The sequence below is a fragment of the Caretta caretta genome, chromosome 19 (assembly GCF_965140235.1).
Source record: "Caretta caretta isolate rCarCar2 chromosome 19, rCarCar1.hap1, whole genome shotgun sequence".
Lineage (NCBI taxonomy): Eukaryota > Metazoa > Chordata > Testudines > Cheloniidae > Caretta > Caretta caretta.
The window spans coordinates 14368428-14440516 of NC_134224.1; the positions used below are offsets into that span (position 1 = coordinate 14368428).

Here is a 72089-nt window from a genome sequence, read left to right on the forward strand (position 1 = left end):
AGCTCAACAGCCTCTGACTCACTTTAACAAATCCTTTAGGACCTGGCTCTCTGTTCCACTACATCAAATTTTGCCAGCGTAACTCCTTTGAAATCAGTGGAGTCACGCTAAAGTAAAACTGTTTTAGCAGAGTGGAGAACAAGGCTCTTAACCTCCCAGTGTTCATCTAATCTAGGATTGAAAGGGCTGTTGTCAGACTGTCTGAGCTAGCATTTTCTAAGTAATGCCTTGTAAGAACAGGAGCTTGTCTATGCTAGAGCCCTTGCCGGTATCGCCCCCTAGTGAGGTACAGTGCAAACGAACAGAAGCAGTTCTGCCAGCATAGCTACATCCTTCTGCCCCACTCCCGAATGACCTTAACTAAGCCATCCATCAGAATAGTTGCATCAACACCAGAGGGATTGCTGACATGTCAGCTGGAGGTATGTGATTTTTTTTTTTTCATAGCTATGCTGGGAAAAGCTTTGCAGTGAGACTAAGCCTACTGTAGATAAGGCATTGTAGACCTTAGGCTGCGACTGACCAGCTTAGCACATGCTGAAGTACAACTTAGTTTGTCCTTATTAGCTTTAGAAGGTGTTAGTTAGATCAGCCTAGCCAATGTGTTAGGATATAGATATTCAGGCCTGTCTGTAAAGGCCTGTACTTTAAGAATTTAGGTGTATTCTTATCACTTGGCTAGTTAGAGGTATAAAAGAAAGAATCAAAATCACTGTCTGCTGGTGCAAGGTCCTTCTCTTACTGTGACAGTCTGAGGCCCTGTTCTTAGGCTAAGGCCTTTGGCTAAGCAGCAGAGGCAGCCATAAGCTGGGACGCGAACGGTCACATCCTCACATTCCAAACTAGTCCCATTGAAATAAGGTGCTATTGGGCTGTCAGGCACTATCAGGACAGGATTGTATTCCTATCACCTCCAGAGAAAGGGAAGTGCCTAGAAAATGTAAAAGGAAACTTAGTTTGATAGCATCCTGTCTGGCAAGAACTCACTTATCAATAGCTGGGATGTGAAATCCTCACTTCTGTATTGTTTTGTCATTATAGTTCCCACTTTGCTATTGTTTGTCTGTATAATCTCTGTCTGGTTCTGTGATTGTTTCTGTCTGCTGTATAATTAATTTTGCTGGGTGTAATCTAATTATTGTGGTGGGATATAATTGGTTAGCTAATCATGTTACAATATGTTAGGATTGGTTAGTTAAATTTCAGTAGAATGATTGGTTAAGGTATAGCTAAGAATATTACTATATAAATTAGGGGCAAATAGGAAGTAAGTTGGGATTCGAAAATAAGGAAAAAGGAACTTGTATTTAAGCTTGCTGGAAGTTCACCCCAATAAACATTGAATTGTTTGCACCTTTGGACCTCGGGTATTGTTGCTTTCTGTTCATACGAGAAGGACCAGGGAAGTGGGAGAGTGAAGGAATAAGCTCTCTAACACAATGCTTTATGATTATAATGATTGTTATTATTTGTATCACTGTAGCATATAGGTATCCCAGCCATGGATCAGTATCCCATTGTGCTTTACAAACACAGAACAAAACATGATCTAACTTCTTGCAATTACATGCTAGTCTGCCCAAGCCCTGAGTGGGTATCAGCCGGCAGTAAAATGGGAATAATTCTTTCCTACCTCCTGGGTTTTTGGTGAGACTTTGCTAATTAATATTTGTTGAGCATTTTGAGATATCTGCATGAAAGGCAGGAGATCAGTGCAATGTAGTATAATCATCAGTAGGAGTGATTACCTTCGTTGCACAAGTACAGTTGTCTGGGGAGAAGGCAGGTGAAGTGAGATATCATAGAATCACAGAATATCAGGGTCAGAAGTGACCTCAGGAGGTCATATAGTCCAACCCCCTGCTCAAAGCAGGACCAATCCCCAACTAAATCATCCCAGCCAGGGCTTTGTCAAGCCTGAACTTAAAAACCTTTAAGGAAAGAGATTCCACCACCTCCCTAGGTAACCCATTCCAGTGCTTCACCACCCTCCGAGTGAAAAGTTCTTCCTAATATCCAACCTAAACCTCCCCCACTGCAACTTGAGACCATTGTTCCTTGTTCTGTCATCTGCTACCACTGAGAACAGTCTAGATCCATCCTCTTTGGAACCCCCCTTCAGGTAGCTGAAAGCAGCTATCAAATCCCCCCCTCATGCTTCTCTTCTGCAGACTAAACAATCCCAGTTCCCTCAGCCTCTCCTCATAAGTCATGTGCTCCAGCTCCCTAATAATTTTTGTTGCCCTCTGCTGGACTCTTTCCAATTTTTCCACATCCTTCTTATAGTGTGGGGCCCAAAACTGAACACAGTACTCCAAATGAGGCCTCACCAATGTCGAATAGAGGGGAATGATCACATCCCTCGATCTGCTGGCAATGCCCCTACTTATACACCCCAAAATGCCATTAGCCTTCTTGGCAACAAGGGCACACTGTTGACCCATATCCAGCTTCTCGTCCAGTGTAACCCCTAGGTCCTTTTCTACAGAACTGCTGCCTAGCCATTTGGTCCCTAGTCTGTAGCAGTGCATGGGATTCTTCCAACCTAAGTGCACGACTCTGCACTTATCCTTGTTGAACCTCATCAAATTTCTTTTGGCCCAATCCTCCAATTTGTCTAGGTCCCTCTGTATCCTATCCCTACCCTCCAGCATTTCTACCACTCCTCCCAGTTTAGTGTCATCTGCAAACTTGCTGAGGGTGCAATCCACGCCATCCTCCAGATCATTAATGAAGATATTTAACAAAACTAGCCCCAGGACCGACTGCTGGGGCACTCCACTTGATACCGGCTGCCAACTAGACATGGAGCCATTAATCACTACCCATTGAGCCCGATGATCTAGCCAGCTTTCTATCCACCTTATAGTCCATTCATCCAGCCCATACTTCTTTAACTTGCTGGCAAGAATACTGTGGGAGACCATATCAAAAGGTTTGCTAAAGTCAAGGAATAACACATCCACTGCTTTCCCCTCCTCCACAGAGCCAGTTATCTCATCATAGAAGGCAATTAGGTTAGTCAGGCAAGACTTTCCTGATCATTTTCCTCTCCTCGAAGTACTTCAAAATTGATTCCTTGAAGACCTGCTTCATGATTTTTCCAGGGACTGAGGTGAGGTTGACTGGCCTGTAGTTCCCCGGAGCCTTCTCCTTCCCTTTTTTAAAGATGGGCTCTACATTAGCCTTTTTCCAGTCATCCGGGACCTTCCCCGATCGCCATGAGTTTTCAAAGATAATGGACAATGGCTCTGCAATCACATCCACCAACTCCTTTAGCACCCTCGGATGCAGCGCATCTGGCCCCATGGACTTGTGCTCGTCCAGCTTTTCTAAATAGTCCCGAACCACTTCTTTCTCCACAGAGGGCTGGTCACCTCCTTCCCATGCTGTGCTGCCCAGTGCAGTAGTCTGGGAGCTGACCTTGTTCCTGAAGACGGAGGCAAAAAAAGCATTGAGTACATTAGCTTTTTCCACATCCTCTGTCACTAGGTTGCCTCCCTCATTCAGTAAGGGGACCACACTTTCCCTGACCTTCTTCTTGTTGCTAACATACCTGTAGAAACCCTTCTTGTTACTCTTAACATCCCTTGCTAGTTGCAACTCCAATTGTGATTTGGCCTTTCTGATTTCACTCCTGCATGCCTGAGCAATATTTTTATACTCCTCCCTAGTCATTTGTCCAAGCTTCCACTTCTTGTGAGCTTCTTTTTTGCGTTTAAGATCAGGAAGGATTTCACTGTTAAGCCAAGTTGGTCGCCTGCCATATTTACTATTCTTTCTACACATCGGGATGGTTTGTTCCTGCAACCTCAATAAGGATTCTTTAAAATACAGCCAGCTCTCCTGGACTCCTTTCCCCCTCATGTTATTCTCCCAGAGGATCCTGCCCATCAGTTCCCTGAGGGAGTCAAAGTCTGCTTTTCTGAAGTCCAGGGTCCATATTCTGCTGCTTTCCTTTCTTCCTTTTGTCAGATCCTGAACTCGACCATCTAATGGGTCACTGCCTCCCCGGTTCCCATCCACTTTTGCTTCCCCTACTAATTCTTCCCTGTTTGTGAGCAACACTGAAGAGCTCTGCCCCTAGCTGGTTCCTCCAGCACTTGCACCAGGAAATTGTCCCCTACACTTTCCAAAAACTTCCTGAATTGGTCTGTGCACCGCTGTATTGCTCTCCCAGCAGATATTGGGGTGATTAAAGTCCCCCGTGAGAACCAGGGCCTGTGATCTAGTAACTTCTGTTAGTTGCCTGAAAAAAGCCTTGTCCATCTCATCCCCCTGGTCTGGTGGTCCATAGCAGACTCCCACCACAACATCACTCTTCTTGCTCATACTTCTAAACTTAATCCAGAGACTCTCAGACTCTTTTCTGCAGTTTCATACTGGAGCTCTGAGCAGTCATATGATATACTCATCTCCTTCTCATGAGAGTTATTGATGGAATTGGAATTAAGTTGTGTCACCCCTAGCGTGTCATATTTCTATGAGCAAGTCTGAACAGATTGATTTGCAGTTCTCCTTGGCTGTAACTTAATCAACTCGGAGTAGATTTAGTTGGGCATATGGGTTATCATGTGTCTGGCACTTGCTTCCTCCTGTGACATAGTTACTAGAATTTAAATGAGCACCACAACCGGTTCCAATGCACAATTGTTTTGGATCATAAAAGGCTTAATGTATTTTGAGACATTGTTCCTCTTGCCTGGCTCCTCAGAGGGTTCAGAATGCTGGCCAAATGACCAATGGGTGTCCAAGAGTTTCCACCTCCATTTTGTACATGAGTGTGAGTTTCCCGCAATCCACTTTGCAATAAAAGCCCTGTACTTACTGATGCAAATACAGCCATTAGATGTGCAACTGTAACCATCGGTGAGTGTGTGTTACAGGTGCTACTCTGGGTATGTCTAGACTACACGCTCCTTAGAGTACATACGCGATATGGCCCCCTAGCATGGGGATAAATACCAGTGTAGATGGTGAGAAACTGCTTACATGAGTAAAGACATGCCTGCACCCTTAGGGTACATGCCCTACAGAGCTCTCTACATGTCCAGGCAATGCCTCCTTCATCTACGCTGCTATTTTTAGCAGTGTAGCGTTCTGCTGTCTCCCTGCTGCCAGAGACTTTCCCTGCTGCAAGGAAAGACTCCAGCAGTGGCGAAAGACTCTGTCAGAGGACAAAGGCTCTGGCAAGAGGAATGCAGCAGGTGAAGGTTCTGGCAGTTTCCTCTTGCCGGAGTCATTCCCTGCTGCCTTCCCCATGCCAAAGCCTTTTGCTGAGATGTGTAGCTACACACCACAGTGTGGATGCAACCTGCTTTTCACTGCGTCATGGAGCAACATCTACCCTACATGCTACCACCGGCGGTGTGCAGCATGGACGTAGCCTCTGGGTCCAACCACAGAAGACAGGAATCTATCAAAGCCGCAACTAGGGGTGATTAGGTCAAGCTGGAGCAGCTCCCACTTTTAGCTCTGGAAGTTCCCCAGTTCACTCCTGGTGTCACAGCCAAGGTGGCGGCAATCACACAACCACCCATCTTGCACACATAAATGTGGGTATAAACTGGCACACTTGCAAATGTTGCGTGTCCACGGAAGAGAGGGCAGCTGCAGATATGATCAGGTATGTTTATAGTTATAATGACCTGATTTAGGCTTGTACATAAGCTTGGGCAGTCTTGTATTTTCAATGAAATGTTAAAAATAGAACACCTAGCTACAAAATATAATTGGCAGTTGATGTACCGTATAAAGAACCCAGAGACGGGCTGGACTCATATCCCTGCATTCATGCACCTTCAGATGCTGGAAGAGTTTAGATCTGAACTTTGCATCTGAGGGTTTGTCTAGCTACAATCCTAAAGTGTGGTTGCAACCCAGGGGGACATACCTGAGCTAGTTTTAATCCAATTAGCTCACGTCCCAGAGTTGTGAAGCCACACAGCCTGTGCTTCAGCATGGCCTGTACATGCTTGTATAGAATGGTGGGTAACTACTCCCGGGACTAGCTTGTTCTAAGTGCATGCTGCTGTGGCTTCACTGCTCCCAGACCCAAGCTAGCTAGACTGAAGCTAGCTCGGCTATATGTCTACTCAAGCTTCAACCACAGCCTATGATTGCAGTCTAGACATCCCCATGCACCCATCTCTAATTAAAAAGCCAGATTGTCACAGAGCAGCTGACCCCTGTGAGCAGACCATGCCCAGCTCCCCTGTGTCAGAGCAGGTGGGCCCAGCTAAGTCAACTGAAAGTGGCAGGGTATACCTAGGGATAGAAAGGCCTGTCAGAGGGCAAGAAGGATTGGGGTAGGCTGTGCATGGGGAGAGGACCACAGAGGAGGGGAGCTAACTGTAGTGGTGGGTCCCTGGAACAAGAAACCAGGTGCTTTGGGAGGTAGATCTGGGGCCAGCATTCCAGAAGGGGAGCAGAGCTGGCTGTTTGAGAACTGGCTGTAAGAAGGGAGCTGGCTGGGACTGGGAAGTTTCAAGAAGCAGGATTAGCAGAGACTCTTAGGAGGGGAGGCCATAAAACCCTAGGATAAAGGATGACCCAAGGAACTGTTATGTGCTCATGTTGGGAGAAATAAACCTGCTTCAAGGAGGCTGGGCATGGCAGCGAGTGCTTGTTAACCTGGGGAGAAGCCCTGTGGTGTGACTCGGATGTCTGAACTATTCAAACTATTGAACTGTTCCTGGGTCTACAAAGCGCAGTATTGCCAATGTCAAACATTCAACAAGCATGAGTCCAGAACATCAAAATCACAAGACTGGCCAAAAAATCATACACTTAAAAAAAATAACTCGAGGCTTTTTAATTTGCTTTATGATGAGGGTCTTAATGTATTCAAGCTTTCTTCTGCAACCTGGAGGGCTAGAACTTTCCTTCACGCATGAAATTCTCATGCGATATCATGATTCTGGCATCTCAGTCTTAAAGAAAAACACTAGAAAGTGGAAGATGAGATAAAATCATGAGCAGTAGCAGCCCTGAAAACTGAGTTGGGGAATCTCATGAGACTAGACTATCTTGTGGGATACATGGTGCTTCCTGAGTTTGTTTAAGGCGGGGATACTCAAGACCAGCATCATTCATGTTATTTTGGAACTTCTACTTCCAATTACAGTCAGAACTCAGAAATGGGGGTGGGGAGGGAAGAGTTATGTGGGTTTTTTTACATAAAAACCTGGGGGTGGGAGGAAGGGGAGATTGGCAAGGTCTGTTCCTAACTGATCGGAAACAGTTTACCAGTCCAGGTAATAAATGTGGCTACATAAAAAAAAGCTTTCATGGCCTTGTACATTACAATGAGAAGTCACAATGTTACTAGAGCTTGTGGAAATTTTTCAAATCAAAAGTTTTTCCTAGTGAAAAATTTCATTTAAAAAAGCTGATTTCTCACTCTTGTTTTTATGGACTTTCTTGTGGCTTTTCATCATTTTTTTTGTGTGAAAATGTTATCTAAATAATTGCTGAAATTTGTCATTTACCAGTAATACAATTTTTGGTACATGGAACGTTTCAGTAGTGAGACAAGGTGGGGGGGGTCATATCTTTTGATGGACCAACTTCTGTTGGTGAGAGAGACAAGCTTCATGTGAAGTTCAGAGAGCCAAGAACCCAGGCCTGAAGAGCTGCCACCCAGCACCAGTAACCCATCTGTGGCCTACTACCCACAACCTCTTGGAGACACAGAGCCTGGGAAGTCCCACCTTAAAGGGTCTGACAGGCAGCAGCCTTATGGTCCCTGATTGGCTCCCTGCCCTTTTTAAACCCAAGGGATGCTTTAGAAAGGGTCCAGGTAACAGCATGGAACTCCTGTAGTTGCAATGATCATTCCTGCTCCTGAAGTCCTGGCTTTGACTTTGGCTTTGGCTTGATTTGGACTTTGCCACTCACCCAGACCCTGAAACCTGATTTGGACTCTGCCTTTTGGTATCGACCCTGGCCTGGAGCCTGACTGTGAACTTCTCCGCTGCTCCCAGTCTCAAGTTTGACCCGGCTCTGACTCTTGGTTCCCCACTGCCCTTGTTAGGGCCCTGACACTTTTGAGCAACACAGATCTCTTCTCCAGACCTGAAGACAGGGCTCCAGACCTGTGGAGCGAAAAGCGTGTCTCTGTCACCAACAGAAGTTGGTCCCATAAAAGATATGACCTCGCCCACCTTGTCTCTCCAATGTCCTGGGACCAGTGTGGCTACAACAACACTGCAAAGAGAAGATGTCAGTCACAGCATTGATGATTTTTATAGAAATGTTGATTGAAAAATCTCCCCCAAACACTTTTGAAAAAATGCAAAATGGGGCCACTTCACACCCTGCAAAATGGAAAGAACTTTGAAATTTCAAGAACATCCATTAATTAAAAAAAAAATTCAATCACGTCTAAATATTACTCTTTAATACAGATGATAATGCCAGAATCAGTCACTGAGCTGGAGCAAAACACTTTCCAAATTCCCTAGTGTATTATTTTGTCAGAATGGTAGCAAAAAATACGTAGATGAATGAGAAATACATTAAGCAAGGCAATAAGTGATACACTCTGCAGAACAGAATGGAAACGTTTACATTGTTCGGCAGCTGGGTATACTTTACTGCCTACAGAATGTGAATGAGTATTAGACTATCTGGGGGCTAGATTCAGCTTAGTGTGTCTGTCAGGACCCAGCAAAGGGAACTCAGCTCTGCGGGAAGTTATGGCACAAGGCAGCTGCCAACTTCCTTCAACCAGAGAGCTGCAGGTAGCACAAAAAATAAAAAAAAAAGAGTTGCATAGGCTACCTGTACTCTTGGTAGAAACTAAAGATTAAACCTGCAAGGAATGCAGGCAATGAAACCACTCCCTAGAGTTCTACCAATGCGGATTTCACAAGGGGCTGGAAGGGGAGACAGGGTAGCTATAGGAAAAATCCCTTTGGCTAGGTCTTGACTGCAGAGTTAGCCTGGGTGACGAGCAGCCAGGCCTGAGCCACTTGGTTAGCCTAGCCTAGTCTAGTCACACTGCAAAGCACTGCCTGAGTCCTGTGCCCTCCCTTGTGCTGCGCTCCCCTGTGTGTGTTGCTTGGGCTTCTGGGAGCATAGTGCATGGTTCCTTGTGCAGCAGTAAGCTGAGTCTAGTTGGCAGCCAGTATCTAGCGGAATGCCCCAAGGGTCGGTCCTGGGGCCGGTTTTGTTCAATATCTTCATTAATGATCTGGAGGATGGTGTGGATTGCACCCTCAGCAAGTTTGCGGATGACACTAAACTGGGAGGAGTGGTAGATACGCTGGAGGGTAGGGATAGAATACAGAGGGACCTAGACAAATTGGAATTGGAGGATTGGGTCAAAAGAAATCTGATGAGGTTCAACAAGGACAAGTGCAGAGTCCTGCACTTAGGATGGAAGAATCCAAGGCACCGCTACAGACTAGGGACCGAATGGCTAGGCAGCAGTTCTGCAGAGAAGGACCTAGGGGTGACAGTGGACGAGAAGCTGGATATGAGTCAACAGTGTGCCCTTGTTGCCAAGAAGGCCAATGGCATTTTGGGGTGTATAAGTAGAGGCATTGCCAGCTGATGGAGGGACGTGACCGTTCCCCTCTATTTGACACTGGGGAGGCCTCATCTGGAGTACTGTGTCCAGTTTTGGGCCCCACACTACAAGAAGGATGTGGAGAAATTGGAGAGGGTCCAGCGAAGGGCAACAAAAATGATTAGGGGTCTGGAATGACTTATGAGGAGAGGCTGAGGGAACTGGGATTGTTTAGTCTACGGAAGAGAAGAATGAGGGGAGATTTGATAGCTGCTTTTAACTATCTGAAAGGTGGATCCAAAGAGGATGGATCTAGACTATTCTCAGTGATAGCAGATGACAGGACAAGGAGTAATGGTCTCAAGTTGCAGTGGGGGAGATTCAGGTTGGATATTAGGAAAAACTTTTTCACTAGGAGGGTGGTGAAACACTGGAATGCGTTACCTAGGGAGGTGGTGGAATCCCCTTCCTTAGAAGTTTGTAAGCTGGCTGGGATGATTTAGTTGGGATTGGTCCTGCTCTGGGCAGGGGGTTGGACTAGATGGCCTCCAACTCTGTTATTCTATGAATCTATGACTTGGTTGTCCTCTCACACCTTGAGAAACCAAAAGGAGCTCCACTAATGCCAGGGAAGTGGTGGCTCCTGGTGTCAAAGATAGTAGAGTCTGGTCCTCTGATATGTAGTTTCATCCACCTTCTGTAGCTGAATCATTGCTGAATTTGGCCCATGGAGTCAGATCCTGCAGTCCTTATTCAGTCCTGCTTACCCAGACAAAACTCCTGTGGAACACATTGGGTCTGGTATGAATCTGTGTCCTGTCAGTATACCAATTTGCACTGAGGATCTGGCCCATCAATGTGAGCTTTGCCCAAATAAGTGACCAGCGAATAGGGTGGGTGCAAAGCTCAGCCTTTGGCAAGAGTACTTACCGAACCCTTTTCAAGACCCATAGAGAGTTTGTTTCATTTGGGTCACTAAGCTATGCCAATTCCACTGTCCCATTTACTGTTTGCAGCTTTGCTGCAGTATGTAAAAAACAAAACAAGGAAAGCTCTAATTTGTATTGTGCATATTTCATTACTTTCATTTATCTGTGAATTTAGTTTGATTGTTCTAGGCATAATAAACACTGTAAGTTATTGTTAAGTGACGATCTACCACCAGCTTGCCATGACGCATGGATGAGCTTCCTGCCTCGGTGTTCTGTCTGCTTTCCGTGTGGCTAGCAGACCCGGTGTAATTGTGCTGCAGGGCGGGTATCCTGAAGTCTGCAGGAGGAGGTCTGTTATACATCACTGTCTGGATCAAAGAGACTTGTATTGGTCTCCAGCTAATAAAAAAAAGCAAACAGAGAGAAAATGAAAAAAAAGGGCATACAAGTGGCACTGCAGATATGAATTTTGTCTTCCAAATAAATGAGGCAGAATTATTCTGGGCTCATAACATAATACAGCAAATCTAGGGATCTCTTGTGGCTTTGAGCTACAGCCACACTGGGAGGTAGAAGGTGGCCCAAGGGCCACAGAACCACCAGTAATTCCCAGTTCCATGAGTAGGATGCACAGGCAGGTTAGGTGCCTCTGGGGGCATGGAGGGGAGTGTGCTTAGAGGTGGCTCCTCATTTTGGGAAGTGGATATTGCAGCACATTCACCTTGTGCTGGCTTCAGTCTGCCAGCCAGTGCAGAAGAGGGTGGATCCATGGCCATGCCCCCACACCAGAGTGCCTGACAGTGCTCACGTTCACCCTGTCCTTTTCCTCAAGAGGGAGCTATTCGGCTGATTCAGTGTGACAGGTAGTCCTCCATAGCTCTGCTGAGAAGTATAAAAGACTAAGTGTACATCCACACTGCAGTTAAACACCTGTGGCTGGCCCAGGTCATCTGGCTTGGATTCACAGGGCTCATGCTGTGGGCCTGTAAAATTGCTGTGTAGACACTGGGGCTCAGGCAAACACTTTGGAGGATAGATCTAAATTCAAAGGAATCTTGATAAATTGGAGAACTGGGCTATAGACAACAAAATTATATTCACCACCAAACGCACAAATATAGAATAGGGGATAATTGGCTTGGTAACAGCCCTGCTGAGGAGGGTCTGGGAGTTGTGGTGGATCACAGCCTCAACATGAGTCAGCAATGTGATGCTGTTGCAGAAAAAGCAAATGCAATTTTAAGTTGCATTAATAGAGGCATAGAATGGAAGTCATGGGAGGTGATATTTCCAATGTACTCAGTGCTGGTTCATCCTCAGCTGAGTACTGCGTCCAATTTTATTCACCAATGTATAGAAATGATGTAGAGAAACTGGAAAGGATCCAGAGGCGAGCGACAAAGATGATCAAAGGGATGGAATATACAAGCCATATGATCAAAGGCTAAAGGAACTGGGTATGTTTAGTTTGGAAAAGAGGAGATTAAAGGGAGACATAACAGCAGTCTTCAAATATTTAAAAGGCTGCGATAAAAAAGATGGAGAAAAAATGTTCCCTCTTGCCACAAAGGGCAGGGCAAAAGGCAACAAGTTCAAACTACAGCACAGCAAATTTAGATTAAATCTCAGGAAAAACTTCCTAACTGTAAGAACAGTAGGACAATGGAACAAACTGCCTAGGGAAGTCATGCGATCTCCTTCACTGGAGGTTTTCCAAAGGAGGCTGGATAGTCCTCTGTCTCGGATGGTTTAGATACAACCAAATGGGGTATCTTGGCCGAGGGTTACATTAGATGATCCTTGAGGTCCCTTCTAGCCTTATGGTTCTATGAGTCTATGATTTTGTGTGTGTGTGTGTGTGTGTCCCCTATTGGAAATTCCAAATAGTGGAGACTCATTTAAACCCAAACTACACAGTAAAATTCAGTGAGAGCAAACAGTCATGGACCGAAACAAGAGGACAAAATTCCATCGGTCCCCCATTAAGTTAGACCTGCTAAATTTCACACAACTTGAATCCCATTCCCAGATGGACAGCTAGATTATTTCCCATACCCTGTAAAAGGAAACGTGTGTTTGTGTGTGTGAGTGTGGGGAAACTGAGAAAATGACTCTAAGTAAAATATTTTTTTTCCCATTTGGATAAAAGTGCTCAGTGCAATACAGCTATTTGTGTCTCACACTGTGTTCTCTCTTTCACCACATCATGCAAAAGCTTTTCATTCTGCTCTTGTTTCATGTTTCAAGTGGATTATTTTCCTCTGGTTGATGTGGTGGAATTCAGTTAGGCCATGGTGATGATTATTTCATTTCTCAAAAGGATATTTTGCTTGGAAGGATAAATTAAAAAAAACAAACACCTCCACCACATCAGGCCTGTGGAAATTAGATATATTATCAAGTGGTAAGTGACTTATCACATGTGGTGAGTTAAACCAAGGTGGAATGAAGGAAATACTTTGCCTAACCGCTGGGAGTCACGTAACTCAGTCTGTACTAAAGTCCCGATCCGCAGCATCATTCTGGCAACTTTATGCAGCTCCATCAGCTGAAGATGGATGATCCCTCAATGTAGGGACACAGTGCATACCACAGCGCATAGTTGCTTTAATGCCATTGCCCTCCTGGCTGCCAGGGTAAGACGGTGTGGCTGGGAGATAAGGTGACATGATCAAGTCTTCCCTCCATCCCCCACCCTATGCCCCAAGCAATCCCCAGTTGCTGGATTGACCCCTTGGGGCTATTGGCAGCTGGAACAATTAGAGCAGTTTTCTGCCAGAGGACCACTCTGGTACACAGAGAACCCAAGAATTCATGCCAAAAAGCATCCATTCACATGTGTGTTCATAAATATTAAAGGACTGTAAACATGGGAGGAGTGAGAAGCCCCTCAGAGTTCCAATGAAGGATGGAGAACTGTGGGTGAGATCCCAACCAGGATTAGCAAAAAGAAAAGGAGTACTTGTGGCACCTTAGAGACTAACCAATTTATTTGAGCATGAGCTTTCGTGAGCTACAGCTCACTTCATCAGATGTTTACCGTGGAAACTGCAGCAGACTTTATATACACACAGAGAATATGAAACAATACCTCCTCCCACCCCACTGTCCTGCTGGTAATAGCTTATCTGAAGTGATCAACAGGTGGGCCATTTCCAGCACAAATCCAGGTTTTCTCACCCTCCACCCCCCACACAAATTCACTCTCCTGCTGGTGCTAGCCCATCCAAAGTGACAACTCTTTACATAATCAAGTAAGTCACTTTGGATGGGCTAGCACCAGCAGGAGAGTGAATTTGTGTGGGGGGTGGAGGGTGAGAAAACCTGGATTTGTGCTGGAAATGGCCCACCTGTTGATCACTTTAGATAAGCTATTACCAGCAGGACAGTGGGGTGGGAGGAGGTATTGTTTCATATTCTCTGTGTGTATATAAAGTCTGCTGCAGTTTCCACGGTAAACATCTGATGAAGTGAGCTGTAGCTCACGAAAGCTCATGCTCAAATAAATTGGTTAGTCTCTAAGGTGCCACAAGTACTCCTTTTCTTTTTGCGAATACAGACTAACACGGCTGTTCCTCTGAAACCTGTCATTATGCAAGGCACTGCATTTAGCCGTATGGAGTGGAAATCTATCAACTGCATGAAGAAACTTGTACAGATACAGACAGACATCATCTTCCTTTCCAAATGCAAACAGATGGACATCGTACCAAAAGGACTGAAGGTCAAAAATCCATTACAATCTACATACCACACAGACTATGCTGACAGCTTGTGCCTCACGCTCTCAAAGAAACTGCGGAATCACCTGATCAAGATCCTCTACAGCAAACAGGGAAAGATTAAGAATGAGCTCTCAAAAATGGATACTCTCATAAAGAACCAACCTTCCACACAAACTTCCTCGTGGCTGGATTTTACTAAAACTAGACAAGCCATTTACAACGCACACTTTGCTTCTCTACAAAAGAAAAAGGACACTAAACTTTCTAAACTACTACATGCTACAAGGGGCCACAGCAATGGTTCCCTCACCCCACCTAGCAATATTGTTAACCTATCCAACTATACTCTCAGCCCAGCAGAAGCAGCTGTTCTATCTCGGGGCCTCTCCTTCTGCCCCTCCACCCCCACGAACATGATACAGTTCTGTGGTGACCTAGAATCCTATTTTCGACGTCTCCGTCTCAAGGAATATTTCCAAAATACCTCTGAACAACATACTAATCCACAGAGGTCTCCCTGCCAACACTACAGAAAGAGGGATTCTAGATGGACTCCTCCTGAAGGTCGAAACAGCAGACTGGACTTCTACATAGAGTGCTTCCGCCGACGTGCACGGGCTGAAATTGTGGAAAAGCAGCATCACTTGCCCCATAACCTCAGCCATGCGGAACGCAATGCCATCCACAGCCTCAGAAACAACTCTGACATCATAATCAAAAAGGCTGACAAAGGAGGTGCTGTTGTCATCATGAATAGGTCGGAATATGAACAAGAGGCTGCTCGGCAGCTCTCCAACACGAGTTTCTACAAGCCATTACCCTATGATCCCACTGAGAGTTACCAAAAGCAACTACAGCATTTGCTCAAGAAACTTCCTGAAAAAGCACAAGATCAAATCCGCACAGACACACCCCTGGAACCTTCTATCTACTACCCAAGATCCATAAACCTGGAAATCCTGGGCGCCCCATCATCTCAGGCATTAGCACCCTGACAGCAGGATTGTCTGGCTATGTAGACTCCCTCCTCAGGCCCTACGCTACCAGCACTCCCAGCTACCTTCGAGACACCACTGACTTCCTGAGGAAACTTCAATCCATCGGTGATCTTCCTGATAACACCATCCTGGCTACTATGGATGTAGAAGCCCTCTACACCAACATTCCACACAAAGATGGACTACAAGCCGTCAAGAACACTATCCCCGATAATGTCACGGCTAACCTGGTGGCTGAACTTTGTGACTTTGTCCTTACCCATAACTATTTCACATTTGGGGACAATGTATACCTTCAGATCAGCGGCACTGCTATGGGTACCCGCATGGCCCCACAGTATGCCAACATTTTTATGGCTGATTTAGAACAACGCTTCCTCAGCTCTCGTCCCCTAAAGCCCCTACTCTACTTGCGCTATATTGATGACATCTTCATCATCTGGACCCATGGAAAAGAAGCCCTTGAGGAATTCCACCACGATTTCAACAATTTCCATCCCACCACCAACCTCAGCCTGGTCCAGTCCACACAAGAGATCCACTTCCTGGACACTACAGTGCTAATAAACAATGGCCACATAAACACCACCCTATACCGGAAACCTACTGACCGCTATTCCTACCTGCATGCCTCCAGCTTTCATCCTGACCACACCACACGATCCATCGTCTACAGCCAAGCTCTGCGATACAACCGCATTTGCTCCAACCCCTCAGACAGAGACAAACACCTACAAGATCTCTGTCAAGCTTTCTTACAACTACAATACCCACCTGCAGAAGTAAAGAAACAGATTGATAGAGCCAGAAGAGTTCCCAGAAGTTACCTACTACAGGACAGGCCTAACAAAGAAAATAACAGAACGCCACTAGCGGTCACCTTCAGCCCCCAACTAAAACCCCTCCAACGCATTATTAAGGATCTACAACCTATCCTAAAGGATGACCCAACACTCTCACAACTCTTGGGAGACAGGCCAGTCCTTGCCTACAGACAGCCCCGCAACCTGAAGCAAATACTCACCAACAACCACATACCACACAACAGAACCACTAACCCAGGAACTTATCCTTGCAACAAAGCCCGTTGCCAATTGTGCCCACATATCTATTCAGGGGACACCATCACAGGGCCTAATAACATCAGCCACACTATCAGAGGCTCGTTCACCTGCACATCCACCAATGTGATATATGCCATCATGTGCCAGCAATGCCCCTCTGCCATGTACATTGGTCAAACTGGACAGTCTCTACGTAAAAGAATAAATGGACACAAATCAGATGTCAAGAATCATAACATTCATAAACCAGTCGGAGAACACTTCAATCTCTCTGGTCACGCAATCACAGACATGAAGGTCGCTATCTTAAAACAAAAAAACTTCAAATCCAGACTCCAGCGAGAAACTGCTGAATTGGAATTCATTTGCAAATTGGATACTATTAATTTAGGCTTAAATAGAGACTGGGAGTGGCTAAGTCATTATGCAAGGTAGCCTGTTTCTTCTTGTTTTTTCCTACCCCCCCCCCCCCCAGATGTTCTGGTTTAACTTGGATTTAAACTTGGAGAGTGGTCAGTTTAGATGAGCTATTACCAGCAGGAGAGTGAGTTTGTGTGTGTATGGGGGTGGGGGGGATGTGAGAAAACCTTGATCTATGCAGGAAATAGCCCGACTTGATTATGTAAAGAGTTGTCACTTTGGATGGGCTAGCACCAGCAGGAGAGTGAATTTGTGTGGGGGGTGGAGGGTGAGAAAACCTGGATTTGTGCTGGAAATGGCCCACCTGTTGATCACTTTAGATAAGCTATTACCAGCAGGACAGTGGGGTGGGAGGAGGTATTGTTTCATATTCTCTGTGTGTATATAAAGTCTGCTGCAGTTTCCACGGTAAACATCTGATGAAGTGAGCTGTAGCTCACGAAAGCTCATGCTCAAATAAATTGGTTAGTCTCTAAGGTGCCACAAGTACTCCTTTTCTTTTTGCGAATACAGACTAACACGGCTGTTCCTCTGAAACCAGGATTAGGACAGCTTTGCATTGGTTCCCTGGCATGGAGGTGTCTCAGCCCTATTCATCCAGCTAGTGGTGGGTACCTCTACTGCAGGAGGATTGTCAGCTAATGCAGAGCTGCTGGAATGGCTGCAATTTCACCCTGATTCCTAGTCCTGGCTTCCAATGCAGGGGGAGTGGCTAGGTTCAAGGGGGCGTGACCCTACAGCCCTCCAACTCTTCGGCTGCCATTATGATCCCTTGGAACCATGGGCCCCTGGTATAACTTTTAGATTACTCTAAGCTGACTAATGTGGGCTGACCCTAGCAGTGATGGGTGCAACTCTGGCTTAAATCCACCTTTCTCCCACATGCTCTAACCAGCCTGAGCTGCACTGGGTACACAAAAGACAGACCCAAAGATCTGGCCTAGTACTTAACTTGCTCTGCTCCTATCATCCTGGGTTGGATCCAGCCAGCAATACAGATGCAATGGGCTCCATATCTCATATTCCCAGTCCCCAAACCAATCAGTTTCCCCAAGACAGCTTCATTTTATATAACAACTAAACGGGTGCCGTACTGTAACTGAAATGGAAGAGTTCTGAAGGAGCCGTGTTCCTTTGATGGGGGAATATATTTAAAGCAACACAAATCAGTAATCTATAGTGCTTTTTACATCCACTATTAATCATTATTGTTGTAGTGAAGAAGTATAGCTGGGTGGATAAGGTAATGCGACTGCAAAGATCTGGGCTCTGTTCCTGGCACTTACACCCTCTGTGCCTCAGTTTCCCAATCTATAAAATGAGAGTAATAATACCTCAAGTGCTTGGAAATCCACTGATTATATGAGTGAAGTGGTGTTAAACCTCATGTATCTAAAATTCCCATTTAGCTAAATGTTCTGTCCTCCATGGTTTCCAGTCACATTGAAAATTTCCTCCTGTATTTTGTAGCCCTATTATCCAGGCTTAATCAGTGTTGCACCCAACATTTGGACTCTAGAAGGCTTCTAGCGTACTGAAAAATAAGTAATGTCTGTCCGTTTTTACACAGGTGTGTGATGGGGAGCCTGCCTCACAATGGGCTCTAAGTCGTTAATAGAGCCCTAAGGGAGGCTGTGCAGAAGGCAGCCAATCAGGTCCAAGAAGGCCCATATAAAAAGGGATCTGCAGGGCAGAGGAGAATAGTTCTTTGCTGGGAGTGCAGGGAGGAAGGACTGCGTCTCTGGAGGGCTGAGAGAACCGCCAGCACTCTGCACAGAGCAGTGCTGCTAGCAGGGACCGGGGGAGTGAGAGACAGCTCCTGGCTGGCTGCTGGGGTTTGCAGGCTGAGGCCCTGAGGCAAGGGTAAAAAGGATGCTGGGGCCACAGGGAAGTGGCCAGATAATTCACTGCAGTAGCCACTAAAGGAAGTGGCTGAACAGAGGATTGCAGGTCCCCTGAAAGCGGGGAGCACGGTGTGTGGCACGGCCGGATCGCTGTGTCACTGAAGATGATGCCACGGTCCTTGAAGAGACGTAGGTCTTAGAGCAGGAGTGATGGCGGCGAGGCACCACCCGTAGACGACACACTAACATGCAGAGCTAATTCCCAAGACAGCCAGCAGGAGGCGCCATAGTGGTGAGTGAACCCCGTTACAAGGTGTCATAATAGTTTATCCCAGGGGTCCCTTCCAACTCTGTTATTCTATGATTCTATGAATCTAATGCTGCTGAATTTGACCTAAACTCGTAGTTTAGACCAGGGCTAAGTGGTCTCAGTGCCAATAGATGGGACAGAACACCACACCCAGGAGGTGTGTGGGTGACATAGGCACAGTACATACACATAACCAGAGACAGTCCCTGTCCTGAACAGTTTACAAAGGAAGCACCATTAACCCCATTTTGCCAAGGGGAACTGAGGCAAAGGGATAGTCTGGGACTTGCCCAAACTCACATCGGGATCCTGTAGCAATGCCAGGAAGGGAACCAAGAACTGCTGCTTCTTATGCCAAAATCTCTCCAGCAAAACCACTGCCCCTGCTCATGAAGGTCTAACAGAGGGAATTCTGAATGCTGATGGTGCAGAGGGGCTTTGCTGTACAACCTGAGTTACAGAGTTGCCCAAGTAAATCTCTGCCTCATCCCCACCCTTAATCTACTTGCAAAATTCAATCCACATATTATTAAAGAAAACTCATATACTGTATAGACGATGCACCCATGAACAGTTGTGTCTGCAAATGAGACAATGACCTTCCCACTCCACCCCAGCAGAAAAATCGGGCAAACAGCACCCCCCCCATGCCCTTGAGGATGCTATTTAATCATGGCACATAAAGTGTTTCTGGCCTTCAATCTAGACTTTCTGAGAGAGGCTGTGTAGCAGCAGATGTGCAATAAGAAACCCATGATTAATCAGGAGCAATTACAAATATATGAAGAAGGCATTCCTATGAATCTCGCTTTCCCCTTCCTAAATCTCTTACAGTATGAGCATGCGAGAGAGTGTTTATGAAGGGTGCATAATGGCCAGCTGTGTTCCTGTATGCCCCATTGTGTGTTCCCCATAATGGCATTCATTAGTCTATCTGACATAAATACTGTTCTCAGGTTAATATGTTTAATTTAATGAGGCATTTATTTTCATCCCGAAAACTATTTAAGACGGCATGTTTTTTTCCAGCGAGTTGAGCTGACGAAGAGATTAATAACAAGCTTGAACAAGCAGGCTAAAAAAATGAATCTAACAAACTCCCCAGCCCAAGTTATGGGGGATGCTTGGGCTGATCCGAGTCAGGGCAATCATTTCTGACTGGGTGGAGAGAAATAAAACACATTCTCTTTGCTTGCATCACATTCTTGTTCCTCTCTGTGGCTTTCTTAATCTCCCCACTCCCTCCCATATCTCCCCCCAGCCTCGTAAAATAACTGGACTAACTTACTCTAAGACATCTTGGAATTCAGAGGGCCTCAGCTGGCATAAATTGTCTGAGCTCCATTGAATTCAAGGTTCTATTCAAAAGTGCTAGGCCCACCTACACCGGGCCCAGACAAAGGAAGAGGGAATTAGAGTTGGGTGAATAATTGATTTTTTTCAGTGCAATGGCAGTTCTGAAAAATATTAATAAACAATGGTTCACCTCAAAGAGCATCTGAAATTTTTTCAGAATTTTTGGTGAACTGAAAGAATCTGTTTGGGGGCTGCTCCCCAGGAGAGATTTAGAACCTGCATCTCCCACAACCCAAGTTAGTACCTAACCACTGGGCTAAAAATTATTGTAATGAGTTGGGGAAGAGGGGGAGAGGCAGGGTGGCAGCACTTCCACATCCTCTTCCTTGGCCCCTGGCCATTTTGCAAATGGCCAAAATTATTTGTGCCAAATTTGCAAATCGTTTCAGGTCGACTGCAACTGCATTTTTCACCAAATAAAAATGTTGCAACCCTGGTGATAATGTCCCATTAGGCCACCCAGTCCATCCCCTGCCAGTGCCCAGAGCCAATAGAATGCAGGTTTGTTGTCTGTGTTTTCTAGTGCAATGTCCTGGTCCCATCTTAAATGCCCCAAGAGCTGGGAATTGCACCATGTCCCTGCTGAGAACATTCCACACCCTAGAGGGGCCAGATCCCCAGCTGGGGCTAGATTTATGAAAGGATTTAGGCACCTAACTTCCACTTTAGGCACCTAAATCCCTGAATCAGGCCCCACTGGGATGCACAAAAGTCCCGCTCAGCTGCTCCTGAACCCCGTCAGCACCTAAAATCGCTCAGGGCCTAAATGTTTGCAGTAAAAATCCCTATGTTTCTGCCTGTGGGCATGCATGCTGCAGCCTGGTGCCTGGACACCTAAACCCCAGAGCGATGCACAAATCGGAGGAAGATAGAAGTCCCTGCACCTGACTTGCTGGTAGGACCCAGTCCAGTAAGCGTGGTCTGACCTCTCCTACAGGATTGGGCCCCTATAGATGGACTGCCACACAAGGCACTAGACACTAGTGTCATATAAGTAATAATCATAATGTATGTGTAGAAGGTAAGACATGACCTTATAGTCAAGTTACATTGATTGGCGCCAGTTCACTCTGATATGTCTTAAAAGAACTTCTTGTTTAAGCAAAGCTTGCTGCACCATCTGGTATATCATTGTCTTCCAGGTGGTCAGGGTTCCGATTGCCAAGAGCTGTCAGAATTGCTGAAGCAGAAGTAGATGCAGGGTGGAGAAGGAGCTGGCTAGCATGGAAAGAGACATGGGCTAGAGCAGCAGCTGGAGCAGTCTGTTGAAAGTTCTGGCAATAGGTAGCCAGGTAGTGACACTGAGCACCCTGCAGAAAGTGCTTCCCTTAGAGAACCCCTATATACCTGCCCTAGGATCACCTGGGAGGTCCTCACCAATGGACAGGCTGAACCCTGGTTGAATGGCATGAGGCCTGTCACATGACCTGCAGATAATTGCCTATGATGACTCATCGCACTCTCTGGCTTAGTGATGACTCATCAAGTTTAAGCAGGCTCAGAGACATCACAATGGTAGAGTCAGCGTGGTCTAGTGGGCGGGGCATATGCCTGGCCATCAGGACCCGTGGGTTCTGATTCCAGTTCTGCTGTTCACTAAGAATCACTTAAGTGCTCTGTACCTCAGTGAAATGGGGTACTGGCCTCCTAAGGCCAGAAGAGGCAGTCTGGGAGGCCAATTACCCTATTCCAGGTATCCAGGGAAGGTGAATGAAGGCTGAAGTGAACATTAGAATATTAACTAGCATTGAAGTCGAACCCACCCTCAATCAGAATTTTTGGCTTGTGAATTGTTTGCTCTGATAACACAGATTTTCGTACAGTTTCACAATAATGTCTCATTGATCTCCATTATTCAAATAAATTTAGCAATGATTTCCACTATTAGCATGGGATTCGCATGTAGGGTGACCAGACGTCCTGATTTTATAGGGACAGTCCTGATATTCGGGGCTTTGTCTTAGGTAGGCACCTATTGCTCCCCACCCCTTCCCGGTTTTTCACACTTGCTATCTGGTCACCCTACTCATCCAATGTAGTGTTCCAAAGAATTCTGTGTCAATGTTCATGATCTTTCATGCCCCTTGCCATTGAAAAAGAGCTCTGTGGAGCTTGAAAGCTTGCCTCTTTCACCAACAGAAGTTGGTCCAATAAAAGAGATTACCTCACCCACCTTGTCTCTCTCATTGATCCAGTGAAATTAATTTTGATTTTGCAAATCTTTTGCAAATTTTATAGAGTACGACTAAAGTACCTCATTTCACAATTTCTTTGGAGACATTAGTTCTCCAGTGAAAACAATTTTTCTTGCTGGCAAATTAGTCGTGAGGCATCTGCAAAGGTGTGGACCTATAAAAGGGCACCTGCTGAGTTGAGGATGGCTGTGAGGGGAATGTGTGTAATGTAGGTGTAACCCACCCTAGGAGAATGGGCAGGCTTTGCCCCATGCTAGTGATTGGTGCATATCAGAGGATAAGTGTTTACTACATCTGATGGCTAAGGAAGCTGTTCCCATAGCAAAGGCTCTGACTTTTAGTATTGAAGATCCCTGGTTCAAACACAAGTGACATCAGTTACATTGGCAGCTGGCAATGCGGATCTATATTTCATGACTGCTTAGGTGAGTGAGAGTTAAGGGAGGGATTTTCAAAAGGACCTAAGGGAGTCAGGTGCTCAACGTCCAATGGTGTTCAATGAGAGTTGGGTCCCTGCCTCCCTTAAGCATTTTTGACAATTCCACTTTTAAGGAAGTCGAACTCAGTCTCAGTTGGTGTAACTTCCCGATGCAAATTGAGGGGCTAGAGGAGAATGGTGGCCTATTTTGACTTTGCTAGAGGTTTTGGTGTGTAATATGAGGCTAAGTTGGCAAGAGTGTAAGCCCCTGTCTACACAGGAAAGTTTAACCAGTTATACCAATAGAGTTATGATATATATTCTTATTCCAGGGGGTTATACTGGTATCATTGAATTGGTTTAAATTCACACTTTAGATTTTACCAGAAACATTTTTTCATGCAGACAAAACCTATGGGAACCTAACTGAGGTTAAGAGACTGAGGCCCAAATCCTCAAAGGTATTTAAGTGCCCAGCTCCCAATGAATGAGTTAGGTGCCTTTGAGGATCTGGGCTAGAGTCTAAACTGGTTCATTTACATGCTGAGGGGATTGGAAGAAGGTATACATTACATTGGATTAGACTTTGGGACTTGGCCTCAGGTCTTCACCTGACCCCAGTACCTCTAACAGGGTTCCATGACAGTCTTTCCTTTTATGATTTGCATTGATGTGCAGTTTCCAATCAACAAAAGGCCTCCAAGTGCTCGAGACTCTTTTATTAGCATTACCTGCCTGTTGCTAATTAGATTGATGCAGGTTTGTTTTTGCTCAGCAATCATTAAATGTCAAGTTCCACATCTCTCAGTCCCAAGGCATCTTAGTGGAAACCTGTTAGTCAACAAGATGCAATCTGGTTTATCTGAATACATTTCAAATACTGCAGTGTAGCCAGGAACCCATCTGTCAAGTGAGCATCGTAGCTCACTATTCAAACTGCATTTTCCAGAGAGCATGAAAAATTTAAAATATGCTGTTGCTTTTTCAGAGCAAGGACAGAATAAAGCCTTCTCAGATTGCTTGATATATTGCAGGAGTTGTTACAATATTAAGGGTGAATTAAGCAGAAGAAAATGAATACTGATTTGGAGAGTTCATAGATTGATAGTATTTGCACTAGGATTAAGTAAAATTGTTCAGAATAAAAAGAACCCTCTCAACAAACAATAATAACTTTCCACCCTTTCCATATGAGAATCTCTAAGCACTTCAAAATCATTTGTGAACTTAGACTCACAACACCCATGTGAGTTGGGTGTGTATCTTTAATTTAACAGAGGAGTAGAGTGAGGTAGAGAAAGGTCACATGACTTGACCAAGACAACATGGTAAGTCATGGAAGAGCCATGAATTGAACACAAGGGCCTGATCCTGATTTCTCACAAGGGCAAATCAGGAGTAACTCTGTTAAAGCAGGTGTAATCTGAGATCAGAACGGGTCCCAGTTCTCAATCCTTTTCCTCAGTCACGAAGCTATTTTCCATCTTCCCTCAGGATAACCCAATATCAACTGTAATATTTTGTAATGTTCTGAAATGTTCAGATAAACTTTTCTGCTTGCTTTTGGGTTCATGACTTGATGTTTCTAGACAGGTTGCTTCCAAAGAAATTCCAGCTATAACTGGAAGCCCTTGGAATCTCAAATTTCCAGCTGGATTGTGAAGATTCAAGACGTCTGGAGAGTTCAGATCGGCATTCAAGCTTTTGGCTTCTTATCCAAACCAGACCCATATTCAAAAACTTCTGAGGATGGCTCAGTCCTAATTTGTACATCCCATTTGCACTGGAGTACAGGACAAATTCTGCTTCCATGTGTGACTCCCACTGAAGTCAGTGGACTGAGAAAAATGCATTACTGTGTACCAAACATTACATTAATGCAACATTATGGTTATTTTAATCACAAAAATGTCAGGGAATTCAGACTTGAGCAAAATTCCTACAACTATTTCATTCTTCCAGGACATACATGCAGTGTTAAAAAATGCTGCGTACGCACCTCTCTTGCAGAAAATAAACATACATTGGCAGCACCCAATTCAGCTCATTTACACAGGATTACTGGAGAAGCAACATTAAAATTTAGCTGAGGATAGTAATACAGAAATAGAAAATGCTACTATTTGCATCCTCAGTTACAGACAGCTCCTTTCCTTGATACTGTGTTCCATGTTCAACCATATTCCCTAATGTTTTTGAGATCATATAATGAAAACTCTTAAAGCATCCATGCAAGAGATATCATGGTGAAAGAATCCTTTAGAAACACTTAAAGTATTAAGAACACGACTGAAAATCCTCCACTGGTGTAATTCGGCATAGAGTCAATGAATGACAGTGGCTGCAGGGCCATGTTTGAGTAGGTTGAAATCAGGACTATGACTCTGCCCACCAGGATGCTGGCAAATGAGTCCTAGGAAAGGTTGGATACAGGGTGGTGTTCCCTGCATGTGCCTTCCAGAACCCAATAGGTAATGTGTTGAGCTGGGGGAATAACTGATTTTCACCAACAATCAAGGGGAAAAATTGTTTCAGATCAAACTGAAGGTGAAAATTTTTGACATGTCCGATGAATCAAAAAGTGAAAAACGACAACAAACAATAACAAAATAATTTTGGGTCCAACGTGACATTTTGTTTGCCCCCAAATTACAGGTTTTGTTTCAATTTTGGAATGTTTCACTTTTTACAATTATTTTGGAATAAAAATAATCAAAATTTCTAAACAAAGTCATTTCACATTGAGAAAAAAATATTTCATTTTGAAAATGTCAAAACAAACCATTTTGATTTTTTTCTGAATTTTGGATTTTTTTCCTCCAACAGAAGCAATTTGACAAAGTTGACATGACTTTGCCATGGCCCACCTGTTGATCACTTTAGATAAGCTATTACCAGCAGGACAGTGGGGTGGGAGGAGGTATTGTTTCATATTCTCTGTGTGTATATAAAGTCTGCTGCAGTTTCCACGGTAAACATCTGATGAAGTGAGCTGTAGCTCACGAAAGCTCATGCTCAAATAAATTGGTTAGTCTCTAAGGTGCCACAAGTACTCCTTTTCTTTTTGCAAAATTTTTCAGAGTCTCCAAATCTGCACTTTTCTCTGGAAGCAGTTTCACCTCGCTGTACAAATATGCTTCTCAGGATCTAGATTGTTCTCAGTGGTAGCAGATGACAGAAAAAGGAGTAAATGTCTCAAGTTGTGTTGGGTCACCCTCAAAGTTATATAAGTATGATAGAATTATAATTATGTAGTAGTAGAAATAAAGATAGACAAAAGAGTATATAGGTATTGTAAAAGGGTATGAACATCAGTTCCATGCTGTTGAATTTTACTCTGTAACAAATGCAAGGCCAAAGTGCTAATTATTTCAGGCCGGTACAGGACAAAGAGTCTGTGCTGGAAAGTGATAAGAACTTTGAGGAAACAATGCTGTTCTTTAAAACAACACCCTGATGCTCTTCCCCCGCGGGGGCCCCTTGTCATGCCTGTGTAAATCTTGGTATCCAAAGAGGGAAAAATAGACAGTGGGATAAAACTTGTTAAATTAATCAAGAGTCATAGATTGTGTTGTTAAGTAAAAGAATGAATGATGAGTGCATGGAATTGAGAATGACGGGGGATTTGATAGCTGCTTTCAACTACCTGAACACTTTTGCTAGGCTACACAAGAGAAGTAACTCACATGTGGCTCACTTGAATTACGGCTGCAGTGATGACACACCTTCCAAGACACAGTACTTCTTGTCCCACTGGTCATCTCTTCTGGGCATCTCCCCGGTTCAGCCTCAGAGGAGGCACAACCGAGCCCTGACCATATAGTTTTTTCTTGCATTCAGGTATCAATCTCTGCTTAATTTAAAAAAAAAAATTCACCTGCACTTACAGTGCAAAAGTTCTGAAACAGGAGCATCTAACAAGTCTGATCACTCCACCCATTGGGTTCAAATATGGCATGCTGGCCTGTTGCAAGGTATTTTAAACATGTCCGGGATGAAAACGGGACAACAGCTGCATCAGGCCTGATCCAAAGACCCTCTGAAACAAGTTGGGAGATGCCCACTGACTTAAATGAATTTATTAGCAAGGCAAGAAGGTCTAAATGGCATAGAACTTAACACAGTTTAAATCATAGCAGCACTTTCTGTTTTCCCTTGTAAATTTGTGATGCATTTAATTTAGATTTAATAAGAATGCTATTAGAGGTTGAACAAATACCAGCTGATCACTGAGGACAAGAATACACTGTATTGTACTAACAGTTCTGTAGTAGATAATTACCTATTGCATAGAAAGCCTCCAACATGTTTTTAATACACACTATTTAAATAACATGCATTAACTGCCTTATTATAAATTAGCCTCTGAGAATGGTAATTTACAGCAATGCCAGCTGCTCTTTTGCAAGGTCAGAGGAGAGGAGTAGCGTCTAGTGGTAAAAGCTACAACTGAGGATTCCTTGGTTCTGTTTTTGGCTGCGCCACCAACTTGCTGTGTAAACTTGGGCAACTTGCGCTACACCTCTGTGTCTTCATTTACCTAGCCATAAAATGGAGGGCTTTTTCTGGAGGGCTCAGTTAAAACATGTAGTTGCAAGGTGTGACCCATCCATTCTATAGCAATGGAGAAGCGTAAAAATGTAATGATTCATCACAGCCCCCATCAGTGTTGAGTGGAAGGAGTGACAGTAGCAACCTAGTCACGGAACCCTCAGTAGGATTTCATTTCTCCCCTCCTCTTTTCAGTGTTTCTGTTAATCTGGAAGAGGAACTTTGGATGTTGCACGATATCCACATAACTTCCCCCAACCTGGTTTTGGCCTAAACTCTACCTGGAATTGCCAAAAGGAACAAGAGAGGCTGCTGTGAGAGTCCCAGCCCAATTTTGCAAACAGCTGGGGTAAATCAGCAAAGCTCCATTGAAGTCAATGCTCAGAGGGTGAATTGCTGATTTACATCGATCCATTTAACCAGTTGGACAGGTATCCAAACTGCACCAAACTCCAAACAGCTTGGAATTCCACCCTCATGCCTGAGAAATGATAGACATGGGGCAGAAACAGCTAAACGTTAAGATGCTGATTCTACTTTTAGTTTCTCTGGTGTAAGCGGTGAGCAACACTAGTGGAATCCTAAATTGGTGCCAGTGAGATCAGAATTAAGCCCTAAAGTAGAAATGTGTTTGGTTTATCACTGTGGTTCAGTTACTGGACAGGATCTCAGGACACCTGGATTCAATTCCTGACTCTGCCACAGATTGATCATAGGATTTTGGGCAAGTCTCTTAACCTCTCTCTGCCTCAGTTTCTCACCTTCTGCTTGTGTGCTCTACCCCTTTCTCATACCCATTATCTACTTGTTGCCTCAGGGACTGCCTCTCACCATGCATTTGCCCTCAACTACAACAATGCACAAGTGATCTTGGCAGGATGGAATGAAAATCAGGCCTTACTTCACCATCATATTTTCTACCCCTCCCTGTAGTTAGCAAATCTTAGAAGGCTACTGTTGTAGACTACTGGAGTAGGAGCTACTAGGTTCCCACAGGGTCTGTGTAAGCTCTTTGTCTGAACTGGAACTGGTTGAAATTTTAAAAACATTTTTTGACCTTTTTTCAAAAAGGAATATTTTGTGAAAAACTGTTGGTTTTTTTTAAATGTTTATTGCTTGGTGAAAAGCTTTGTGACATTTTTTCATGGACATTTTGAGCAAAAATGTCACTGGAAAGTTGCAGTTGCCCAAAAGCAGGTTTGGGTAGTGAATGAAACCTTTCAATATCATTTTGGATAAAAATGTCAATGGAAAACTTCCTCAAAATAACACAAAAAAAGGGACTGAAGCAGGATAGACACCCACTCAGGCCCACAGAGGTTTAAAATAGCCCTGGGAGAGGGCTGGGGCAGGGGAAGAGCTGGGCTGATTGGCAGAGCAGCCGCAGCTGGGGGCCATGCCCCAAACAGACCCAGTGGGCCTTATAAAAGCCAGGGAAGCCAGGAGCAGAACAAAGATTCTCTCTAGCTTCTGAGAGAGAAGGACCTGGCTGTAGGGACCCAAGCAGAGTACCTAGATTGGAGCAGGGCTGGGGAGCTCTAGCTAGGAAAGCCCCAGGCTGCGGCCTAGCATTAGGCCCAACAGGTACTGAGGTTGCAGGGGACAGCCCAAGGTTAGATTGAGGCAGCAGGTCCAAACCCAACCTTGCCTGTGATGAGTGGCTCATACTGCAGTCTGCCCCAGGGCGTGGGGGTTAGCTGGTGACTGGCAGGAGCCTATGACTGAATCAAGGTAGGGATAGTGGGTGGGGGTTCCCCTGGGAGGGGGAGAGCCAGAACTGTGGGGTCCTGGGAGGGACACAGGGGCAAGCAGCAAGGTGAGATACTGGCCTGAAGAGGGTGCTCTGGAGGCTGGTGAGCTAATTCCCTGAGACGACCAGCAGGAGGTGCCACTGGTGAGTCTGTGCCCAGTTACAGGGACCATGTTTAATCCCACAAAATGAAAACAACTGAACATTTTTGACAGGTTTCAGAGTAACAGCCGTGTTAGTCTGTCTTTGCAAAAAGAAAAGGAGTACTTGTGGCACCTTAGAGACTAACCAATTTATTTGAGCATGAGCTTTCGTGAGCTACAGCTCACTTTTTTTTTTTCAATTTTTCAATCATGTTGAGTCTTGGCTTTTTGTCATTGTGGCTCTTCTGTTTATCTATAGAACATCAGCAGTCTAGGCAATGGCAGGGCAAGCTTCTCCTATGCTGTCCGACCAATGCTCTTCACCCTGGACCTTCTCTGAAAGTGAAAGGATTGTTCAGTCCTTGGCTTGTCTGCTGGGACCACCAGTTAGTGCCAGTTCTGATGAAGGCTTTTGTGATAAGAAAACCTGCCCACAGGAAGTGACTTGAAACCGACCAGCTAATTTTGGGTACTGTCCAGGCATGAGCCAGTCTTGCTGCTGACCCTGGTTTGCTGGCAGACAGCATGGTGCATTGAACCGTGCAATCCTGGCACTCACTCACTCAACGAGCCCCACTGACATCATTGAAACTCCTTGGATGAGACCGTCCTCACTGTTAACTGCAGTGAAGCTAGTGGTGTAAGTGCACATAGGTGTAAGGGCTGCACAGTCTAGTCCACTCCGTTAGGCTGGCCCATGGCAACTACAGGCAGCAATGGCAAAGAAACAAACGAGGCACTGTGCTGCCACATCAGAAAGTATGGAGATTATCACTACCTTGCCAGAACATACCCCAGGGAAGACATTTTCTCTGCCTCTTTGTCAGCCTCTGGGACACATTTTCCCTTGTCTGATTAGGGCTGTAAATGCAATTGTTAAAACATAAGATCCATGCAGCTTGGAGTTGTTAATTATCTTACCATTACCCAGAAGTATGGTTGTCAATTTTGGTTGGAAGTATTCCTGGACGTGTTATCACGTGATGAAGATTAATCTTTAATTCCTGGAGATTCCAGGACAATCCCAGAAGGTTGGCAACCCTGCCCAGAGGGCACAATTGCTTTGCATAAGGCAAAGGTCCCCTTTATCTTCCCTGGTTAAATTCTCAAGATGCACCTATAAATTTTGGCATTCATTTATGGCTCAAATGGCCTCAGCACAATGGACAAACTTTGTCCAAGGCTCGAAAATAAACCTGCCACTTGGTACTGATTTTAGTTGTTGTCCAGCCATCCCCACACTTCCAAAACAGGAGTATATCTATTTTAGCACAACCATCAATAAACAGAACAGTTAAGGAGATAGTGGGAGGAGGTGAAAGAGAGTTGACAGTGTTAGAGACCAAAGCCATTATCTATGTGCCTGGGAGGGCAAGAAAGGCCTGCAGTCCAGCCTCTCCTTGATTTATCAAGCAGCCTGAACTGTTACCTCTCTCATGGGGTTTCTCGTTCCATCTTTATCTTCTCAGTCAAAAGACAGTATTGTGCTGATGCCCTGAAACTGAGCATGGGGGTAAGGCTGGAGCCAGAAGACACAGGTAAACGTGTCTTTGCCATATAGAGTAACTGATAGCATAGAACTGCATACAGGGCAGCCGCTTGTTACTGGTCTCAGAGACAATGCTGAGGCTAACAGGGAAGAAATCAAACCCAGGTATGTCAAGCTTTGGAGCCAGTCACTCAGAAGATCTAGAGGCATAAAAATGATGCGTGATCTGATTATTCTGATCTCGGTGTTGTCAAATCTCATGACTTTATTATGAGTTTCACAGTAGTTGATATTTTACTTTAAATCCCCAATTCCCGGAACGTCAGTTTTCTGTCTTTCTGTCTTTCTTTTTCTGTTACTAGCTCTCACAGTTTGGACAAAAGCTTGAAAATGTGACCTGAGTGTAATCCAAAGGCTCAGAAACCAGGAGACAATTAAAAAGAAAGCAAAATGAATTATTAGGTTGTTTTTTTTAAACTCGTGATTTTTTTTTTAGCCTTTCTCATGATTTTGGGGGCCTGACTCATGATGATTGTGTATTTGGAACTGGCAATACTGTCATCTCCATGGCTATTCAAGACTGGCCAAACCAGATCCAAAGAACCCACACTTTGAGGACATAGGCGTTGGAACCTGGACTTGGGCACATCTGCCATGCTAAGGCCAGATTGTATCTATCTTCTCTGGGGTAAGTCTTCATTTTCGCACCTCATGTAAACTGTCTTCTGGTATTTACTCACATCCCACCCCATTCCCTTTTTGAGCCTCATATGCAACAGCGAGACAAAACCAGTGTTCCTCCACTATCACCTGTCAAGTGACAGTGGCACAGAATCACAGAGAGACTTGCTTTCTTTTCACGCTGAGTAAGGAACTTTATTAGACTGAGGACAACAGAGTAATTCCTAATGCTACTGTTTCTCTCTGCTTCACGGTAGAACTTCTGTCCAGAACCCTACAAGCCCTCCTCATCTCAGGCTTCTTGCTACAGAGTTAAAGAAACAGTTCCCCAATCCTCACACCACAAGTATCCTAGTACCTGGGACACCCACTTACTACAGTGATAAGGGCCATATAAGAGCCTGATCTAAAGCCCATTGAAGTGAATGAGAATCGAATAGATTAGATAAATAGATCTCCCCAATGATTGGGATGTCTTTACATCACCCATTATGGAAGACTGTGCCTATCAAAACCAAATATTCCTAAATAATTGACAAGTAACCCCACTCACAGTGTGGCTCTGTCCCTTTCTAGTGTCTGGACCAAATGTATAGGGGTTTGAGTCTGCTACTGCCTCCAGATTAGTAGACTTAGCCTTTCAGATCATGCTTTATTGATTCAGAAATCCCAGGTTCCTTCCCCACAGACAACCCAACTCCTGCTTAGACTACCTGGAACCATGTAAGAATAAAAACCCCTCAGAAACAAAGCTGCATTCAAATTAAAACCAGTGAGAGACTCAGGTATTGTTTCTCTCTTTGTGTAATTCCCCATCAGTCTCTCCTACCCTGCAAATCACAGCATTGAGATGTAATTTCCTTTAATGGAGCACTGGTTTCTAATCATTTTGCATAATTTGAAATATTGTTTCTTTGCAGCAGTGAGAGAGTTCCTGTATTTTTCTCCTTTCCCAGGAACATTTTTTATAAAAATTGTCTCTACAGTAGCAACTTTAACTTTTAAAAAAATAAATAAAAGGAAGGGGGAAGCATTATAGGGTGAGCTGTGATGAGGTGACACTTACAGGGTCGAGGTACGTATTCCATTAGAGGAAGTGAACAGGCAGTGTGCAAAGGTCAGGCCTCGAATGAGTAGAAATGTCACTAGCTTAACAAACCAAATTGGTGAGTGCTTAACCAGACAGAAGAGGGGATTACTAGATACCCTTGCAGGATGGTTTCGTGCAGGTAATTCTGTTGGCAACACCTATACTACAGCACGCCAAGCTGAGAGGAGGGACCGACATGAATCAAGGCCGGCAGATACTGTAATCTCTAATGCCCGGGGAGGATTGGATTCTAATAGGGCCAGCCGATTGATCCTAGACAGCTTGAAGGATCTGTCCATCTCTGTATCCACCTCATTAGATATAACAAAATACCTGGGTCAAGAAGTCACCAGCCTGCTAATAAATGGTACTAAAATGAAGGCACTGGAGGAGAGTTGTTGGAGAGCAGGACAAACTTTGGCCACCACCACACAGGGAATTGTAACTGATCTCCTTGATGGCTGGGTCCACCCAGCCCTTATGGAGGTAGTGGAACCCTATCTCCCCAGTACCACTCTGTGGGCATGGGGAAACAGAGAATCAATGAGAGTTCAAAGACCAGTTTGGACAGGTCACAGTATACTCTTTAACCTTTTGGTACCTCTGGGTATCCCTCATTTACAGAGAGCCAGGATGGTGACCTGCTGCCAGTATGGAGGAGGGGTCATGTTATTAAGATAGAAAGCGTTGCATACTCCGAGGTTGCTGGGAGAGCATTGTATCCTAGTGAATGTTGCACCCACTTTGATAAGGAAATTCTGTGTACATGCCCATAAAATATTCTAACGAATCTGTCTAGGTTCGAAGTGGCCATCACTGAGAAATTGGCGCACATGGAGCTGGTCCAAATGAACGGTACGTACTGGTGTGTGGCTGCCCAGAACCACTCCATAGAGCTAAATGGAAAGCCCGGCCCCTCGAGGCATCCATCCGTGTGCATGACGGTTCCCCGAAGGGCACCCTGACTGTTGACGGGACGTGGCTCCACCGTACTCCGCCAATGATGGGTAACTTAACATGGGATCCGGAATGGCGCTATGGCAGTAAGTATCTAGAGGAGGGTCTACAGGCTCTGCAGGCGAAGATCAAGGAGTTGGTGGCTGAGGCCCAGAGGCATATTGGGGAAGGCCATCTGATGTACACCCTGATAGGGGAAACCGTGGACCAGGCCAATGTGAAGTACTCAAAGGCGTGGAACCAGGCAGTGGAAGTTAAAGCGATGATCATGGGCGATGCCATCTCAGGTAATAAGGTCCCCTGGGGATGGATCTGGGTGCTGTTTTGTCAAGTTATGTGGGGAGTGTCTATATTGACATTCCTGATGGTATTGGTGCTTTACCGGTGACTCCGAAATAGACTGGGTACATTGAAATTGGTATATTTTAACCTGGCGGGTTAGGGAACCCTAGGGTTAAGAGGAGGGACTGAGGGGTTAAAATCCATTGCTGATGTAATAACCTGGTATTTGGATTTGTGTACAGGCCTAAAGTCCAGAGTTTGGTCAAAAGGTCAGAAGCCTAGCAAATAGTGATTAGCTAAGAGAAAGCAGAATAACCAAAGATACCTAACAAAACAAGGTTATGTTTAGTCAGCAAAATGCCAGATGTTGGGGGCAATAATTGTGTCTTTATTCAAAGTTGCAAATAGAACAAAGAAGCCCTGTTTCTGTTGTGTTGTTCTTCCCACACATCCAACCTTGATTTTATGAAAAGGTTGGAACATGTCAGTATAAGATATGGCCTCCTCCCACCTCCCTTTCCCAGGAACCAATGCCTGCCTTAAAGCACAAATAAGCAACCTGAAAAACAATCTTTACTGCCATATACTTTCACTGCTTCTTTGCTTTTACCCCTAGATATGTATCTGTTGGGCAGTCAAAGGAGCTACTTCATTCCTATGGATCCCAAATTGAATTCAACATATATTCTATACTAATACTTTAATAAATGTATTAATTAAATGCTAAATGTTAATTTGTTAACATTGAGACCATGGGGAGAGACATTATGTAACCTTTTGACCATTCGCTACTGTGCTATCATGTCTTGCAGCTAGACCTATCCGGGGGTGTGGGACTGCCTACCCTGTCACTTTCCCCGCCCATGGAAAATCCATATATTCCATTGTAATCAATTAATTGACAGTGTCTCTGAGCCTAATAAGCAAGGTGACACTCTGTCAGCGCTGTACGTAATAAACTCCTATGCTTGACCTCGACGTGGTGTGGATTTATGTCCTTCAGTTATTACAGGGAAATAATGTGAATGGAACCATTTAACCAATTTACTTTTTAACTAAGGGTTATGCTGAACAGTCTCTTTTGATGCACAGGGAATTGCTTATAGTAGCAATTATAGACCTCCCCACCTATACTCGAGAGCAGGAACTGGTATTGTTTTCCCAAGTGTTTATCTCAGCGGAAGTAAAACCTTTGAGGGATGTACACATGTTGTTCAATTGAAACAACAAAGGAGTATCATCATTACAAATAAAACAACTGCAGTCAGGGCTGGTTTGAAAAATTCATCCCCAAATGGATGGAAATTTCACAAACAATGGCAAAGCGGGTAAATGCACATAGCTGTCAATCCCCCAGGGGAACTCAAGACAGTAAAATGTGTGATGCTTTTGCACTTATACCATCACCTGTCATTGGAGGATCTCCAAGTGTTCTGTGAATTGTAATGAAATGAATTCCACAGCACTAATCTTAAGGATACTAAGCCAACTCACCACTTAAACCTATTTAAGCCCTTCATGTGGCTTAGGTGGTGTATTGTATCTCATGCACTGGAGAGAAATTCACCCTTGACTGCTAATTTGATAATAAACATGGGATTGACATTCTGGGTCGTCAGTGGGTTCTTTGGGTGGGCAAGAAATGACTCATCCATTGACGTACATTCCTGTTGACACACTGAGCCTAGTGTTCCACTGCACGGCATCTTGTGTAGACTGTTGGGGCAAATCTGGCTCCCAGGCCAGGCAACTCAGCTGGACCCGATGAGCCCCCTCCAAAGGGTGGCACTTCCTGCTTGGGCAGGGCAGCCAGCCGTGTGGCTGCTCAATATGTACCATTCCTGCAGCTGCACTTACACTGGTCTCATGTCTGCCTCCTGTGCCAGCCCCAGCCTGTACATGCCCATTTCTGGTTTCACCCCTGTCTCTAGGCTATATCCCTGACTATGACTCCAGCTCACCCTTCAGCTTAGGCTTGGCTTCTGACCTTCTACATGGCCCCTAGATCCTGACCCCGGCTCTATCCTTGGACTGGTGCCTGACTCCTGGACCTATCCTTGTCATTACCTGAACTGTCACACAACCACAAGGCAAGGCATGGTCCACCCGCTAGATAGGCTGCCCATGCCCTGACAGCTTACCTAGACCTATACACCAATTCAAAGTGACTTTGCATTGGAAGCATTTTCCACTGATTGTGCACTGGTGTAAATGGAGCAATGGAGAATCAGGCCCATATTATCTTTCAAGGCAAGATTTCTTTCCCTCGGTCCCTGTAAGGCTTAAAAAGAAAGGGCAAACAAAATAGTTAGGCAGTCAAAAGTCCCAGCTGATCGGGCAAAAGCAGGATGTAAGAGGTGGTTGTATTAATTTCAGCTGCAGATAAACTCCAGCCTCATTTGTTAGAATAAAATTGGAGTAAGATCCTCAGCTGGTGTAAATCTGCATAATGCCATTGAAACCAAGGGAACTATGCAGAACGACCCCAGCTGAGGATCTGGCCCACAGCAGACATTAGGTAATTGCATGGAGAAGTGCCTCAAAAGAACTCCGCTTTTTGCTGACAGCTTTAAAAATCACGCTTTTCATGTGTGAAATGAAGGATTTGTATAATTGCTCATCCCTTGAACTCCAGTTTATTAAAACTGTGGCATGCACATTAAAATGAGATTATTTATGAAAGAGATATCATACTAAGTGATACCCATGTATACATTGGCTTGGGAAGATAAGAGCAGAAATGCTTGTTGTCAGTACTGATGAGCGGGTTCTACATCTTTTCGATAAGGTTTCATGGGGGGAGGGGTAGCAATAGACAGCAACATTTTGTTTTCTGATTTGAATCCCTCATTGCCCAGCACCTTGTGCCATTCTCATTTAGATCTGTGCACAAGATCCTGGGCTCCCCCCAGGTCCTTGTGCTCCATGCTGGTGCTCAAATAGCTGCAAGGATGGTGCCCCCAGCTGCCTACGGATTCCTCCAGTGTGGTAGAATCTTCACCCAGCAGACTGCAACTCTGGTATCTCCTGGCCCCTATTTCAGGAGGCGTGGCCTGGGAAATGGGGTATAGCCAGTGATGCCTTTGTCTTGTCCATCCCTGATGGGTGGAATGGGCCAAATTCAGAAGGGAGCCTCAAGTGAGACAGGGGAGTTTAGAGTGGCATCAGTTTCACCTTCCTCCAGACCATCTATGTCATGTGAATTGTTCCAGTCATAGGCTCTGACTTTTATATTTCCCTGGGAGTGCTCCACCCCCACTCCGCCCCTCCCCCAAGGCCCTGCCCCCACTTCGCCCCTTCCCCAAGGCACCCACCCGCCCATCACTTGCTGCTCACCACCCCCCAAACTCCTCCCCCAGCTGCCAAACAGCTGATTGGCAGCCCCACCCATCAGCTGTTCAGGCAGGGCCCTGCCCTACAGCTGATCAGTGGGTCCCACTGAACAGCTGTGGCTGGTGGGAGCTGAGCACCCACTATTTTTTTTCCGTGGGTGCTCCAGCCCCACACCACCCATGGAGTCGGCACCTATGGTTCCAGTTCCAAAGTCTCCTTTAGGCTCGTCGGGCCAGATTCAGAAGTGATGTGTAGGGGGTCTTAAGTTACATGTGTATTAATAGTTGTGAATCCAGGGGACAGATCACACCATGGATTTTTGAGTAGAATTCCTATCGAAATCAATGCGGAATACACCTTAAAAGTTAAGGAGTACTTGTGGCACCTTAGAGACTAACCAATTTATTTGAGCATGAGCTTTCGTGAGCTACAGCCCACTTCATCAGATGTTTACCGTGGAAACATCTGATGAAGTGAGCTGTAGCTCACGAAAGCTCATGCTCAAATAAATTGGTTAGTCTCTAAGGTGCCACAAGTACTCCTTTTCTTTTTGCGAATACAGACTAACACGGCTGTTCCTCTGAAACCTTAAAAGTTGATGGCATTCTTTGGCCCGAAGGGAATCTGAGTCCAAAAAAGTCTAGCAGAATCTAAACCGCTGTGATTTACATGCTGAAGGGGCCAGAAGAAGGTATACATTATATCCGCCTTTTATTTTAACACAAGTAACAGGGCTCTAATCCGGGACTGCACTTACAAACACACACGGGCTTTTCCCAGCTGGATAGCCTGTCCTTCCTTCTAGTTCACCCTTCCCCAGAGAGAGACACAGCCTTTCATGCTCCTGAGTTGGAGCTAATGAGACCCATCAGCTCTGGCATCCAGGGCAGTCACCAGAATAGCTCTGTACCTCCCGTAAGGGTCCTGACACCTGGTGACAGTTACAGTGTATTTTATAGCATTGATGTCTTCATCCCAGGTTTCCAAGCACAGCTGGACTTTCACACAAGTTCTACCATATATCACCCAGCCATACACCAGGCTACATTTTAACTAGTTAAAAGTAAAAAGGGGGAAAAAAAAAACCCTCAGTGTAAGAGAAAGGAAAATTGACAGGGTTATTTGAGATTCGTCCTCTTTCCCATGGAGATTGTCAGTGCTAAGAATACTTTTGACAATGTCTATGAAATATCAGATGGAGTGGTGGCAAGGGCTGTACACGATATAGTAATTCAAATAGATTCAGTCCATTTCACCTGTCATCCTAATTATTATTGTAATAGAATGGAATGCAGCGAAGAAGGGCGGGGGGAAGATGACAGGTTCTTTCTTTCAATCTTAAATCCTACAGAATCCTGACATTCTGGATTTACATATTTTATTGACATGGTGTCCCCCTAAGTGGAACCAAATTATTAGACATTAAAAATAAGTCCTCTCTCTGCTCCGATTGTGTTTAACCCTTGAGTTCCTGAGGTGGTGTAAGTTCAATGTCAGGCCATAAGTCCAGCACTAACTGACAGGAGTTAGGGGGAAAAAAAACCCTTCTCCTAGGGGTAGGTTGTTCCATGAATGTCCACTACAAGTTTTTTTCCACCTTCCTCTGAAGCATCTAGAACTGGTCACTGCCAGAGAAAGGATATCACACTGGAGGAGGCCTGGTCTGATCTGTCATGGCTGTCCCTATTTACCCATAGAATATCAGGGTTGGAAGGGACCTCAGGAGGTCATCTAGTCCAACCCCCTGCTCAAAGCAGGGCCAATCCCCCAATTTTTACCCCAGATTCCTAAATGGCCCCCTTAAGGATTGAACTCACAACCCTGGGTTTAGCAGGCCAATGCTCAAACCACTGAGCTATCCCTCGCCCCATGATCTTATATCATCTTGGGCTCTTTCTTTACATTTTTAACTTATGCTTTATTGATCCTCAGCTGGTGAAAATCAACATAGCGTCACTGACACCATTTTACACAAGCTGTGGATGCAGCCCTTTTGATTTTTTAACATTACCTTTTGCGCTGGTACTTATTTGGTCCCCATTATCAGGGTATCTGAACGCTTCACAAGCTGTAATATATTTATCCCCACAACCCCGCTGTAAGTTGGTCAGTGCTATCATCCCCATTTTATAGACGGGGACATGAGGCCCAGAGAGGCTGAGGGCTAGATTCACAAAGGAATTTAGGTGAGGTGACGCTGAGCGTCACCACACCTAACTTTAAGCACCTAGAAAATGACTGGGATTCACAAAGCCTGAATTTAGTCCCCATACAATAAATAGAGAGAGAGGATGCCTCAGGATGATAGTCACAAAAGTCAGTTTGCTAGGATATATAAGTGCAAAATATTATCATGGTGATGTTTATCCCATAAGAGAGAATAAATATTCAGTGATACATGGTTTGCCCACCATGAGCTTGTCCTTTTTGATTCCATTGGGCAGTGCAAGCCAGTCCTGTAGAGTACCCAGCAATATTGTAAAGGTTCAAAGGGGAAAGGTCTCTACTCATGTTTTCCCAAGGAGGCGTGGAATTTACAGGATTGCTTTCTGGGGAAACTGTATTACTGTTCCAACAGAATCCCTAGAGCAATAATCCTCCAAAGGGTCAAGAGAACTGGCTAGGGATGAAGAGTTCAAACATCACAGAAAATGGGGAATTAATTTATTGGAGCCTTTCCTAAAAGATACTTATAATTTTGAGAAATTCCCCACATACTCTGCTGTGACATCAGAACTGGTCGTGCAGGTTGGCTATATCAGTGATACTCAGACTGAGGCTCGCGAGCCACAAGTGTCTCTTTAATGTGTTTCCCGCGGCTCTTTGCAGCAGGTGATATTAAAGAACATAAGAATGGCCACACTGGGTCAGACCAAAGGTCCATCTAACCCAGTATCCTGTCTTCTGACAGTGGCCAATGCCAGGTTCCCCAGAGGGAATGAACAGAACAGGTTATCATCAAGTGATCCATCCTCTGTTGCCTATTCCCAGCTTCTGGAAAACAGAGGCTAGGGACACCATCCCAGCCCATCCTGGCTAATAGCCATTGATGGATCTATTCTCCATGAACTTATCTAGTTCTTTTTTGAGCCCTGTTATAGTCTTGGCCTTCACAACATCCTCGGGCAAGGAGTTCCACAGGTTGACTGTGCGTTGTGTGTAAAAATACTTCCTTTTGTTTGTTTTAAACCTGCTGCCTATTAATATCATTTGGTGACCCCTAGATCTTGTGTTACAAGAAGGAGTAAATAACTCTTATTTATTTACTTTCTGCACACCAGTCATGATTTTATAGACCTCTATCATATCTTCCCTTAGTCGTCTCTTTTCCAAGCTGAGACGTCCCAGTTTTATTAATCTCTCCTCACACGGCAGCTGTTCCATACCCCTAATAATTTTTGTTGCCTTCTTTCTGAAACTTTTTCAATTCCAATATATATCTTTTTTGAGATGGGATGATCACATCTGCAAGCAGTATTCAAGATGTGGGCATACCATGGATTTATATAGAGGCAATATGATATTTTGTCTTAATATCTGTCCCTTTCTGAATGATTCCCAACATTCTATTACTTTTTTTTGACTGCCGCTGTACATTGAGTGGATGTTTTCACAGAACTATCCACAATGACTCCAAGATCTTTCTTGAGTGGTAACAGCAAATTTAGACCCCATCATTTTACACGTATAGTTGGGGTTATGTTTTCCAATGTGCATTACTTTGCATTTATCAACATTGAATTTCATCTGCCATTTTGTTGCCCAGTCACCCAGTTTTGAGAAATCCTTTTGTAGCTCTTCGCAGTCTTCCTGGGGCTTAACTATCTTGAGTAAGTTTGTATCATCTGCAAATTTTGCCACCTCACTGTTTACCCCCTTTTCTAGATCATTTATGAATATGTTAAATAGGACTTGGCCCAGTACAGATCCCTGGGGGACACCACTATTTACCTCTCTCCATTCTGAAAACTGACCATTTATTCCTACCCTTTGTGATTTAAGTATTAACCAATCTAAGCTATTAACCAATCAGGATGCTTTTACTATGTTATTAACCAATTGTAGTTGATTAAATAATAACACTTGGTCAGTCATTTTGTTGTGAGAATTATACATATATACTAAATATTTCCCCATCATACTGTTTAAATATTAATATCTAGCACTATAGTAAATGAAACAGTGAATTCACACTACTGTGGCTCTCTTGGGTAATGTTGATCGCTAATTTGGCTCCTGAAGCACTGAGGTCTGAGTATCACTGATCTGGGGCCTGTGTCAAAGCCCATTGAAGTCAGCTGGAGCCTTTCCACTAACTTCGGGGGGCTTTGAGGACTATTGTGGTTTTGCTACATTTGTGAATGGTGGTGTTTGTTTTTAAACAGCTGGCTCTGGTTTTGAAGTGGTGCATCAAAACATCATTGGAATCTAATAGCAGTCGGGTGCCGTTCACCCCCTTTGCTAACCCAGCCTTGCAAAGAAATTCCAGAGGAAGTTGGGGGCAGAACTAAGCCCTGCCCTGCTCAGTACTCCTTTAGGGTATGTCTAAACAGCCCCCAGGAGTGACCCCCCACCCCAGTCCAGGTCAGCAGACCTGGGTTAGCATGACTCAGGAGCAAAGGAAGCTCCTTAAAAGTGGGGGGCCCAAAGCATGACCCCAACCCCCCTGCCACTTCCCCCTGACACCTCCCCATGCCACCCCTTCCCCCCAAGGCCCTGCCCCCACATTGCCCCTTCTCCCCAAGACCCCACCCTCCATTTGCTCCTCTCCGGCCCCTCCCCCCATCACTCACCCTTACGGCCAGTAAAAAGTGATGGGGCCATGGCCCCCGACCCCTCCTGTTCTGGCGCCCCTGGCAAGGCTCCTGCTAGTGCTCTAACAACAGCTGTGGAGACAGCGCTTTGAAGTTGTGACTCAGGCTGCAGCTCGGGCTCTGAAGCCCCCCCCCCCCCCCCCCCCCCAAGATTCCAGAGCCCAGGCTTGGATGTTTGCTCCTACAGGCTGTGTAGACAAACCCAAAGTGACCTTAACCCCAAGCCCAAACTTCCGCTCAGGGATGTCACACTTGGAAACCTTGTGATGTTTAGAAATCCTGCGAGGATTTGTAAATGGAGGGCACTTTACTAGGCCTGCAATTACAGCATCAGCTGTACCACCATTTGGTTTCCATTTTTTATTTAGGCTTTGTTTCATATTTTGGGGGGGGCGTGCATTGGAAAAGTTTCCCCTGTACAGTTATTACACTCCAATCTGAGAGTAGGTGTATAATTGCAGCAAAACAATTTTTAATGTATTTTTATGTATCTATAAATAGGGAACGTAATTATCTGCAATTATCATATGCTTATTTTGTAGCTAAGTGTATATATTGTTTCCCCTGAAGAGTGTGAGCTCCCAATTCATTACAGGGATGCCAGCTTTGCAACCATGTTTTCCACACCATCAATTACCCAGATGATGTTTAGTCATCATTTTAGTGAAGTGGCAGGGGTGGGGGGTGGAAGAGTTTAAGAAATCATTAACTACAGACAGTAGAGATTTTTCACATCCTTGTCTAAATGTGATTGTCAGGGTTCCTTCCCCACTCTGAACTCTAGGGTACAGATGTGGGGACCCGCATGAAAGACCCCTAAGCTTATTTCTACCAGCTTAGGTTAAAACTTCTCCAAGGCACAAAGATTTTGCCCTTGCATTAGTTAAACGCTGCCACCACCAAGTGATTTAACAACCAATCAGGGAAGGACCACTTGGAGTTCCTATTTCCCCAAAATATCCCCCCAAGCCCTTACACCCCCTTTCCTGGGGAGGCTTGAGAATAAACAAGATGAGCACAGACCAGCCTTGGATTTTTAACATCCAAAAAACCCAATCAGATTTTTAAAAATCAGAACTTTATTAGAAGAACAAAAAAAGATAAGAGAACAAGTCTGTAAAATCAGAATGGAAGATAATCTTACAGGCAGTCAGATTCAAAACATAGAGAATCCCTCTAGGTAAAACCTTAAGTTACAAAACGACACACAGACAGGAATACACATTTCCTCCAGCACAGCAAATTTCACAAGCCAAAACAAAGAAAACCTAAAGCATTTTTAAGCTAGATTACTTACTAACTTTACAGGAGTTGGAGGGCTTGCATCCTTGTTCTGTTCCTGGCAAAGGTATCACACAGACAGGCAAAAGCCTTTCCCCCCACTCCAGATTTGAAAGTATCTTGTCCCCTCATTGATCATTTTGGGTCAGGTGCCAGCCAGGTTACCTGAGCTTCTTAACCCTTTACAGGTAAAAGGACTTTGCCTCTGGTCAGCCGGTTCCACACTGGCTGTGATTTCTTCCTGGAGCTTTAGGAGAAAACAGAGTTAATAAGACACATACACCTTTATATATACTACTGACTATATAAAAACTAACAATATTTCCCACATTTCAAGGATGATTTTAACCAGCTGATTCTGGGAAACTTTCATGAGAGAGTGTATCAGCCACTTTGTTAGAAGTTCCTGAAATGTGTTGTATTTCAAAATCAAAACCTTGGAGAGCTAAACTCCATTGAAGAAGTTTTTTGTTATTATCCCTGACGGTGTGAAGCCTCTTCAGTGCAGCATGGTCGGTTTGTAGTTGGAAACGCCGTCCCCAAACGTGTGGGCGTAGCTTTTCCAGCGCGGACACAATGGCATAACACTACTTTTCACTGATTGACCAGAGGCTTTCCCTCTCAGACAGCTTTTTGCTGAGAAACATGACAGGATGGAATTCTTGATCCGGTCCTTCCTGCATTAAAACTGGTCCCACACCACGCTCGGACGCATCTGTGGTTACTAGGAACGGATTGTCAAAGTCTAGGGTCCTAAGCACAGGGTCAGACATGAGTGTCGCTTTAAGCTGGTTAAAGGCCTTCTGACACTCTTCAGTCCACTGAACTGCATTTGGCTGTTTCTTTTTGGTTAGGTCGGTCAGTGGGGTGGTGATTTGGCTGTAGTGCGGTACAAATCGCCTGTAATATCCGGCCAACCCTAAGAAGGATTGGATCTGTTTCTTTGACTTTGGGACCAGCCACTTTTGGATAGCATCCACTTTGGCCTGTAGGGGGCTGATAGTTCCTTGACCCACCTGGTGTCCAAGGTAAGTCATTCTGCTTAGGCCTATTTGACACTTCTTAGCCTTAACAGTTAGTCTTGCCTCTTTTATGCGCTCGAAGACTTTTCGTAGATGTTCCAGATGTGCTGCCCAGGAATCCGAAAATGTGGCCACATCGTCAAGATAGGCAACTGCATATTTTCCCAATCCAACTAGGAATCATAGAATCATAGAATATCAGGGTTGGAAGGAACCTCAGGAGGTCATTTAGTCCAACCCCCTGCTTCAAGTAAACCTCTTTTGACTTGCCTACAGCCAAGTTGCCTATCCAATATAAGAGCTGGTCAGGAACGTGGACTTTTGCAGTCTATGATGATTATCCCATCCCATGCTGCCGGGGGAAGACTTGGCCAACCATGTAAAGCTGGCCAAGAGGGTGGGAATGATCACCCACAGCCAGGCTAAGCAAGCTGTCACACCTAGCTCTGTTCTGTTCTGTTGGATATTAGGAAAAACTTTTTCACTAGGAGGGTGGTGAAACACTGGAATGCGTAACCTAGGGAGGTGGTGGAATCTCCTTCCTTAGAAGTTTTTAAGGTCAGGCTTGACAAAGCCCTGGCTGGGATGATTTAATTGGGGATCGGTCCTGCTTTGAGCAGGGGGTTGGACTAGATGACCTCCTGAGGTCCCTTCCAACCCTGATATTCTATGATTCTGTGATTCCTGAGACTTCTACCAGGGCCCAGTCAGAGGTGATGGAACCAGACCCCATGCCAACGTCTGCGACAGCAGTAGTGGATCCAGTCACAGAGACCAAGACAGAGCCAGTCCCAGAACCGGAACCGGCAGAACAACCAACACCAGACGGCCCCACCGAACCTGCACTGGCAGCAGCAGATAACCCTACACAAGAGGCTCAGCCGGAGTCTGAACCCCAACACAGTGCACCAGCGGAGAGCGGCTGACAGTCAATGGAAACAGCCCCATCACCTGCATCGCTTCCAGAGGGACCAAGCCCAGGTCCACAATCCAATGAGGAACTGATGTCTCTAGCATCAAGGGAACAATTCCAGACCAAACAGGAAGCAGATGAAAGCCTCCAGGGAGCTTGGACAGTGGCACGGAGCAACCCACCGCCTCTCAGTTCTTCTATTCGATCCCTGTTTGTGGTAGAAAGAGGACTTTTATACAAGGAAACTCTTTCTGGTGGACACCAGGAAGGCTGGCATCCTCAGAGACAGTTGGTAGTTCCAACTAAATAAAGCTCTTGAGCTTAGCCCACGATCATCCTAGTGGCCATGCTGGGGTGAACAGAATCAAATACTATTTGGGGAAGTCCTTCCACTGGAAGGGAATGGGCAAGGATGTTTCTACCTATGTCCGGTCTTGTGAGGTGTGCCAAAGAGTGGGAAAACCCCAAGACCAGGTCAAAGCCCCTCTCCAGCCACTCTCCATCATTGAGGTCCCATTTCAACAAGTAGCTGTGGATATTCTGGGTCCTTTTCCGAAAAAGACCCCCAGAGGAAAGCAGTACATACTGACTTTCATGGATTTTGCCACCTGATGGCCGGAAGCAGTAGCTCTAAGCAACACCAGGGCTAAAAATGTGTGCCAGGCACTGACAGACATTTTTGCCAGGGTAGGTTGGCCCTCCGACATCCTTACAGATGCAGGAAATAATTTCCTGGCAGGAACCATGGAAAGCCTATGGGAAGCTCATGGGGTGAATCACTTGGTTGCCACCCCTTACCAACATCAAACAAATGGCCTGGTGGAAAAGTTTAATGGAACTTTGGGGGCCATGATACATACATTCATAAATGAGCACTCCAATGATTGGGACCTAGTGTTCCAGCAGTTGCTCTTTGCCTACAGAGCTGTACCACATCCCAGTTTAGGGTTTTCACCATTTGAACTTGTATATGGCTGCGAGGTCAAAGGGCCATTACAGTTGGTGAAGCAACAATGGGAGGGATTTACACCTTCTCCAGGAACTAACATTCTGGACTTTGTAACCAACCTACAAAACACCCCCCGAACCTTGCTAGAGAAAACCTAAAAGAGGCTCAGGAAGAGCAAAAAGCCTGGTATGATAAACATACCAGAGAGTGGTCCTTCAAGGTAGGGGACCAGGTCATGGTCTTAAAAGTGCTCCAGGCCCATAAAATGGAAGCTTCGTGGGAAGGGCCATTCACGGTCCAGGAGCGCCTGCGAGCTGGTAATTATCCCATAGCATTTCCCACCTCAAACCTAAAGCCTAAGGTGTACCATATTAATTCTCCAAAGCGCTTTTATTCCAGAGAATTAAAGGTTTGTCAGTTTACAGCCCAGGGAGGAGACGACGCTGAGTGGCCTGAAGGTGTCTACTACGAAGGGAAAAGTGCTGGTGGTGTGAAAGAGGTGAACCTCTCCATGATCCTTGGGCGTATGCAGTGACAGCAGATCCAGGAGCTGTGCACTAGCTACGCGCCGATGTTCTCAGCCACCCCAGGACTGACTGAACGGGCATACCACTCCATTGACACAGGTAATGCTCACCCAATTAAAGTCCAACCTTACCGGGTGTCTCCTCAAGCTAAAACTGCTACAGAACGGGCGGTCCAGAATTACAAATGGGTGTAATCCGCCCCTCTGGCAGTGCATGGGCATCTCCAGTGGTTCTAGTTCCCAAACCAGATGGGGAGATATGTTTTTGCGTGGACTACCGTAAGCTAAATGCTGTAACTTGCCCAGACAACTATCCCATGCCACGCACAGATGAACTATTGGAGAAACTGGGACTAGCCCAGTTCATCTCTACCTTGGACTTAACCAAGGGGTACTGGCAGGTACCACTAGATGAATCCACGAAGGCAAGGTCAGCCTTCATCACACATGTCGGGCTGTATGAATTTAATGTGCTCCCTTTCGGGCTGCGAAATGCACCCACCACCTTCCAAAAACTTGTAGATGGTCAGGAATTCTTAGCTCTGTTACAAACTTCCTGGGTGATCTTGGGAGAGAGGTTTGATCTCATATCGCTGGTCAAAAATATCCCAGCAAATCTTGTTTCCAATGAAAAATGGACTTTTTCCTTTTAATTTACCATTATTTAGCACCTAGGAGCCCTAGTCATGGGCTAAGCCCTTATTGTGCTAGGCACTGTACAAACAGAGAACAAAAAGATGGTCCCTGCCACAAGAAGCTGAGAACTGAAGTATAAGACAAGACACAACAGATGGGGAGCTACAAGGAAACAATGAGACAATACTGGCCAGTGTGATGGCCTGTGATCTCTGTGAATGAATTAAAAATTTCACAGAAATGTCTTTTTGACAACAAACCAAAAAACAAACAAACAAAAAAACCCCAACACACCCCATACCACACACCGTTTTTACAAAAGCAAAACATTTTACCAAAAAAATTCAGGTTTTTGTTTTTGATCAAAAAACTGGAAAAATTTCATGAACATTTTCAACCATTTTTCAGATCAGCTCTATTTAATCTTTCTCTGCCTCAGTTTCCATTCTGTAGGAATGAGGTTAATAATCTTTCTCTTGTCTATGTTGTCTGCTTATATTGTAAGCTCTTTGGGACAGAGACTGTCTCTTAACATGTGTATTCTTAGTGCAATGAGACCTTGGTCTTCGCTGGGTCCTAAAACGTGTTTCGTCTACAGAGAACATGGTTCAGTAGGGAGTGTGATCTAGTTTAAAAATTAGAGCAGGCAACTGGGTGTCGCTATTGGTCTGTGAAGGGGCCTGATTCTCTAGTACCTTCTATTTTGTGTTGTCTTTTTGTTTTTGTGCAGAGAAGGTATAAAACTGAACTATGTCAAATACTAGCAATTTATACTCAGTGGTGCTCAGCTTGCTCAGCTTGCAGGGCAACGGAGAATCAAGCCCCAAACCTTCATTTTGCAGAAGAATGCCATTTTTTGCTCTTTCTTCTGAGAGTTTATGCCAATTTTGGACAAAATGGCATATTTTTCACTGAAATCATGGGAAAAGTGTTAGTTTCAGAGCAAAGCCATTGTTGTTCAAAAACTGACCTGTGAATATATTCATAGCAAAAATTTGGTGAAAAATTTGGAAATGGACCCAACTTTGAGCTTATAACTAAGGGCCCAATGACTTCAGGGGCTGAGTGCCCACGACTCGCACTGACTTCAGGGGCAGAAAGGGGGGTCAGCACCGCTCAGGATCAGACTAATAATCTTCTAATCTGAAAAACAATTATAATTATACTTGGGGATCCCAATCAGAATCGGGGGCACTTGTGCTAGGTGCTGTAGTTTTGTATGTGTTTGATTCTGTACCGATGTACATAGGAAGACATGTCCCTGTCCTGAAGACATGTCCCTGTCTTAGTATTTCACACATACCAAGTTGGGATGGCTGGGTTCTTTTCCCAACCCTGTCTTTGACTCAACATGTGACCCTGGGAAAGCTACTTAACCCCTCTCTGCCTCTGTTTGTCCCTGGGTAAAATGAGGTTGCTAACACTAATCCACCCAGCAGGAGCTATCAGAGGTATGACTGCTGCATGGGTAGACATACCCTAGCTAGTTTTGATCTAGCAAGGTCTAATAACCATAGCAGTGAAGCTGCAGCAGGGGCTAGTCACTGGAGTACATACCCAGTGCTCTGTGCGGCCACCACTTCATTGTGTACAGCCCGCGCTGCTGCTGCGTCACCAGTGTTGTCATTGGAGCTAGCTAAGGTAAAGCTGGCTTGGACGTGTTTACAGGGGCTGCAGTCCCATGTCTGATTGCAGTGTAGGCACATCCTCCTTTGGTGAGTGTTTGTAAGACACTTTGAGATCCTTGGATGCAAGTTTACTAGGGAAATGCACATTCTGTTTTAATCAGCGGTAGAGCTGGCAGTGGGATCTTTCCTTTCCTGCCTGAACAAACAGAACTACTTAAAAGAAAGTGACAATGGGCCCCTTAAAATTGGCTTGCTCACATGGTTCTTAAGCCTCAGATTCATCCGAGAAGCTGAAATTGACATTTGCTATAAAACAAGTTTACTGTCCTCATCTTAACATATCTATTGATTTAGGGCTGGATTGTGGTGTCAGTTACACCAGTTGTGAATCCAGAGTAAAGAATCTTGATTTCATTAGACTTCCCCCAGACTGACAGCGATTTAATTGAGATTAGAATCTGGCTATGGATGCTTCGGACTGTGCCAGGAGAGCTTCATGATCACGCATCCCCCTAATTAGTATTATTAATATTACGGTAGTGCATACGGCTCTCACCAATGGAATGCTCTTGAGCCAGGTGCTGTGCAGGCCCATAAGAGGAGATAGTCCCTACCCAGAAGAGTTTACAGTCTAAATGCACAAGACAAATAACGGGTGGGAGGGGCACAGAGAGGGGAAGTGACCTGCTCAAGGACATAGAGCAGGTTGGTTGCAGTCTATTCCTGAATAGAATACCGATCTCCTGACTCCCACTAGCCACTGGCCCATGCTGGCACTTGTAGTAGGGATGCTGGAATGTTCGGGGGGGAGTGCAAGGGGCCATGGCCCTCCCACTTTTTACCGAGTGACAGGGGCAGGGGGCAGAGAGGAGGAAATGGGGGCAGGGTCTTGGGGGGGAAGAGGCGCGTGGGGGCGGGGCCTCTGGGACAAGGGGCAGCATGAGGGCGGGGTCTTGGGAAGAAGGGCTGACATGGCGCCTGTGGACCCCCCCACACACTTTCAGGGAGCTTCCGACGCTCCTGCTGTAGTGCTTGCTGTACTTTGAGACAAAGCACAACAGTAAATCATGATGGAATGTGCCTTTTGGTTGCTGTCTTCATTTTTCAGTTCCATCAACTGCTGACAAACTTCCCCAAGTCAGCTTTTCCCCCTCTTCCACCTTGGATTGATCAAAGACACAGAACAATCCTCAGGTGCATGTTTAACTTCTCAAAAATCCCCCACAAGAAGACTCCCAATCTTTGTTTTTATCCTCTGGAAATGAATACAGTTCAAAAATTGACATGCAAATATAGAGATACATATTTAGTGCTGCTGCATGTCTTATTACTCTTTGGCAATTAATGTAATTTTCAAAATGACATCCACCAAACAAAAGAATACAATTATGTAAATTGCTGCAGGAAATAAGTTGGCAATTTCACAAGCAAAAGAAAAAGCACAAAAAAGGAAAGATGGAGGCAGGGGAGGGGGAAAGTGAAGCCTCAGTTTGTAACAAGGCCCAAACTTTTTAAAGACAGAATCGGAATGGCATCACAACTTTTGTTTGTTTGTTATCTTCACCCAATCATTCCATGAACTGCTTTTCTCACACGAGGTTTTTTTTTTATTCTGGTCAGGCCGGAACATTGACAACGTATTTGATTTGAATAGCAGCACCATACTGGGCTGGCTTGGAAAGCGATAATTTGAAATATAATTGGCTATGACATGTGTATTGACAACCGGATACGTATGTGAATGCCTGGGTGCTCACTCTCTGGGAGGCCATCATCACCACTGAAGTCACAGAGAAGAAAAGATAATTTCTGCTTTCCAATGATTTGTCATCTCTTTGTTATGTTTCCATACCTTGCCTTTGGCTGTACCATAACGTATACCGTGCACCTATTTATTATTATTGCTAGTATTATTATTACTGTTTCATTCTTGCCTCTCTAGTTCTTTGACATTGATTTCTCCTTCTTCTTCAGTGCTTCTGCCCTGCACTTGGGGGGGGGGGAGGGGAGGAATAAAGTGGGTTTGTAATTTGCCATGATTTATATACACATATATTTTGAGAAGCAAAATGGTTATTCTTGTGCCTGAATTTTGTTGGTTTAAAAAAAAATCTTTAACAACAACTACGTGGAGAGAAGGGGGAGCGGGATGATATTTCCCTGAAAAATGGCTTTGGGAATTTCAGCATCGTGCTTTGCCAGGAGAAGAGATTAAGGGATCAGATCAGATGAATTTTGAAATCAGAATAAGAGATCTGTCTTTGGGTGGGAGAAAAAAAAAGTTTTAATTTGACAGAAGGCTTTAAGGGAATTTTACAGAATTCATTTTGCAGACAGATATGATCAAGGTATTAGACAAAATCATGTTTTGTCACAAGAACTCTGTTAGCTGTTTGACATAATGCATTTTATCCAGCGTCAGGATTTGGTGAAAGTGACAGTCATTTTCTGTCCAGTGAAGCATGGGATTATTGTTTCAGCTTAGACTGACTGACTGTACTGCACTGACCTAAGGAGCAGCAGATGCGGATATCAGTTAATTAGGAGACCCGAGTGATCTCCAGAAACTGCCTGGCCTGACCTCATCCCTTTTGACTTTATGCAATGTCCAAGCTATTCTGCATCACGGGGGGTCTAGGCTGGCAGAGGTGTCAGAAAAGTCAGTGATCTGTGCCACAAGGAGAAAGATGCTGACTCCCTGCATTGGAACTCTTGCCTCTGACACTCTCCCTACGTGACATGGGGCAAGTCACTCCAGTTGCTCCATGCCTCCATTCACCACCTGTAAAAAAATAATGGGGAAAATGACCTGATTTTTTGTTATTTGTATCATGGTAGCATCTAGCAGCCCCATTTGGGACCAAGCCCCCCATTGTGCTAGGTGCTGTACTGTCAGTCCCTGCCCTGAAAAGCTTCTGATCTTCATTTAGACTGTAAGTTCTTTGGACCAGGGACTGTCGTTTTGTTCTGTGTTTATACAGCGCCTGGCCCAATGGGGTCCTGGTCCATGACCAGGGCTCCTGTGTAGATTGGGGAAAGGAAGTATTAATGTCTCCATTTTACAGCTGGGGACTAGAGGTTCAAAGTGATAAAGTGACTTGTCCAAGGTCACACATGGGAAGTCTGGGGCTGAGCCAGGAATTGAACACAGATCTCTTGAGGCCTAGTTGTGTGTCTACCCCACACACGATTATCCAACCTCACAGTGCAAAGTTTAATAAACAATTAAGCACGTTAGCTCCTCAGATGAAAAGTGACCTAGTATCGTTTATATAAAGGGCAAAGTACAGCGGCCGTGCTCTTCTGGGTGTTATTGGGTGGAGAGTTTGCAGTGTTCCATTCTGTCTCCTACTGACATGCTTCATGCAAAGTATTACTAAGAAACCACAGTCACAGTTCATATTAAGACTGTATTTATATTTTATTATTGTTCATTATTTGTATTCTGGCAGTGCCCAGCAGCCCCAGTCGTGGACCGGGGACCCCATTGTGCTCAATGCTAGACATTTTTATTGCTGTTAGGTGGGTGATGGTATCACCTAGGAGACCCAGTCATGGAGCAGGGCCCCATTTTGCTACATGCTGGACAGACACAGAAATAAAAGCTGGTCCCTGTCCCACAGAGCTTGGGACTGAGTTTATAAATGGTTGATAAGTGATCGGTAGATGTTTTGGTAAAGAGTTAATCAATAACAGATTTCTATAGATGCCAACAGGGTTGGGAATAAGGCCCTCAGCTGTGCCTGCTCAATACAGTTGATGCCCTAACGAGCAAGCGAGGCTGCTTGTTGGACTGCCCTGCCTGATGGGCTGAGGAAGCCAGCAGGCAGGTTCTTAAACTGAGCAGCAGCAGTAGCTCACTGGCTGCTCAACACACATGCCCACAGACTCTCTACCTCCCTGTGCTCTTCTCTCCAAGCCCTGCTCCTGCTCTGCTTCTCCACCGCTCCAGCCCAGATCCTGCCCTGCACCAAGCCTTCTTCCCAAGTTTCCATCCTCCTCCAGCCTCACTCCTGTCTCAGAACCAGCCCTGCTCCTGGTAATCCAGTTCCCACCCTTGGCTCCGACTCCAACTCTGTGTTGCTTCAACCCTTGGCTTTGGCATTTGGACTCTGACTTCGGTCCAGACTCTTGGCGCTGATTCTTGACTCCAACTCTCTCTTGACCCTTGGTTCTGGCATTCAGGCTCTGACCACTAGACCTGACTCCTGCTCTGACCTTGACCGCTGACAGTGAGTTGCTTATTACCTTCCACAACACAGACTGCTGATATGCTTATACCATCTATAACACACTCTATTCATGTCTATAACATGCTTATTCATGTTTATAACATGCCTAGAATTGGCCAAAGAATGATCATTCTGTTTCATGACAACTTTTGAGGTTTCAGAATTCATATATAACTGGAACCTTATTATAAAGTGTGATTGAAGGCCTATGTCAAGGACAAGAGAAAGAACGCAAGGCCAGATCCTCCCATTGAACTCAATGGCTTCAATGGAGCAGGGTCACTGCGCATTAAGGCAGAGCCTCTTGTCTCGAGTAAGAGTAGACTCTGGACTAGTTTGCCTATTTTAGATAATTACCTAGCCCACATCATCATCATATCTGAGCACCGCAACACCCCTGTGAGGTAGGGAAGTGCTAAAATCCCCATTTTACAGATGGGAAACTGAGGCACAGAGAGACTAAGTGACTTACCCAAGGTCACACAGGAGGTCTATGGCAGAGAAGGGAATGAAAACCAAGTCTCCCATGTTCCATGCTAGCACCCTAAGTGCTGAACCAACCTTCTTCTTCAGTTTCATGTAAACTTGCATCGATTCACTTAAATGTTTCCTAAATGATTGTAGTTCAGTGCCAGTGTGTGTGTGGCCACTCTTATTCGGGATTAAAATTGGCTAAAGTCAGTTAAAATATGTGCTGTATATGTCCTAGGTTCAAACCACAGAGATGACCCATGAGAGGGTCTCATCACAGAGTGAAGAGATAGAAGCTCCTCTTCCAGCCACAGGTACCCTGCAGGAAAACCCCCAGCTATGTTTCTCAAAGCAATGGCTTGTTTTCTTTCTGATATCACTCAAGAGTCATTTTTTTTCTTGTGCTCTTCTCCCCACTGCCTCGCCTGTGCTCTAAAGAGCTCATCAAGTTCATTTTATGCGTCTGCTTAAGCTCCGTTTGGAGAAATGATAGAAGTGTGGGGTTGTTCTCCTAATCTTAATAATCACCTCTTTGGTTAGCTGGAGGTGAGTGATAAATCACAGCCTCCATTGTTTTGGGCCCTGACAATGCCGTAGAAATATTTTGAAACAAACAAAAAATTACATATCTGTCTAATGAATAAATCATCCTTGTGCATAAACTGGCAAGAGAGTTCTTTGCCACAGCTGTGCGAGAATATTTCCGGGGATATATCTAGGCCAGAGAATAACAATCTAATCAGTGAGTCCCCTAGATACTGCTCTCAAGTAAACAGGCATCCAGAAAGGGGGATTAAATATAGGGAGCTGCTTTTGATACAATGTCCTCTCGTCTGTGAGTTTGCTATATAGGCTGAAGATCCAAATAATGATAGTTGGCCACGTTCTCAGAGAGGGTAAATTGGTGTAGCCCCACTGACATCAATGAAGTGATCCTGATTTACACCAACTGAGGATATGGCCCATGTCTTTGTGGCTTCGACATCTTAAATCCTCTATATTTTCTGGCTTTGCTTAAAATGGAAATCAACTGAACCCATTTTGCAGATGGAGGGTCGGAAAAATCAAGGCCCTAATTCTGATCCCATTGACACCAGTGTACAGGGGTGAATTTGGCAGACTTGCTCTTGGTTGGAATTACATTCAGAATCAGCCCTAAACAATTTTCTTGAGAGATTTGCTTGACGTTGCTAGCTTGATTCTCCAGGGCTTTGTACCTCATCTAGTCACTGCACTCACTTTGCATTAGTGCAGGGTTTCAAAAATTTCCAACCAGCACTAGTGCAAAGAGGATATAACCTACTTCCATATCAGGATGAGGGCCGTAAAAGCACCAAGTTAGGTACAGAGGAAGCCTGGATTTCTCATACACAGAAGTGAATCATTGGAATCAGTGGAGGTACACTTGTGTGAAAGTACAAAGAGTAACGGGCCTTATGTGTTACTGTCCTCATTGACACACTTGCTATGTGACCTTGTGTGCGTGTCTGAGCCTCAGCCACCTCCTCAGTCAAATGGGTGTGATGTTTACATCCTAAATAATGCTCGCAGCACGCTGGGTAAGCACATCCAGTATGACTGATCCACACAAGGTGTCAGAGATGGGCATAGGTCTCAAATTCTAAAAGCCCCAACCCACGTGCTTAACTCACCAGAGGTGGCAAAGAGTCCTGTGGCACCCTATAGACTAACAGATGTATTGGAGCATAAGCTTTTGTGGGTGAATACCCACTTCTTCTTCGTGGGTAAATTCCCATGTATTCACCCACGAAAGCTTATGCTCCAATACGTCTGTTAGTCTATAAGGTGCTACAGGACTCTTTGCCGCTTTTACAGATCCAGACTAACACAGCTACCCCTCTGATACTTGTCACCAGAAGGTGACATTCACTTCTCTGGAGAAGGCTGATGCAAAGCGTCATGGTCTAGTGAAAAGGGAACTGGACTACAGGAAACTCCACGTCTTTTCCCAGCTCTGCCACTGACCTGATGTGGTACCCTTGTACCCTTTGCTGTCTTGTCTATTAGACCATAAACACTTCAGGGCAGGGGCTGTCTCTCACTATGTTTGTACAGCATCTAGCACAGTGGGGCCTCTAGATCCTACTAAAATATTAATACTACTGAAGTGTATTTTCAAAACAGTGTGCAAGCAGGACCTAGATAGTGTAACCTTTGGGTGGGTTAGAGTTCACTTAATTGCCCTTCTCCAGTGCCTAAAAAACCCCCAACTCCCGCAGAAAAGTAGCTGGAGACCCAGAGTTCAGTCTCTCAGGATTTTCAGCAAGGATTGCACAGGGTCAACCTTCCCACATTCAAGTCCCAAAAGGAACTAAAGAAATAAATTTAATTAAATAACTTCATAAAATCGTATGATAAAGAAACAAATAATAACCTAATTTTTACAGCATGACATGGCTATTTTTATAATCCACAGACATTATCTTCACAGTTATACATAAACATAAATAAAGGAAACAAATTAAAATCTGAACAGTTCAGTATCCACAAACACATTGTGAGAAGAAACAGAAGGTTCCCAGAAGCGCAGGGTTAGTTCACCTAAGTCTCCGTTCGAGTCTTTGATCACCAAATCTAGACAGTCTGCTGAGTCTAAACAACATCTTCCCTCCCCTTGCTTGCAGGGCTCTTCGGCTGGAATCCAGGCAGACTCTCCCCCCTGCTGACATCACTGCCAGCCAGCGCGCTGACGGATTAACCCACTGCTCAGTTACGTGTCTAGATTTAAAGAAAACCCCCTTACAAGAAAATACAAATCTGAGACTAGCAAACCAGAAATGACTCTTTCCCCATTGCTACAGTTAAAGAAAAGTGGGTGGATCGTACTAGTTGAGACAATGTAACTAGAACAGTTTGGGTAAAATCAAAACAACGGTCAAAGTGTACAATTAAAATAGAAGAAGTGGTTTTCCCCTCCCAGTTTCCCCTGGCGATAATTAGCATTGCCCAGGCTTCCCCGTTCAAGGGTTAACAACAGCACTAACCTGCTGCAAAATGCTTCAGACTTAGGGACAACAACCTGCTTCCTGCTTCTGGGCTCAGCTTCTCCCAACTCACCCAGGGCACATGGCCCCCTGCAACGCACCTGCCCTGATCGCTCGCCCTCAGGGCAACTGACCCCAGCAACAGGGAACCTAGTGGACCCAAAACTACCACACCCAATTCCAGAAGCTTCTGGATGTGGAGTGCTAAATCTGCCTAGCAACAATGACTCAGACACTGCTCACTCCTATCTCCCCCCAGGGGGTCTCTTAAAGAGATGTCTCCCTATTAGGCACATGGGTTACATTAGCACCTGAACTTAGCGTCTGGCCTGCTGCTTAAGGGAGAATTTCACCATAAACTCTGTGACTTTGAGGAACCACGTCTTTATCCTTCTGCCCCCAAATTGATTTTATTTGCGAAAAGTGATTTTCAATGGCAGTCAGCGAGCAACAAACATTTTGCATGAAAATATGGCAGAATCTCTGCAATTTCATGGAGAGTCACACCCTTGAAAGCAGGCAAAGTTTGATGTGAGAACACCCCAAACAAACCCCAAACTTTCCTGATGAATAGCTCACGTAGATGGAGATTTGAGGCCTGGAAGAAGGGTGAATATGCCCATACAATATATGGACTCCATTGAGGTATTGTGAAAGGTCAGACAGCTCTTTGGTGCCTGGAATAAGGGTCATTTAAATAAACAATGTATCCCCAAAACTGAGATGCCACTGGCTCTGAGCCCTGGGTCCTGGCTATGATTTGAAAGCAGGGGTAAGGACAACGCCTGCTGTTCTTGGCCAGATCGCTATGTGAATAGGAACTGGTTTAACATGGGACCTTCATTTTAAGATCGTTTAATGTTTCAATGTACTTTTTAGAGTCAAAAATACACGTAGATCAGATCTCATCTAATATAAATCAGTACAGCTCCATCAAAGACACTGGTTTAGTTACCCTGCTGGTGTAAACTGCCGTAGCTCCATTGAACTCAACAGGGTAGTTCTGTACAATGGAACCAGGTGACTTACCCCAGCTATGGGCCTGGCCCATTGACTTCATTAAGAGCAGAGGATGCTCATTCTTCTTACAGGAGACATCCAGCATCCCAGAGGAACAGGGCCTGAGAGAAATTATAGCAAAATATACAGGGAGTTCTGCTGGCAGGTGTGAAGTCAACACAAGGGGGGGAGGGGGTCAGAGCACCAGGCAGGAGGAAAAGAATGAATGTAAATTTAATTCCCTTCTCTGTCAGTGGCAAACTAAGAGTAAAGAGTCTGGCAAGGAGTGAAGGAGGCTTAGGAGCTAAAGGTGAGGCAACAGACTCCTCCGTCTTCAGAAGATTAGCCTGGCAAATGGGCATCTATTCAATCTCGATGAAAGGCAGAGCCTGAGATCAATGCGTCTGCTATTATGCCTCTGATTCTCAATGCAGAAAATGCATGAAATATGGAGTGAAATTTCAGGGTATGGAGTGAGGTTTCTCAATGTATGCTGGGCAATAATTAGCTAATTAACAGTCTTTTGCTTGGCTGCAGCAGAATTTGTAATCAATTTCCTATGGAACGTGGTATAATGAACACATAATTGGATTCTAAGCACCCACTGCCATTTGTTAACCCCAAATGAGTGTCCGTGTATGTGTGCGCATGTTTTTAAACAGTTTGGGCCAGATGGTGTAAACTGGTGTAGTTCCATTTAAACCAGCTGAAGAGCTCGATCATTTAATTAAATAGCTCATTTTGGTGGGGGTAAATGGGTGGCTAGATCTCAAGGTGTGATCGATACAACCATCACCCCCATTTCAATGTAACTACCTCCTCCTCTGATTTTGTAAAAGTGTTTCCAAGGCAGCCCCATGTCACATCTCCACTGGATCTTTGCATTGACAGGTAAAAATGTCTGCCCTGGGGAAGGGGGAGTTGCGTTGCTGGTGGTATTATACCAAGATAAATGATTCAAGGGCATGGAGGATTCTGTTTCCACTGACGTTTGCGAATAAGGTGGAAGAATGGCTGAGAACCTTGCAATTCTGGCTGGTTTATAGGCAGATCAGGTGGGGGAGGGAATATTTTTTATTGGACCGACTTCTGTCGGTGAGAGAGATGAGCTTTCGAGCCAGACAGCATTCTTTCTCCGACAGACAGATTGAGGGAGTCTCTTGGATTATATCTGTTGATAGTATGTGTTAATGTGAATTTTAATACCTTGTAAAGACACAGTTAGGCACCTTCTAGTGTTGTCTTATGAATAAAAATAAACGTATCAAACAGAGTACAAACCCTGGCTTCAAAATCTATCATATCGTATCCATCACCATGTATTTCCCTCTAGCTATATTTTGGTACCATATTTATCTAAAAGCCAATGGCATAAGGTATTGGGTATTCCTACAGTTTCCTATGAGTAGAGCCCTGCAACTCCGCAGATATCTACTTTATATCTGTGAATATTTGCATCCGCGGATGCGGTAGTCTTGTTTACCATCTTCGAGGATCAGATGCGGCTCCAAATTTTTGAATCCACGCAGGGCTCTACCTATGAGTCCCTGGCATGATCAACATCTTAAGAGATGACTTTGCGGATGTTGCTACATTGAAAATGCATGATTAATTAAAATATGAAAAACAAAAGACAGCAACTTAATTCAGGTTTCAGAGTAACAGCCTTGTTAGTCTGTATTCGCAAAAAGAAAAGGAGTACTTGTGGCACCTTAGAGACTAACCAACTTATTTGAGCATGAGCTTTCGTGAGCTACAGCTCAGTATGCATCCAATGAAGTGAGCTGTAGCTCACGAAAGCTTATGCTCAAATAAATTGGTTAGTCTCTAAGGTGCCACAAGTACTCCTTTTTGCAACTTAATTCAGAGATGCAATAGACTTAGCAATAGAGTCTTCTTATTTATCATTTTTTTAATTTAGTTTCGTTCTTATGGCAACCCCTCATTTTCATATTAATGAAGCCAGATAACTTTCCTATGTTGGGATGCCACTGGGACCTCCATAATTAATGTATCTAATGTGAAAGTTTAAGGTTCATTAGGTTTAGAACTCAGGAAGGTTCTTAATCAAGCATGTTATGGCAAATCATTAAAAGCTAAACACAATTTGCAAAATATTGCAGTAGTATTTAGTTGCATGTTAGCTCAGGGCAGAGTAAGGGGGTGCCGAAAATGTGTTGCACCTCTGAGATCTCCTGTCAAATCAAATAGGATGCTGATAGCCAGTGCAAGCACATTCTTACTGGGAGAATCATTCTCCTAATAATAATGGCAATTAAAAAGACTGCATAGTTCAAGTCAACTGTGCTACTGATAATATTGTCTCACTCCTGCTGAAATGTCCCTTATATGAGCAAGAGAGGGTCCTGGCCAAATTCATGCCATCACCAGGTTTTTAATTATGATAAAACAGCAACTACAAGACCTACCTGAGATCCAGTTCCCACTGTGCTAGGCACTGTACGTACACATAGAGACAGTTTGAGGCCAAAAGGAACCACCAGATCATCCAGCCTGACCTCCTGTATATCACAGGCCAACAACACCACCTAGCACGGCACACTACACCCAACAACCAAAATTAGACTGAAGTATCACAGCCCTCAGGAGACTAGACTATTATATGCCATAGGCAATGAATAGGAGGGACCAAGATGCACTGGTGTACAAGGACCCCACAATGGCAAAGGGTTTGAGACACAGGTTTTGTATTGCTATAAATATATCAGTAGAGAAGCCAATGTCGTTAAAATGGTACAAGCCCTAGTGTAGATGCAGCCCAACCAGTACAAATGTGCTCGTGAAAGCTAGTCAGAACATGTTTTTTCTCATGAAAAAAAATCTATTTTTATGTTAAACATTTTGGCTGAAAAATAGAATATTTGGAGTGTGAAATAGCACTCATGGGAGCTGTAGTTTGGGTGCCTCACACAGGCACCGGCTTCTAATTATCCCCGGGGCTGCTCAAACCCCACTCAGCCCCAGGCCCCAACCCAACTCCATTCCTTCCCCAAAGCCCCAACCCCGCCCTGCCTCTCAACCCCCCCACTTCACTCCTTCCCCCAAGGCCCCAGCCCCGCCCTGCCTCCCCTCTTCCCATCCCCACCCCACCTCTTCCCAGCCTCTTTCCAACTCGTTCCCCAAGCATGCCCCATCCCCGCTCCTCCCCCTTCCTCCTAGCGCCTCCTGCACACTGCTGAACAGCTGTTCCCCCATGTGCAGGAGGTGCTGGGAGGGAGAAGGCGTTGATTGATGGGGGATGCAGGTGAGTGGGAGTGGGAGGGAGGAGGGGAGCTCACTGCCAGTAGGTGCTAAGCACCTGCTATTTTTTTTCCGTGGGTGTTCTGGGGCTGGAGCACCCACAGAGTCGGCATCCGTGGTTCCTCATACTCCTATTTTCTTTTATAGGCTAGGCTGCATAGTTGCACTACATTTCCCACAATGCACCACTCTTGGCAAGGAAAGGTGGTGCATCATGGAAGTCACAGCCATGCAATGGTGCATCATGGGAGATGAAGTCTGGACCTAAAGGCAAATAGGAGTGCTCAGCATGAGGTACTTGAACTACAACTTCCATGAGGCACTGCGGTAGCATTTTGCAATCAAATTATTTCATTTTTTGGGTGTCTAGCTTTTTGATGAAAAAGGAATCCGAATTTTTTCTCTAAAAGCAGACTTTCCGTAGAAAACTTTGAGTCAAAAACCCAGTTATCTGCTGAAAAACTCTTTTGACCAAAATTTTTCAACCAGACCTAGCAGAGGGAGTGGAGGCCTATTAAGAGGCAGTGAGGCCTAAGGGCTTAAACGCAGACTTAGAAGATCTGGGTTCTAGTCCTGGCTCTGTCTGTGGGTGACACACGGCAAATCACTTCCTCCCACCCCCTCTGTGCCTGAGCTTCCCCAGCTGTGAAATGGGGATAATGATACTGACCTCCTTTGTGAAGAGCGTTGATATCTGCTGATGCAAATTGCTAAATAAGAACCAGGGTTTATTAGTGCTTATATTTACACATGTAACCCTTCTCCTGAACACTCTGCCACACCTTGTATTTAGCTTAAATGCTTTGGGTGCATCTACAGTACAGGATTCTTTTGGAGGTGCGCAGTATACATAGGCACATAGTCCTCCCTACCATGGGTATAAACAGCAGTGTAGACACTGAGGCATAGGTTAAGCCTGTAGAGTAAAGACAGACCTGAAGGATGTGGGTATATACCTATATATATACATAACCTTCACACTCTTCACTGGCCACAGCCGTCACTCCCATCTACACTGCTATTTTTAGCAACCTAGTGTCCAGCTACCTCCCTTCTGTTGGAGCATTCTCAGCTTCAGTGAAAGGCTCTGGCAGCGGACAGCAGCATACACTTTTCCCCCGCTGCCTCCCTCTGCCAGAGCCTTTCACTGACAGCCTGGTCCAGCTAGCCCAGTATCCTGTCTTGTGACAGTGACTGGTGCCAACTGCTTCAGAGGGAATGAACAAAACAGGACAATTTTTGAGTGATCCATTCCCTGTCATCCAGTCCCAGTTTCTGGCAGTCAGAGGCTCAGGGACACCCAGAGCATGGGGTTGTGACCCTAGCCATCTTGGCTACTAGCCATTGATGGACCTGTCCTCCATGAGGACAATTTTTTTTTAACCCAGTTATACTTTTGGCTTTCACAGCATCCCCGGCAAGGAGTTCCACAGGCTGACTGTTGTGTGAAGAAGTACTTTAGAAGATTTAACTATATCTACATAATCCACCCCCCCCCCAATTGAAATGGTTACAACACTGTGCGTGGAGCAGAACTAAGTGACTTTGCCCAATGTCAAGTCTGGTTGGGGGACATAGGTGTTAACGTGATACAACTAACTTTAATAATACTGGACAAGACAAACCAAGGTCTGTAACAACAATTCCTGTTTCCCATGAGTTTAGGAGGAGAAGTAAGATCTATAAACGGACTCCTGATGGCCCTGACAACACGGTTTCCAAATGCCTCCCAGTTCTAATTATCTTCCCCTTTTGTTCTCCCCATTGTTTTCTTTAAGCTCCTTTTAAGCTTACAATTATTATCTTTTAAATAAAAGCACTTGGCAAGCAGAATTTCCCAAGCCTCAGCAGTTCCAATTGCATCCAAAGTAATAGTCTTCAGAGAACAACGTGACTGAGGAGGCTCAGCCGTGCAACCACAAGAACAAAGGAAATCAAAACTCAGCCCTTGGTAATTAACACAGAGTCACCCATTTGGATTTATCCACTGAGTGATCTACTGACGGATGCTGTAGCTGTCTTGCACTTTGTTGCATCCTCTTTGGAAGCTGGAAAAGCTGTATTGGAACGAGGACACTGTGACTGGAATAAAGTGGCACTCACCTCTCACGAGCACCCCCTGGCTGGGTGTGCGTCTGCTCCTCTTTCAGTCTGAGGTGACCCCCATTGGTGGTTTCTCAGGTGGTTTCGGTGACTCAGTCCTCCGGCCATGTCACACACTCACTTTGCAGGCTTTCAACAACAAAAAAAACTCTTCCAGGATAAACAGTTCTATGGTAAAGTCTCAGTCTGCAGTGTTTAAACAGTCCCGGTATTGGTATTGAGCAGTACCCTCAGGTCTTCCTCCCTGGAAGCAATGGTTTCACCCACTCTGGGCCATTCTGGCCCCAGCTCACCAACTGGGCCATTAAGTAGCTCAGTTCCCCTTCTGGGGATGTATCACAGTTCAATGTTCAGGCCACTACCCTGTGGCCAGTGGTGGGACCCAGGCCCACCCACAACTCCAGGTCCTAGCCCTGTGAATAGCAGTCATGTGCCACTGTGTCCCCTTTAACTCTTCACTATGCTGCTAGATTTTCCTGGGCCACTTTCCCATGCCCCCCACACCTTCATGAATGCTTCACCCTTACCATAGGGCTGAAGTCTTATACTCAGTCCCGGCAGCCAGCTAGGAGCTCCTTCTTGCTCCCCTGGTCCCTGCCAGCAACTGGTCTGTCCGCGGTCCTGTAGCACCCTCGGCCAGCCAGGAACACTATCCACGCTCCTTCAGCTGCAGGTAGCAACTGCCTGCCTCTACCTATGCAGCTCCTTTTACATGGCCCACCTGGGCCCTGATTGAATCATAGAATCACAGAAGATTAGGGTTGAAAGAGACCTCAGGAGGTCATCTAGTCCAACCCCCTGCTCAAAGCAGGACCAACCCTAACTAAATTATCCCAGCCAGGGCTTTGTCAAGCTGGGCCTTAAAAACCTCTAAGGATGGAGATTCCACCACCTCCCTAGGTAATGCATTCCAGTGTTTCACCAGCCTCTTAGTGAGATAGTTTTTCCTAATATCCAACCTAAACTTCCCCCACTGCAACTTGAGACCATTACTCCTCGTTCTGTCACCTGCCACCACTGAGAACAGTCTAGAGCCATCCTCTTTGGAACCCCCTTTCAGGTAGCTGAAAGCAGCTATCAGATCCCCCCTCATTCTTCTCTTCCACAGACTAAACAATCCCAGTTCCCTCAGCCTCTCCTCATAAGTCATGTGTTCCAGTCCCCTAATCATTTTTGTTGCCCTCCGCTGGACTGTCTCCAATTTGTCCACATCCCTTCTATAGTGGGGGGCTCAAAACTGGACACAGTACTCCAGATGTGGCCTCACCAGTGCCGAATAGAGCGGAATAATCACTTCCCTCGATCTGCTGGCATGAGTGGCTGTTCCCTGCAGCCTCTGTGATTGGCTGCCTCCCTGCAGCCACTCTAGACTGCTTGAAGGACCTCTCTATTGCTCCTGTCTGGGACAGAGTGTGGTAGGACCCTGAGGCCTCGAGCAAGGGACCTCCAGGCCTGGCACACACTGTCACAGTGACAAACCAGGGTATAATCCAGACTAATGAGCAGCTGTGTCACCCGTCTTGCAATTTTGGATGCCTTACCATGTTTGCTGAAGTTGTTCCAATCTGGGCTGCTCACAAACAGCCTTCCAGCATGCAAGCCACACACTAAGTGTTTGCAACTGCAGCCTGCCAGCGACAGTTGGGTTACACTCTGGCTCTCACCAGCCTTGCTGCAGGGCAATCCCAGTATACCCCCAGTCTGTATGTTCTGTATTGCCAAGCCCTCTCCTGGACGATATAAGCTATATTAAGTCCATTATTTCTTCTAAAGTTATAATACACACACAACGTGCCACTCTAAAGGGGGTTTCCAGGCTCTTCAATTTAAACACACTGGATCGGATAAATCAATAAAACAAGTTTATAAACTACAAAGAGAGAGATTTTAATTGAGTACAAGTAATGAAACATAAACATCAGAAATGGCTACAAGAAAATTCAATGGTCATGTTTCCAGCACAAAGTGCCTGAGGCAAGCAACAGCAAGGTTCGTTGCCCGGTGTGCGTCACCCTATAATCAGAATGGGGTGGAGAAGCAGAAAAGTTTATTTGAAGCTTCAATATGGTACAGGGAGATATTCACCTCAAATCCTGTACACAGAGCAGGAAGTTACACAGACTTTTATACATCCTTTCTTCAGCATACTTACCCAATAGCAAGCTGCCCTAAGTATCCACATACCCAGCCAATCCAGACACCAGCTAGTTCCCTTTTGCTTTGTACCATCTGTTAAACCATACATAAAGCTGCTTTGTTCAGCATTGTTTTATCATATCTGCCCTGTCTGGCCTTGTTTAGTTTCAGACAGTCTGACTTTGCAACATATTGTTGCAGAGCCTCAGCATAACTGCTGAGAGTGCCTCCAGGCGGGGGGGGCAAGGTCACTTGGGCCTAGTGCGAGGGCCTTCATCGACACTCGTGGTCTTCCATCCCCTTGAGTTACCTAGTGGCCCAGTGTCCCCAACAGTCACAAGAAAAAGAACCGCTTTTCATCAAATCCACTGCATGGCATCAGCACAGCAAGATGAGATGGCCACAACCCTCCCTGTCTAAGGAGAACCAGACTCAACCAGATGACACCCCTCACCAAAATGTGAAACAGGGTCCAAGCAACAAGTACCATGGCCGATCTGCCAGCCAAACCCAGCATCCATCACCATCCAGCTGTCCAGTGTTCTGAAAAATCAGCAAATGTCGTATTTCCCCCACCCTGTCTCTCCTATCTCTCCTCCACCTTGAGTCTGTTTGTCTGTTAGAAACAGAAGTAAATACCCTTCTGACATCAGAACCGAGAGTAAAATTAACCCTTTCCTTTCCATCAAAGGTTGTTGCTTAAACAAAAGAGACTGATATTTTGCCTCCTAAAGGAGGCAAATTAATTAAATTTGTTTTGCATAATCACTCAGTTCCAGTTTCAGTATAAATGCTTGTTTTAATTTCTTGTTCTTTCTTGTGTTTAATCAATCAACTTTCAACTTTAGAATGAGTGCTTTTGGGTATTTGCCAAGGAGTCAAGTAAAACCAAGGCCTCTGTTTAAATATATATACACCCATACATGAAAACCGAACCTAAATATCACTGCTTTACTGTTGGACAGCAAAAGAGTTTATAAACACTTATAACTCTTTTGGCCTTTGAGATCAATACAACAGAGCTGAAAAAGAAAAACAAGTTTCTTGAGTTTAGATTTCGATTCAGTGCAAAGTCCATTGACAGCTCTTTCACTGGCATATAACATGGTCTCCAGCCGTCCAGCTGCATTCATGTCCAGCTCTAGCATTTCTGGGGTCTGCATTATCATTCAGATGTGCTGTTCATCTCTCCTCCTGCTACTCTGTTGGGTGGTGGCTGAGTGCTGTCAAACAGCTGCTGCATGAAGCATGCTTCTACAGTATGATGTTACTGATCTCCCTCTGGGGGTGTCAGCCTTGATTGCACATCCATCCTCCTCCTCTCCACATGGGATCCCCCAAAAAGGGATTGGTAGAAGCATATGTAATCAAGCCCACTGCAGGGCATCTGCAGGATTTGAAACTTCAGCACCAAATCATAGGATCTGTTATTTGAGCTAAAGGGCTAACTTCATGAGCTAGTAGCAGGCAGCTTCTACAGGTCAGGCCCAAAGGGAGGTGCATAACCCATTCTACAAGCAGTTCCAAATATCTTAATGGTTAATCACTTGACTGGGAGTCAATTCCCAGTTCTACTGCAGACTCTCTATATAATCTTGAACAAGTTGCTTCTACCCTTTGTATTCGGTTTCCCCATCTGCAAAGTGGGGATAATGATACTGAGCCAGCTTACAGTGGACTTGTGAGGTAAAATTCACTATTATTGCTACCCCAGTAGCACCTTGGAGGGCCCAGGGAAGATCAGGGAACCACTGTGCTTGCTGCTGTACATGGTGAGACAGTCCCTGCCCTGAACAGAGCAAAATGTAAATATACAAGACAGACAAGCCATTGAAGGAGGCATAGAGAAGGGAAACGATTTATCCAAGTTCACATTGCAGGTTGTTTGTAAAGCATTTTAAGATTCTTGGATGGGAGGTTCTAACAGAATTGCTAGGTGTTTTTATTTGAGGGTTTTGTAGTAGTTTCCCTTCTCCCCACAGAGTTGATCTATGTAGTTAAAAGTCCTAGAATCAGAATCATAGAATATCAGGGTTAGAAGGGACCTCAGGAGGTCATCTAGTCCAACCCCTGCTCAAAGCAGGACCAATCCCCAACTAAATCATCCCAGCCAGGGCTTTGTCAAGCCTGACCTTAAAAACCTCTAAGGAAGGAGATTCCACCACCTCCCTAGGTAACGCATTCCAGTGTTTCACCACCCTCTGAGTGAAAAAGTTTTTCCTAATATCCAACCTACACCTCCCCCACTGCAACTTGAGACCATTACTCCTTGTTCTATCATCTGCTACCACTGAGAACAGTCTAAATCCATCCTCTTTGGAACCCCCTTTCAGGTAGTTGAAAGCAGCTATCAAATCCCCCCTCATTCTTCTCTTCCGCAGACTAAACAATCCCAGTTCCCTCAGCCTCTCCTCATCAGTCATGTGTTCCAGTCCCCTAATCATTTTTGTTGCCCTCCGCTGGACTCTTTCCAATTTTTCCACATCCTTCTTGTAGTGTGGGGCCCAAAACTGGACACAGTACTCCAGATGAGGCCTCACCAATGTCGAATAGAGGGGAACGATCACGTCCCTCGATCTGCTGGCAATGCCCCTACTTGGCCATAGGCCTTCTTGGCAACAAGGGCACACTGTTGACTCATATCCAGCTTCTCATCCACTGTAACCCCTAGGTCCTTTTCTGCAGAACTGCTGCTGAGCCATTCATTCCCTAGTCTGTAGCGGTGCATGGGATTCTTCCATCCTAAGTGCAGGACTCTGCACTTGTCCTTGTTGAACCTCATCAGATTTCTTTTGGCCCAATCCTCCAATTTGTCTAGGGCCCTCTGTATCCTATCCCTATCCTCCAGTGTATCTACCTCTCTTCCCAATTTAGTGTCATCTGCAAACTTGCTGAGGGTGCAATCCACACCATCCTCCAGATCATTAACGAAGATATTGAACAAAACCGGCCTGAGGACCGACCGTTGGGGCACTCCAATTGATACTGGCTGCCAGCTAGACATGGAGCCATTGATCACTACCCATTGATCCCGACAATCTAGCCAGCTTTCTATCCACCTTATAGTCCTTTCATCCAGCCCATACCTCTTTAACTTGCTGGCAATAATACTGTGGGAGACTGTGTCAAAAGCTTTGCTTAAGTCAAGGAACAACACATCCACTGCTTTCCCCTCATCCACAGAGGCAGTTATCTCATCACAGAAGGGAATTAGATTAGTCAGGCATGACTTGCCCTTGGTGAATCCATGCTGACTGTTCCTGATCACTTTCCTCTCCTCTAAGTGCTTCAGAAGTGATTCCTTGAGGACTTGCTCCATGATTTTTCCAGGGACTGAGGTGAGACTGACGGCCTGTAGTTCCCAGGATCCCCCTTCTTCCCTTTTTTAAAGATGGGCTCTACATTAGCCTTTTTCCAGTCTTCCGGGACTTCCCCTGATCGCCATGAGTTTTCAAAGATAATGGCCAATGGCTCTGCAATCACATCCCCCAACTCCTTTAGCACTCTCGGATGCAACGCATCCAGCCCCATGGACTTGTGCTAGTCCAGCTCTTTTAAATAGTCCCGAACCACTTCTTTCTCTACAGAGGGCTGGTCCCCTCCTCCCCATGCTGTGCTGCCCAGTGCCCTTGTTCGTGAAGACAGAGGCAAAAAAAGTATTGAGTACATTAGCTTTTTCCACATCCTCTGTCACTAGGTTGCCTCCCTCATTCAGTAAGGGGCCCACACTTTCCTTGACTTTCTTCTTGATGCTAACATACCTGAAGAAACCCTTCTTGTTACTCTTAACATCTCTTGCTAGCTGCAACTCCAGGTGTGATTTGGCCTTCCTGATTTCACTCCTGCATGTCCGAGCAATATTTTTATACTCTTCCTGGGTCATTTGTCCAATCTTCCACTTCCTGTAAGCTTCTTTTTTGTCTTTAAGATCAGCAGGGATTTCACTGTGAAGCCAAGCTGGTCGCCTGCCATATTTACTATTCTTTCTACACATCGGGATGGTTTGTCCCTGTAACCTCAATAAGGATTTTTTAAAATACAGCCAGCTCTCCTGGACTCCTTTCTCCCTCATGTTATTCTCCCAGGGGATCCTGCCCATCAGTTCCCTGAGGGAGTCGAAGTCTGCTTTTCTGAAGTCCAGGGTCTGTATTCTGCTGCTCTCCTTTCTTCCCTGTGTCAGGAACTCGACCATCTCATGGTCACTGCCTCCCAGGTTCCCATCCACTTTAGCTTCCCCTACTAATTCTTCCCGGTTTGCAAGCAGCAGGTCAAGAAGAGCTCTGCCCCTACTTGGTTCCTCCAGCACTTGCACCAGGAAATTGTCCCCTACACTTTCCAAAAACTTCCTGGATTGTCTGTGCACCGCTGTATTGCTCTCCCAGCAGATATCCGGGTGATTGAAGTCTCCCCTGAGAACCAGGGCCTGCAATGTAGTAACTTCTGTGAGTTGCTGGAAGAAAGTCTCGTCCACCTCATCCCCCTGGTCCAGTGGTCTATAGCAGACTCCCACCACGACATCACCCTTATTTTTCACACTTCTAAACTTAATCCTCAGCTGTTGCAAACCAGCATAGCTTCACTGAAGTCACTGGAATGATGCAGAAGATCTAGCTACTTTTCTACCATCTTCCCTGGCTCTGGCACTGGTCCTTACAGGATAGTACTTATTATACATGCCTACAGAGGTGATATTGCCCCATCTTTTGTTCCTGCCATACTCAAATGCTGAGTACAGTAGATTATCTGATGTCTGTTTTTGGTGCCTTACCTTTATCACTGGTTCCCTGACTGTCTCAATTTGTGTTCCCCAGTGCCTGGGACAGTCTGCACCAGCAATGTCAGGTTTCATGCAGATAGGTTTTGCAGCATTTGATCTTCGTTTGGTCAAGTATCTTTATTCTTTGGCATCTCTCACACATTGTAATACATTTGTTGGCACCTGGATCATTTGGATTAGAGTGTAATTTAAACTCTCAAGCTGATTGCATTGGTCCTTCTGCCACTAGATTTTTCTGGGGCAATGAAACAGGCCCAACAGATACCCTCTTCTTGCACCAGGCACTTGGTCATTTCATACTTAACATCAGCATTTCTTTTTTTGTAAGCAGAGTAATTCTAATGAGGTGCGATGTCATCACTCACCTACAGCCCTTCCTTTTACAGGGAAAAAAAAGAGAGAGAAAATTTCAACCAGCTGTATTTGTGACTAGAAATATAATGGCTCTGTCATAACCATAGGGGTAGCCTAAATTCCTCCTTACCTGTAAGGGGTTAAGAAGTTCAAGTAACCTAGTTGGCACCTGACCAAAGGAACCAATGGGGACAAAAGATACTTTCAAATCTGGGGGCGGGGGAGGGGAGGAAGAGGTTTTGTTTTGGGTTCTTTGTTTCTGTGGCCATTCGCTCTTGGGACTAAGAGGGACCAGATGTCAATCCATGTTCTTCAAATCTTTCTAAACAAGTCTCTCATATTTCAAACTTGTAAGTAACAGCCAGGCAAGGGGTATTAGTTTATCTTTGTTTTCTCAACTTGTGAATTTTCCCTTTGCTAGAGGGAGGTTTATCCCTGTTTTGTTGTAACTTTGAAACTAAGGCTAGAGGGGGTTCCTCTGTGCTCTTTGAATTTTCTGCTTCCCTGTAAGGTTAACTACCAGCTTAAGTTTACAGAGGTGATTCTTTTACCTTTTTCTCTTTAAATAAAATCCTTCTTTTTAAGAACCTGACTGATTTTTCCATTGTTCTAAGACCCAGGGGTTTGGGTCTGTAGTCCCTTTGTAACAAATTGGTGAGGATATACACTCAAGCCTTCCCCTGGAAAGGGGATGTAGGCTTGGGGGAATATTTTTGGGGGATAGGACTCCAAGTGGTCCTTTCCCTGATTGTTTGTTAAATCACTTGGTGGTGGCAGCGATCCTAAGGCAAGAAAGGAATCTGTGTCTTGGGGAAGTTTTAACCTAAGTTGGTAAAAATAAGCTTAGGGGGTCTTTCATGTGGGTCCCCACATCTGTACCCCAGAGTTCAAAGTGAGGAAGGAACCCTGACAGGCTCGATGTCTAGTTGGCAGCTAGTATCAAGTGGAGTGTCCATGAGGTCAGTCCTGGGGCCGGTTTTGTTCAACATCTTTATTAATGATCTGGATGATGGGATGTATTGCACCCTCAGCAAGTTCTCAGATGACACTAAGCTGGGGGAAGAGGTAGATATGCTGGAGGGTAGGGATAGGGTTCAAAGTCGCCTAGACAAATTGGAGGATTGGGCCAAAAGAAATCTGGAAGAATCCCATGCACTGCTACAGGCTGGGGATCGACTGGCTAAGCAGCAGTTCTGCAGAAAAGGACCTGGGAATTACAGTGGATAAGAAGCTGGATATGAGTCAGCAGTGTGCCCTTGTTGCCAAGAAGGCTAACCGCATTTTGGGCTGCATTAGTAGGAGCATTGCCAGAAGATTGAGGGAAGTGATTATTCCCCTCATTTTAGCAACAGAACTAAGTCTTATCACACATCTGCCCACCTTTATTCAAATGATGCTTCTTCTGATCTGACAGCTCCGGCATTGTCAGTTTCAACTAGAACAGTTTACAAACTTGGAACCTAATCCTGTAAACCCTTAATCATTTGATCAATCCCATTGAAGACAATGGGACTATTTGATTATCTGTTGACCTCTTTTGTGGTAAGAGTTTCAGGAGTCTGTTCTGTTCCTATAAAGGAAGTTGAATCTCCCACTGAAATCCAGTGTTTGGGTGCAATATCATAAAGCAGTTTAGGATACAGTTCTACATAAAATTTGTCTTGTAATAAGTCATACATATGCTGAAATAGCTCCTCACCCAACTCCCAGGTTCCATATAAACAGACTGAAATACTACATATTTTGGGGGAAAGTGAGCAGTTAAGCATCTTGATGTTTGTATATACAAACACCCATTTCATCACTGTACTGGAAAACACAGCTGAACTTAATTTTCTATGGAATTTGAAGAAAGTTTAACATCCCCAATTGTTTTCTGTGTTAATCAGTGTGAACCTGAAAAAATGACATGCCTTCTAAGAGAAAAGAA

At 45.0% G+C, this 72089-nt stretch overlaps 1 long non-coding RNA gene across 1 annotated transcript; it reads left to right on the forward strand.

Annotated features, from left to right (window-relative positions):
- The first annotated feature begins 308 nt into the window (after positions 1 to 308).
- LOC125624878 (uncharacterized) lies at positions 309 to 34691 on the forward strand. Its single transcript, XR_007353412.2, has 4 exons — positions 309 to 422; positions 31206 to 31397; positions 33280 to 33724; positions 34336 to 34691. It is a non-coding gene; the product is annotated as an uncharacterized LOC125624878 (long non-coding RNA).
- Positions 34692 to 72089: the final 37398 nt, after the last annotated feature.